This window comes from Anolis carolinensis, chromosome 4 (genome assembly GCF_035594765.1).
Source record: "Anolis carolinensis isolate JA03-04 chromosome 4, rAnoCar3.1.pri, whole genome shotgun sequence".
Classification (NCBI taxonomy): Eukaryota; Metazoa; Chordata; class Lepidosauria; order Squamata; family Dactyloidae; genus Anolis; species Anolis carolinensis.
The window spans coordinates 144,605,753-144,677,841 of NC_085844.1; the positions used below are offsets into that span (position 1 = coordinate 144,605,753).

The 72,089-nt window shown below is 39.4% G+C and overlaps 1 long non-coding RNA gene across 1 annotated transcript; it reads left to right on the top strand.

Moving 5' to 3' along the window:
• The first annotated feature begins 7,489 nt into the window (after nt 1-7,489).
• Nucleotides 7,490-52,891, top strand: LOC134298294 (uncharacterized). Its single transcript, XR_010005300.1, has 3 exons — nt 7,490-7,747; nt 49,387-49,502; nt 51,767-52,891. It is a non-coding gene; the product is annotated as an uncharacterized LOC134298294 (long non-coding RNA).
• Nucleotides 52,892-72,089: the final 19,198 nt, after the last annotated feature.

Here is a 72,089-nt window from a genome sequence, read left to right on the forward strand (position 1 = left end):
CGCGAAAATGTCACGACCCAGGCTGCAGAGCACCAATAACCATACACAGAGGCCAGAATCTATCTAATATCTTTATTAAGGGAATATATAAAGTTAATAAAAGCAAGTGTAAGAAATAGTTCAGAAGTAGACCTTTCAGGGAAGGTCAAAATTAGTCCAAAGAAACAATGTCCAGTATGAAATATTAAGGTCCAAAGTTGTAATCCAATAACCGAAACACTCACTTTGCCAAGCAAAGTGAGGGGAGATGACAAGGTCCTTTAGTCCATGAAACTTGAGCAAGGCTAGGAAGTAACTTGATTCTTGGAACACAAGGCTTGAAACAAGGCAACAAGAAACGAGGAGCAAGAACAAGATCCGTGGTAATTACTTGGCAAGGTCCGGGAAGCAAGGCAAGATCCGGGGAGTAAACAAGGCTGGGAGCGGAGGCTTGGAAACAGGAACGAGGCTTGAAAACAGGAACGAGGCTTGGAAGCGGGAGTAGCGCTGTCCACACACACTACTCCAGTAGCTGACGAATTGACTCCGCAAGATTCCTAAAGGGCAAGGAACCTAAATAGGTTCTCGTTTCCCCACCAAAGAACACTTCTCTGGGGAATCAGAAACGAAAGTCAATCTCTGTGCCCAGATGTATGACTCCCTAAAATTTCTCATGGGAGCAGGCTTAATCATCTGAATGCTTTGCTGCGATTCTCAGGCTTCTGCGATTAGCCTGCTGAACTCCTTTTTGTTGCTGATAATAATTACGGTGAGAAAATGGGGGAGATTTTGACTCAGGGCTTGTTTGGCAGATTTCTGGAGGACAAACCTCCTGCAGGTGCAAGGGCTCCAATTCTGGCTGGGAAAGTTCCCTTTCTGGCTGAAATGGTGGAAAACCCAAGTTTTCCTCTTCATCCGTCACAACAGCACTAGGAACGGGACTACATGGCCCATGAGTCATCACAGAAAAAAAGAGACCAGACACAAGATGTGGAGAAATAAATGGGCCATTTATTGACCTAATTATAAAACTGGTAATTGAGATAATTGACTAGTTGTGGGGGAGAGCACTGCGACATGGGTAATGGTGAGGCCAGGTATCTTTTGGGACCACCTGCCAAGCCAACCCCTGGGCGAAACACCTGACCCAGGGGACACTCCACATTGATGGTTTGCTGTCCCTGACGGTCACTACTGGAAGGCCATCCCTGGGCACCTCTCCCCCAGACCATAAAGCCCCCTAGGAGAGAGGCGAACTCCCCAAGGTAAGCCCTAAGGGAGATATTTTGGGGAACCCCCTAAGCCATAGAGCCTACAGAGATAACCCAAAATCCCCCCTTCACCCCGGTATGGAAGGATGCCAAGGTACACCGATCCAAGTTCTCCCCCACTTCCTGACAGTGACACCTATTTATCCAGCCCCCACCTGTTTAAATTCCTTACTCCCAGCAACTTCAATATGGGGTAGGCCTCTGTCTGGAGGTGCGTGTTAATTCTACACTGTAGGTGTACCATTTGTTGGGAATCTATCACATCCATTCTCTAAGCAATTGAGAGACATCTGCATAGTGAGCAAATTAAAAATGGCAACACTGTTATGTGGGAGTAGCTCTGGTGGCGTTTTACGTGGAAGGTTTGCCAAGAGACCTGGATATAGGTTCACAATCTGTAGTGGAAGTGGCAATATGCAGAGGCCCTTGTTCTTGGAGCCTCCTCTTTACAACTATTGCCACATTTGCCTCTGCACTAGTCCCACACCATGCTTTTTCAAATAGAGGGAAATACAGGTTTTGCATGCCTTTTTCATGTAGAATCACAGAAGATTTCCAAAATTCCTGGTTTAGCTTGAAAATCAGGTACATCTTTTGCAAACACCTCATTTCAAACATGAATTGCTTGGTTCAATGCTCCAAAATGTGGAATTAAGAGTGGCAGGATGGGCAACAAATTAGAAGGAGAGTATAGCCCCATAGTGAGGATAGTGAGTGATCTGCCACTCTCTTAAAACTGTCTCCTCCAGATCTGTACAAGAAAGTGAGTTTGTACTTTTAATTTCTGGCAAAAAGACATCATCTCAGTCACACATAACATATCTTGAAAATTGGTTTCAGAGCTATGTGGCAGGCTTCAACTTGCCCCCCTTCCACTCAGTAGGACATGCTCACTGGAACCACAGGGTACCTAATTTAATCCTGTGCAATTTTCTGCTTTGAGCAGGAGGAGAAAAAAACAACCCTATATATTTTAGACAAAAGAAACTGGAGGTGTTTTGACAATGTGTTGCAAATGTCTAGCTTGATGGGATGCAAAGAAATAATAGTGACAGGATGTCTCTCTTTCTGTAGAAAGGAAACTATAGTAAACATGTGGTGCATGCTACCTGTTCTCCTCTTCTGTTTGGCATATTAATCTCATTTCCCATGAGTGTAGTGACAATAAAATGATTTCTTCATTAGCTGCTGCAGTGGCTGGATCCAATAGCAGTTAGGTAAAAAGGTATTCCTTGATTGAATGAAGCTACTCAAAAAACAACCCTGCTGTGTTTCCTGGAATATTTAACTTTGACTGTTCTACATGGCCAACATAATGTGGACTTACTGTGCATGGCCAAAATAATGTGGACCCACTGCACATCTGCTGCATTCAGCCTTTACTCCAGAAGAACAGATTTTGGGATTTTTTTCTGGAATTTTCTAGAAGCTCCAGGACGATCCCACAGTTTTGGAGGTGTGGATAGCTGGATTCAAGAAGGTCAGTCCCAGAAGCATCCTGGCAGCAAGAAGGTCAGTCCCAGAAGCATCCTGGTAACATATTTCTGGTGATGTCATGTTGGTTGCTAAGCCACATGACCAGAAATGTGATGTCATCAGCAATGCCTCTTGGAGAGGCCAGCTTGATGGCAGTGCTGTAGTGGTGGCCCCAATGCACTCTTGGCCAAACTGGTCATGTGAACAGTCAAAGGGCTCCAGGGATGCTCCCAGAAATGCATCAGAACAGTTTTAGAGCCCTTTAGGTTGTACTACTTAAAGTGTAGACATTGCCTTAGAGAGTCTGAATTCTTGGTCTTGATTTCCTTAAAAATGTCTCCATAGCACTGTAGTTAACTTCCCCTTTCATGTCCTTTTCTGACCGAATTATCTCATTTTTAATTAGAAGTTTTAGGGGGAATCCTATGAAACCCTCTGGAAAGAACTTTCGGTGCACATGGAATGAAGGAGGGGGTTAATCCCACTTCATGTGCCCTCAGAATCTGATCTACAAGATTGGGATATGCTACCAATCAAATATTAATGGGCATGGAGGGCTGCAGAAAAAGATTTTAACAATTCCATTATATGAGCGGATCACTTTAAATTTTGCTTCACCACTCTACAATGCAAAAAGTATTTTATATATTTCACAAATCTAAATTATAGTAGATTTGGGCCTCCACAGATGAGGATAGGCACATACAGGCATCTGCTTCTGAACATAGGAGAGCAAAGCCCGCTAGTGAGGCTCTCCCCCGGGAGGGTTATCATGGCAAAGGGAAGATCAGCTTTGTGCCTTCCATGGGTCAGAAAAAGAGCTTTTTGGGGGAGCTTGTTCCTGGAAGAACACTTGACTCCAAATTCCACATCTTTGAATTTCCAAATGGGAGATAGGAAAGTTTCTCCATCATTCAGCAGGTATTCATGGATTGTATGTGGATATATATTGTTAACCATTTAGCTGATGTGAGAAGCATGTAATCAAAAGGCTGGGTATAAATAAACAGATCAATACATAAAAAAACCTAAAGGTGAAACCATGATTTTGTATGAAGAGGGAATTAGAAGAATCTGGTATATTACCACATATCCAACAGCATGGTACCATTGCTCTGAAGTCTTAAGAACTGAGAGCATCATGGCAAGCATAATATTTATTATGTTATTTTTCATTTACAGGCAGTTACAAACAAAACAGGTTTTGCCAGTTTATCCTTAAGTTGAATTTGTAAGTCAAAACAGATACATTTTTTTAAGTGTAACTCCAGTAAAAATACATACATTTTAGCTTTGGATATCATAGGGATGGGTTAACCCCCTGTGGTGTTTGTTTTGCTGTCTGTGTCCCTGTTCAGAAGATTTCACCTCACTTTCCCTGTGATAATTGGATTATGAAAAATTTGGCTTGCTGTGGAAACAAGGATTTTGGTGATAAAGCTTCTGTGGAGACACGTTTTCCCCATGATAACTCTTTCAGGAGTAAATTTCCCTTCCTGGGGGTAGATTTGTCTCATTTCCTGTTGTCTCACCCCCATTCTTAACTATGAGTCATTTGTAAGTTGGATGCTTGTAACTCGGGGACTGCCTATCTATGAAAGTTGCTATGAACCCTTGAGAAATTTCTTCTCATTTTAAAGCTTTTACTTGCATACCACCAATAGGAATGTAATTCATCCCACACCCCACTTTAAAAGAAAACCTTTAGTTGTTTGGCCTCTTTTATTTGGTATAACAATACATGGATATAATAATAATTAAATATCTCACTGTATCTCTGATTGGGAATTGTTTAGATGAAAGGAAGATCCTTATATTCTATTCTGACTTCTATTCTGTCACATTGTAGATTGGTCAAGAAGCATCACCCAGAATGAAGCTGTTGGGAATGATATCAGGAAGACCAAAATGATCTTCTAACCCTGGGGGTGCTTTGCTTCTAAAAACAGAGAGTCTATATAGGATGCAAGTTTGCTTCTCCATCCTGACCACAGATAATCTGGATTTAAAAAGAAGATGATACATTTCCTACAACTTCATCAGACTGGTGGGAGAAAGTGGGGGAAAGCGAAGGGAACTGTCTTACCCATTCCCTACCATCTTTCCCTGTCCTTTTCTCATCTTCCCCTGTCTTTTAGCAGTTTTCCCAGCTTTGGAGTTGGGTAACACCCAACTCCTGAAGATGGACTTCTGGCTCCATTTTCATGTGCTTAGGAAATAGAGTGACACGGAGTCCTACCAGAATCCCCCTTATGTCATGTGATAGACTCCCATGCGGCTCCATTTTCTAAGTACATAGAGCCAGGAGTCCATCTGATGAGGTCTATTCTTCAAGACCATGATTTTTCCAATGTGATTTCCAATACAAAACAATAACATTTAATAAGAATGGTTATTTATAAACATCTCCAATTTGAAATGATTTTAAAGTCAGCCAGTTCAAATATAATTTCAATTGTCTGTTGCCAAAAATGTATTTTTGAATTAGAAATTGGAAGATTGGTGATTTTTTTCTATGCCACTCTGTTTAGCCCCCCCCCTTTTTTAAAAAAAAATGAAACCAATGTTTTTTACACAAATAGAATTTTTGGATGTTGTCAACAAATGTAAAGACATCATAAAAACCTGTGACAAAACTTTGGTAAACTTGATCAGTGGGGAGTAAACTTCTGAAGTTCTTTTTTTTCTTGAATGCAAGAATGAAATAAGGGAATATTTACATCCCAAACAGCTGGTGTCACAGAATAGACAACTAGTATGACAACTAGTAATAGCTCCTTTTGTTCTCCTTCCATATATAAATCTTCTCCCTACACACATTTTTCCTGTCACAATGACTGTTATTTTGCTAGATCACACTAAAGTACTTTGGAATTCAGGGACAACATTCTAACATATCTCTGTTTTAATGTATTTATGCCTGCCTCTACTGATAGTCAGGTTTTTATTACTAGGACATAAAAGTGTCTAGTAAACAAAATTCCATTTTATCAGCAGAAAGGTATATTGAGTTTGGAGACTTCCAAATGCCCATAAGAGCAAGAAAAGGAAACTTTTAAATAAAGATAAGTATATTCATCCTTATTTCCCACCCCAACACACACACACAAAAAAATCTCTCAACCATTAACAAAGACATTTGCTTCTGGGGGAAAAATGACTAAATGCAGTATAGGCTTTGTGAGTGGAAAGCAAATGCTAATTATAATTGAGGGCTGGAAAAATGATAATGAGTTTTGAACTTTGACTCATGTTTTCTTCCCATGATGATATTTTCAAGCCTTATTTGCTAAATTATGATGGCCAGATAAAAATGTCATTACATGCATAATTTATATGTGAATTTTTTTTCCTTCACTGCGGGAGTTAATTTTGTTGGAATGGTACAGGACAGGGAGATTTATTATACATTTGAATAGAACATTGCAGAGTAGTTTCTAGCAAATATAACCCGCAATCAAGGTTAAGCACCTTTAAGTTGCATTGATTTTGGCAAGGGAAGTTTAAGCATGTACTTAATTTCCACATTGAAATCAATGGGACTGAAAAGTGCTTAGTCTTGGGGGGTTTATCACATTAAGTTGCACCATGCCTCATCAGTGCAATGTTAACAGGAATTTACTTAAGTGAATATTAGAATTGAGTCGACATCTTTAATTTCTTTTCTGAGTTGGTTTTTTTTAGTTTTTTTTCTCACCCCTGCTAGAAAAATTAAGTCAATTTGCATTGTTTTCTTTAAACATTCTCTGCCATATTTTTAGGACTGCCCGTTGCTATCACAATGCCACAAATAATACTAAGACTAAAGTATCTTCTGTAGCCAGATTACAGTAACCATTGCTGCCACTTCAGGTGGTGACAATATTCAATACTGTTCCATTATCTGGGTGGAGACCAGAAGGATAGACAGAGAAGGATAGTCCATTTTATGCAGGAGAAGCGGAGTTGAAGGAGGGAAATCATTTCCCCCATTTTCACTGGCTATTCCCCCCTCCACTTCCCATTTCATAAATGAGGGTTGCTTCCATGACAGTGACACGGGTGAGGGGAATAATAGGAAAATGGGGAAATGCTTTTACTCCTTCAAACCCCTCTCCCCCCATAAAATGTACTATCCTTCTCTGTCTAGCAACCCCTTTTGGCCTCCACCTGGATAATGGAACACTAACCAATATTGTTGAAGAGGAAGAGGAAGACTATACTACCACCACCACTTTAGAAGAACTGTTGAAGGATTTCTGCTCTTTTCTGCTCTAGTCTTTTCTCCAACATCCTAATTTCTTTGGATAATCTAAGAAGCCATCTGGTCACATCTAGTTACCTTAAAGGCACCAAAAATAAGCAGGGTCAGCTATGGCAACTCTTGCATTGGGAGACCATCAATTAATATTAGGAACTACAGGTTTGATTCCCACAGAAGGAACTGGATAAACCACCTTGCCCAAGAAAATCCTTTGTAATTCATGGGTTGAATTGACAGGCTACTGGAAGGCTTATTATTTCCAACCAGGAAAATAGGTTCTCTCTCTGCTGGTATGTTTGCAGAACTACTTTCCATGAGTCATGACTCTGCATTTCAAGTGCCAACTACTGAGCTTCAGCTTCTCATCCATTCGATACTCCGCTGCCCGCCCTGCAGAGCCTGCAGAAGACTTGCCCAGAGCCCTTCTCTGGCCCTTTGCCAGGAGACACAGCTGAATTCCCCTCCATTTCAGCAAGATTCCCGAGAACACACCCTCAGACACAATCACAGGCCACCTACCCACACCTGTGAGATGGGCTACTCAAACACTGCTGCATCTGCGACTGTGGTTCAAAGCAGACAGCCCTAGCCTTGCAGAGCAACTAGAAGCAAACATCCAAGGCCCCTTTAGGACAACCTGACTCTGTGTTATATTCTTACTGACTCTTCTCTGATTGAGGGTTGCTGTGTGTTCCCCAGCCTGCAGGACCAGAATCCAGAAGTATTCTCTCCTGACGTTTCACCCACATCTACGGCAGGCATCCTCGGAGGTTGTGAGGTATATTGGAAAAAACTAAGCAAGGAAGGTTTATATTAAACATCTGTGGAAGTTCCAGAGTGGGAGAAAGAATTCTTGTCTGTTGGAGGCAGGTGTGAATGTTGTTAATCACCTTGATTAGCATTAATTGCCTTGCAAACTTCATGTCCTAGCTTCTTCCTGACTGGGGGAATGCTTTGTTTGGAGGCGTACACTGCCCCTGATTGACTCATGTCTGGAATTCCTCTTTTTTCAGAGTGTTATCCTTATTTACTGTTCTGATTTTTGAGTTTTTAAAAAATATTGGTAGCCAGATTGTGTTCATTTTCATGGCTTCCTCCTTTCTGTTGAAATTGTCCACATGCTTGTGGATTTCAGTGGCTCTTCTGTGTAGTCTGACATGGTGGCTAAGAGTGGTCCAGCATTTCTGTCTTCTCAAATAATATACTGTGTCCAGGTTGGTTCATGAGGTGCTCTGCTATGGCTGACTTCTCTGCCTGAATCAGTCTGCAGTGCCTTTTGTGTGCTGTCGCAGGAAAGGGAAGGTGGCATCTCTGGCCCTCCAGGTGTTTTGGTCTTTAACTCCCACAATTCCCAACAGTCGGCAGGCTGTTAGGAATTGTGGGAGTTAAAGTCCAAAACACCTGGAGGGCCAGGGTTTGCCCAGGCCTCTACACTGTATATATAATGCTGTCCAACAGAGCTTTAACTGCCATGGCTCAATGCTTTGTGTTCCTGGGAGTTGTAGTTTTACAAGGTCCTTTAGCCTTCTCTAGACTGGTGCCTCACCGAACTATGAATCCCATGATTCCATAGCCTAGAACATGAAAACTATTCACATCTTTATTTTATTACAGAGTCAAGGATGGAGAGAACTTGGGGCCCTCCAGATGTTTCCCGAACTGTACATCCCATCATCCATCATCACTGTCTATTTTGGATGATGGGAGTTGCAGTCCAATATACACCCCAATATACACTTTACCTTACGTTGTTGTGAATCATGCCATCACCACCTTCACAAAATGATCCCTAGTCTGTGGATGCATCTGTACTGTAGGATTAATAGTTTGATACCACTTCAACAACTCAATGCTATGGAATCATGGAGCTGTAGCTTTGCAAGATCTCATCTTCTCTACCAAAGAATGCTGACGTCTCAGCAAACTACAACTCCCAGGAATCAATTGAGCATTGGGCCATGGCAGTTAAAGTGGTGTCAGACTGGGATCACTGGGTTGCTGTAAGTTTTCCAGGATGTATGGCCCATGGCCTGCCTGCGCAGCCTGGCCTGGCCTTGCCCTTGAGACCAGGTCTCCGGGCTGCCTGGCCATGTTCCAGAAGCTTTCTCTCCTGACCTCAGAGGTTGTGAGGTCTGTTGGAAGCTAGGTAAGTGGGGTTTATATATCTGTGGAATGTCCAGGGTGGGAGAAAGAGCTCTTGTCTGTTTGAGGCTAGTGTGAATGTTGCAATTGGCCAGCTTGATTAGCATTTAATGGCCTTGCAGGTTCAAAGCCTGGCTGCTTCCTTCCTGGGGGCATCCTTGGTTGGGAAGTGTTAGCTGGCCCTGATTGTTTCCTGTCTGGATTTCCCCTGTTTTCAGAGTGTTGTCCTTTATCTACTGTCCTGATTTTAGAGGTGTTTTTTTTTTTAATACCGGGGCCAGATTCCCTTTCGGTGGCCTTTTAATTCCTATGGATTCCTAAGGACCCTCGGGACTCTTCCACACAGCGATATAACCCAGAATATCAAGGCAGAATAACCCACAATATCTGCTTTGACCTGGGTTATCTGAGTCCACACTGCCATATAATCCAGTTCAAAGCAGATAATGTGGATTATCTGCCTAGATATTCTGGGTTATATGGCTGTGTGGAAGGACCCTCAAGCTCTTCCACACAGCTATATCACCCAGAATATCAAAGCCGAATAACCCACAATATCTTCTTTGAACTGGGTTATCTGAGTCCACACTGCCCTATATCCCAGTTCAATGTTTGGTGCTAAATTCACAAATATAGTAATTCCTACATAACATTACCATGTATTGAACTGCTTTTTCTGTTGATTGATCTATATATATATAAATGGTCTGTCCGTTTTTATCTTAATCTAAACAAAGAAACTACAACACCCAGAACCTTGAAACTTAACAACACAACACAATGCCCTTGCGACTGGGTTTAGACAACTAAGCCACAATTCACATCAATATCCGTAGACAACACAAACCCAAAAACCCACAAAAACCATGTGCGCTTGCACGGCACTGGCCCAGCGCGCGAAACTCATCCACCCCACCCCCCTACTCCACGCTCCCTCGCGCCCTCGCTTGCCGGCTACCGTGACCACCGCCATCATGGCCACCAGCCCTGGCACACCACCGCTCACCATCTCACAACTTCCCTGCACTCTCCTAAGTGGCAGGGAAAGAGAACAGCGAAATCGGCAGTTTTCACTATCCTACAGATCCGGCAAACGGGCATAAGTGAGGTGCCTTCCCCGCCTGCGAAGCTACCAACAAGGAAGGAAGGAGAAGGACAAAAGCGGCAACCACTTCAACTTCCTTCTACCATAAAACAAGACACAATCCAAACACTCCTCACAGATGGCCATCCAACCTCTGTAGTATCATAACATCCTAAGGCTTGGAGACACCCCTCAGAAACATCCAGTTCAACTTCCTTCAACCATACAAGAGGACACAATCCAAACACTCCTGACAGATGTCCATCCAGCCTTTCCATAATAATATAATGATAACAATAATAATAATCAACATCGCATCACAGAATCAAACAGTTACGACAGACCCCTAAAGACCATCCAGTCCAACCCATTTCTCCTATGGAGGACACAATCCAAACACTCCTCGCAGATGCCCATCCAATACCTCCACAATAATAACAATATTCCCATCAGATAATCATACAGTTAGGACAGACCCCTAAACCCCATCCAGCCCAAACCATTTCTGCAATAGAGGACACAATCCAAGCACACCCAACAGATGGCCATCCAACCTGTAAATAATAACAATAACAATAATAATAACAATATCATGGAATCCTAAGGTTAGGAGAGACCCTTAAGGATCATCCAATTCAACTTCCTTCTACCAATCCAAACACTCCTAACACATGGCCATCCAACCTCTACATAATAATGATAATAATCATAAAGATAATAAAAGCAATAATAATCATAATACAACCATACAATCCAAGAGTTTGGAGAGACCGCAAAGGGCCATCCAGTCCAACCCTTCTACCATGCAGGACATAATCCAAGCACTCTTGATAGATGGCCATCCACCCTCTACATACGCCACAGCAAAGCATGGCTGGGCACAGCTAGTTTGTTGTAAAACATGATGTTTTGGTGCTTAATTTGTAAAATCACAATGTAATGGGATGTTTAATAGGCTTTTCCTTAATCCCTCCTTATAATCCAACATTTTTGCTTATCCAACGCTTTTATTTTTCAGTGATTGGTTGGGGGGGGGGGGAGCACCAAAATTCTGTTCACTTGTTACCTAGGGCCAGCCCTGACCACAACCTTTTGGAAATAAATCAGCAAATTGATTGTTTTAGTTTGGAAATGAATTCAATAATAATAAACATTAGAAAGTGAGGAAAGAATTCATTTACCCAAACACCAGTAATTGAAATTCTTTAATTAATGTAGTTGATTAGCTCATTGTTGAAACTATCAATTGCTAGGGCAGATTCTGGAACTCACTGGCAATGGCACTGAGTTTGTCACTTTTGACAGGGATCACATTATGTAACTGCCACTTTTAGAATGTTCGTTTGTCAGTTTAAAGTTACTTTTCTCGAATTGAGACACCCCCCCCCCCCCAATACACACACCAGTGGATTTTAAAGCCCATAATGCAGCTTTTTACAAGAGATAGTGAGATTTCAATATGTCTGCAAATTGCCAGATTGGGAAAGTCTGATCCAAAGCATTGATTTCCTTTTACAATCTGTTCAGTTCAGGTTTTTTTCACTGATCTTCTGTACCTGTTTTTTCCTGTCTGCCATTCTTACCAGTGCAAAAAATGTTTACTCACTCTTCCCATGGCTTGTTTTAGAGAATAGACAGCAATGGTGTCAAAACAGGAATGGTAATAATGCAGCCATCTCAAAATTGTGAGATTGCAGTTTCCAGCATTCCTAACCTTTTGCTACATTAACTAGGGATGCTAGTCCAACCACATCTTGAGGACCATATTATGCCCATTCCTGTGGTAAAAATTAGAAAGGCCCACTGTCAGTGTAGAAGTGTAGCAGACTTAATACAAAGGCAAGATGGTGAGTTAAGCATTAAAAAAAACCCTTAACCAGAAATGTTTTGAGTGATTGAGCATACAGAGCACATTTCGGCAGAACCAAATTGATAACAGCATGCTTCTATTAAAAAGAACGATCTGCTGAAAATAAGTGATGCAACGTATTTAGCTTATTTGATTCAATGGGACCTGCTTCTGGGTAGATTTTTAAAAGACAGAAAAAGGGATCAGAGTACAAGAATTTGGCAAGCAGTGTCTTTTGTTCCAAGCTTTAACGAATACCAGTCCCTCATTTTGTGTGATACAATGAGGGAGTGGTGGTGAAAAACAGAATGAGTGATAGAAAGGAAGAGAAAAGAGGGCAGAGGGAAAAGCCAAGAGAGAAGGAAATGGGGCTGGCATGAGAAAAAAAAACCCACACTTAATTGCGCAAATGTCTAGCACTGAATAGGATGCAATAAACAAACTTATGGAATACAAAGGGATTCGCTGCAGATCAAATCAAGTAATAATATTCAAGATTACATAGTATGCAACAATATACAATAGTAACAGCAATAGAGGAGAGTACTGAAAGGAGTGGAGCCCCAGTGGCTCAGCGGATTAAACTGCTGAGCTGCTGAACTTGCTGACCAAATAGTCAGCAGTTCAAATCCAGTGAGTGGGGTGAGCTCCTGCTGTTAGCCCCAGCTTCTGCCAACCTAGCAGTTTGAAAACATGCAAATGTGAGTAGATCAATAGGTATCGCTCCAGCGGGAAGGTAACAGCACTCCATGTAGTCATGCCGGCCACATGGCCTTGGAGGTGTCTATGGACAATGCCAGCTCTTTGGCTTAGAAATTGAGATGAGCAGCACCAACCAACACCCAGAGTTGGACACAACTAGACTTAATGTCAGGGGAAAATCTTTACCTTTACTTACTAAAAGGTAAACACACCATGTAACCACCTCCCCTGAAAGATGGACAAGTCAATTGGGACTTAAATGTTTTAATATTTGGGGGGGAAACTATTTAAGAAAGAAAGAAAAGTAAAAGAGCACCGACTCCATCCCATATCAGGATTCTTCCTAATTTTCCCTGCTTCTTCAATTTCTCTTTAACCCCAGCTCTTAAATTGGTCCCTAGCCATTTTCTTCCTAGGTTTCCAGGGGCTTCTATATCATTCTTCCCACATAGTAATGATATAGCATGCAAACTAGCCTACTTAGCAAAAGAGACATGTGATGCATTTCCACTCCTAAACTGTCCTCACTTTAGGTTTTTCCAGTTTTACTGAACCTATCAGCAGAAGAGCTAACAATCTTTAGAACATTAGAATTTGTTATTATCTAATCACCTAATTCATTAAAGCATAGGATTAACTTCATAGCTAATTAGAAAATTTGGTGAGTTGAGCAGCTTGGTAGAAAAAAATCCAATGAGTTAACAACATACCATCTAAATAGATATTCCGAAGTTCTGAAATAAATAGATGAACCCAAAGACAACAAAGAATCCCAGCAGTCCACTTTTAAATTAACCTGGCATTATAAGATCTGCTTGAAATTCTTTATTACTCAGGAAATTATGGCCTCAAATGGCCAAAAACTTATGGATTTAAAGTTAAGGCATAGTAACAACAATAATTAAAATAAGCTGTGTTGTTGCTCAGCTCAGCAAAGGCAACTGCTACAAGAAATAGAAATTCACTGTAGTGTTGGGATGAGAGATACTAATTTTCTGAATATTTCAATTCCGTTGCCCTTGTGCATGTAAAATGGTTCGTCTCTGTAAACAGCATGAGGGCTGACATAGGCTACTCAGTTCAACACAGTTTATCGAGGACAGTCCAGTTTACACGACCATTTCCTGATTATGAAGAGGGTTGAGGTTGACTTAACTGATGGAAAGCCCTGCATATGTATTGGAATCCTGTGGAGCTGTGGAGTCCAGCCAGTCTGTTATTCAAAAAGTGCATTAAACTTGACAAAAGATGCTTGCACTTTTCTGTGAAAATAGCATAGTCTTGCTGGCCTTAGATTCCTAAAGGAACTTTTCTCACTTCATTATGGATCGCCTAATCTCTTCAATTATTAACTGTCACTCCCCTCACTGCGCATCCTGTTCTACAGATACAAGAAGACCTTCCTCGTCACATTCCTTTCCCTGTCCTTGCTTTTAACTCATTAATCTTTTATTTCCATTCTGCTGAGTCTGTACAAAATCCCAATCCATTGCCTGCAGTCAGCTCACCTACTTTCTTTCCTTCTTTGATGTCGATGCCTTGTTCTCCCATCGCAGTTCCAAGGGCTGTGTCATATTGGGGTCTCACTGAATCATCTTTTCCCCAAGCTGTCTTTAGATCTCTCTTCTATGCTGAACTCTTGTCTAAAGTCAGACAATGACCTTGAAATGCAAAACATTTCTTGTGTTTAACATGTTGCGCTGGCTTCTCTTTAAGTTCCCATTTCTTGTTGAATCTTGATAGAGATATGTCCCAGACGGCTTCTTTTCATCCATGGAAGTCATAGGAATGGCATTCCTTGGTGCTAACAATGTTTAGAACCCTTTCTTTTGTCCCATTGAAGTACAAGACAGTATTCCTCTGTGACACTTTTCTTCATTGCTATAAAAAGACATCAGGTATTTCTCTGCAATGTAGAGAGAAGGCAATTTGGATATTTTCACTGATAGAGAAGTACATTTCTATTACTGGTGGAAGTGAACATTACTAAGTATTCCTTTTGATTTGTTATTATAGACCTATCACCATTTTCATTACTGCTGTTGCAACAATTATTGAATACACATCATAAAATAGATGCAGTTTTGCAAACAAACATGGTCCAACCAAACGGGAACAAGTGCAATGAAATTATGTTGGTTGGGATCCAGAGTTTGCTCCTTCTGGAATAGGGTCCTACCTGAAAGTGAAGAAATGTTTTGGCTGGACTTTTTCTTTGAATCATAGAATCATAGAATAGTAGCGTTGGAAGAGACCTCATGGCCCATCTAGTCCAACCCCCTGCCAAGAAGCAGGAAATCGCATTCAAAGCACCCCCGACAGATGGCCATCCAGCCTCTGTTTAAAAGCCTCCAAAGAAGGAGCCTCCACCACAGTCTGGGGGAGAGAGTTCCACTGCCGAACAGCCCTCACAGTGAGGAAGTTCTTCACTGTGAGGGCTGTTCGGCAGTGGAACTCTCTCCCCCAGACTGTGGTGGAGGCTCCTTCTTTGCCTTTGGGAACTTCTCCAAATTCTGACCTATAGAGTTGGGAGCATTCTAGGACAGTCAGGGAAAGCAAATAAGCAAAACTGACCTTCCTTTTTTCACTGATGATCATTTATTGGCTCTCAATCCCATGTGTGAATAGAAGTAGTCCTTCTGTTCACAGAGGCTTGTTTGGGATCCAAGCTAATTGGGTCCACTAAGATAGTTAAATATACGCACATAGGTCTTCCATTGGTTGCTTTATCATATGCACCACCCAAGGGAACCAAAGAACATTGGCAGCAAGGAGCTAGGAGAAAGAGACAGTGTTTGTTTGCTGCAGGCTGCCTTTGACCTCATCTCCTGGTGACTGGCTCATTGCACACTCAGGCCCTGACTGCCTGACTGAAGCAAGGCCCAGAAGAAACACCTTCTTCTGCCTTTAGATGCTGGAGCATAAAAGGAACTCATGACCTCGAAGCCCGGGTCGGATTAAGCCCCCAACCATTAAATAGCCCGGCTTGCTGTTGACCTATGCAGCCCGAAAGACAGTTGCATCTGTCAAGTAGGGAAATTTAGGTACGCTTTATGCGGGAGGCTAATTTAACTAATTTACAACATCATAAAACTGCCAGCAAAACACGAGGAAAGGAATGGGGAAGTACAGCCACTAGTGGACAGTGAAGCAACAGCTCCCCCTGTGGCCGGAATCATGAAGCTGGAAAAAATGTTAAATGCCTCTGTGTCTGTCTATATATGTTGTTTGTCTGTTGGCATTGAATGGGTGAGAAGGGCGGAATATAAATACTGTAAATAAATAAATAAATAAATAGTAGGGTGTATTGTGATGCTGCTATAATAGTGACAGACTGTGACGCTGCTACTCAACCAAGACTTGAGAAACACCACTATGCAAGTTTGATGAGTGACAGAAATGCAGTCTAACATCCTATCACGACACAGTTAGAAATGAAGTAGCTGAATTATGATTAAGGGATTGGTGTAATATGTTATTTGTGTATGGGGTTATTATGTCTTAATATGTTTACTATTTTTAAACTGTATTTGTATGTCTATTGTTTCTAGTGATATTATGTTATGTTTTATTTGGTTGGTATAATGAGGCATTAAATTTTTGCCTAGATGTATGTTTTACGTTGCTCTGAGTCCCCTATGGGGTGAGAGGAGCATGATAGAAATGAAGTAAATAATAAATAAATAAATGAAGATGGACTCCAGCCCATTCTGCCAAAAATGCCAATAATCTGCATAATTTCCAGTTGCTTCCTTTTATACTTCCCTGTTGTTCATTCTTTGGTTGGACTGCAGCATGTACGAATTACCAAAATCAAAAAGCACACATGCAGACTGGTCTCTTTTAATCTAAACCAATGCTTCCCAACATTTTTTGACCAGAACCTACTTTCACAAGGGCCCACTCTCCAACATTAGTTCCAAAAGGGTTATGAATCAGTTTTTGGTCAACTTTATATTTGGTTTGGTTATTTGGAGTGCTAATTCAGAAAATTGCATTGGATAGGCCACATCAGCTCTAGTTTCTGATACAGAACATATGCCATCCAGTAGTTGCCATCTGCTTGCCCACAGAAACCCATATTTAACAATCTAGAGCTGATTTGGTCTATCCAATGCAATGGTCAGCTCTGCAGAAAGGAGTGAAAATAAAATAAAGACGAAGGAGGTTCATGGACTGGATTTTCATTCTCATGGCTCACTGCTGGGCCACGGCCCACAGGTTGAGAACCACTGATCAAAACCCTGGACGTGTGCCTTTAGAAGACCTCTAATAAAAGTACATTTTTAAGTTAAAATTGTAGGAGTCAAGAGATGGACTATGGGGAGTTTATAAGCATTGTTCAGATATTTGTGATACATTCCATTCTTTTCCCCTTCTTACACTAGATTGACCCATTATATAAACATTTTAGCAATTCACACAACAGTTGATACTAAGATCTAACAATAAGATGCCTTATTCTCATAAAGCAAGTTAAAAATCAAATAATGTGTGTGTGTGTGGGAGGGCATAAACAAAATAACCACAAGATCTTTCAAACCATCCAACTTCAACCAATGAAAAGAAAAACTCCTTCACTGGAATTCCATATTCTGAAGCCAAGAAAGGGGCACCAGTTTCTTTCATCATCTGAGAATGGGATGGGATTCTTAATGTAGGGGAAAAGTGATGCTATGAACCTCTCCTTTAAGATACCAGGTCACACCAGATAGAAAATATCAAAGTTTTCTCACTATCACACTTCAAAGAAAAGTAATTTTAGCCACCTCTGGAAAAAAAAAATAGCAGTTTGAAATGGTGGTGAAAAGAAAATAGCAACACAACACAGTCAGGCTAGAATAATACCCTTGAGCAGAGGCATACAGGTTTGTTTGACATCTGCCTTCGTGTTTTGTTTTATTAACTGTGGTTAAATATGTGCACACAATAACACATTCAAACAGGGAAACTTGAGACAGTGCAATTGCTTTATCTTATGGCATACAAACATTTGACAATAAAGGACTCCCTAATGATAATGTAAAAACTAGTCATGATTAGAAACACTCATCAGAAAGACAGAAGGACTTGAAAAGGGTCACTTGTGCTGTCGAAGAAAAAAGACATTTGCATGAAGTGTTATAAATACGTGGAAATGTCAACAACTGGAAACAACAAATTCAACATTTCAAAATGACAGCCATCAAATGCGGAAGAACATAAAGAGCAAAAACCCTCTCATGATTTGCGGTACACAATTGTCTTCATGCCACTGGGTTAGCACCTTCTACAGTATGATGTATGAATTTGTTTTGCTTTGACAAGAACTATACACATGTGTGAGAAAGAAGTCTCATCATCACTGTCTAGTGTTAGGCAGGGACAGAATAGGTGTAATTTGGAAGAGAGAAGGAAAGCAGCAGGTTGTTCTGTGTCAAAGTGCTCCAGCAAACCAGTGATGGATGAGAACTCCCTAAGCGTTCTTGCAAGGAAGGCAATCAAAAACATAAATCCTTTCCCATCCTGGCCTGATATTAGCACGGAGGTGAGGAAGAACATGATGCCCCCACAAATTGATATGTTAATTTATTCTGAGAAAAGGTAGAACATGTATAGTGGACAGAGAAATAGCCCAACTGTGGCAGTGGTGCTCTGTTAACATTATGCATGGAATAAGTACAGTATGAACCCATATCCAAGGATAATATGTTCACATACTTTGAATGGATACATGAAACCAGGAATAATAACAGAACCTATTGTTTTCCATAAGAAAAACAATGGAAGCATTGAGAAGAACTTGTACAGGAGGTCCTAAGTGAATGGAACCATGGATAAGTGAAACCATGTATGTCTATTTGGCAGATATGTAGGCTGTATTGAATTCATAGCTAGCAGAAGTACTTGTACAGGCTGCAAATCCCAAAACTCTTGCTCTCTATTTTGGTGTGTTCCTCTTTTCTCTTCATCCAGGGCTGTTCTCTTCTTCCCAAACATAGACACACTTCGGCCTATAGTAAAGTGCTCTACTTTGCCTTACCCACTGAGGTGCTGTTTGTCACCCCATATCTATTCACCCAAGTGATTCTTCTCTCTCCCCACCATACCGTTCTTTTCTTCCCCTTCTGTTTTTTTTCATCTATCTTTCCCCAATTATTTTCTTTCTGACTTGTCTTTCTTCCCCTCTTCCAACCTGAGACTCACTCAGATTTGCTTGAAGGATTTGGTTGCAGAAAACAACAGCTATGCCAAGTATATTATTTCCCCACTGTACCATTATCCCACTCAGAGCTGCCCAGAAACATACCATGCCTCACATCTTCCTCCTTGATATTTAGAAAGACTGGCAAGTGAGGTCTAGAGATGGTCCTGCATTTGAATTGACTGAGATCTATCCATTTAAAATGGGAAATAACCCAGAAATGCACACCTTGAGGATCCACTAAGTATGAATTCTGAGTTTCATGTGTCAATTTCATAATCTTGGACATATGTGTAGACACATATATGCTGTATTTACTTGAATCTAATGCTCACCTTTTTTTTGACTAAATGACCTTGGCAAAATTGGGGTGCACATTAGATTCACATCATACAGAAATATTACTGCTGAGCCAAAGCGAGAGGGAAAGGTGCTTCAAGAGCTGCACCTGGAGCTATACTTTGAGGGACATAATCTCTAATTTAATTGCCATGATTCAGTGCTATACAATCCTGGGTTTTGTAGTTTGGTGAGGCATCAGCACTCTTTGGCAGAGAAGGCTAAAGAGCTTGTACAACTACAGCCCCTAGGATTCCATAGTATTGAACCAAGGCAATTAAAGTGGGTTCATTCTGCAGCATAATGCATCCCAATTCATTTTTTTCCCCATTGTTGTGAGCTTTTTGTATTTTAACACAATTGTGTATAATGAAGGAATTGTAAGCAGACAACAACAGTAATTCACACTTTTTTTGGGCCAAATTACATTCAGCAGCAAAGACTTTTTTTGGTTTCAGGATTTTGAAAATTGAGGTGGACATTAGATTCAATGGTGCATTAGATTCGAGCAACTACAGATACTTAATTTTTTTATTTTTTTTATTTATATTAAGTTTGTGCATTTCGGGTGAATCGCTATCCATTTCTGCTTGTCAGATACCAGAAGCCCCCATATCAGTTTTCCAGCACCTCCTGAAAATGGGAGTGCTGACAATTAGGAATTTTTGTTCCGCATCGGCCCATTGGCGGCAATGGGGAACTTACAAGGCATCCCTTTTCCCCTGGGAGCCTTTCCTTTCTTCCCTTCAAGGGAGCCTCAGTGTCTTCAATGGGGTTAAAAAAGCACCATATGCAGCCCATTATTGGGGGGGGGGGAGACTTCCCACATGCTCCATTTCTATATCTTTCATTAAGACATGGATTTTAAAAAGCCTCAGAGTTATCACTCTTAAGTTTCTGCATCCTTTTCCTTCTGTTTGTAGAGGAGGAGACAGGGTTTAATGCTTCTTAAAGCTGTTCTACTCTAGAGGGAAGGCGGGCATACATGCTTTCTTCTCTCCCACCACCACCAGCAGCACACCACACAGCTTTCCAAGACATTTTAAGGAGGCCAAGGGAAGGAAGAATGATGATAACCTGGAGCTCAGTGGAGCTATCCTCCCTGGACTACCTTAAAAATCCCCTCTCTTTCCTGCAAGGCTACAATCTCTTTTCTGCTTGAGGTTTTGTTTCCTTAAAGCTGTTTCTACTTTCTACTCTAGAGGAGAGGTAGGCTTTTATTTTTGTTTGTTGGAATTACTATTATTAATATTTATTATTATATTTTAGAAGTATTTTCTGAAGGAGAGGAAGGGAAGAAGAAAAAGAAGCTTAAAGGGTGAAAGCCCCCAAATGCTGAGGGATGCATCCCATCCACTGTCCCTCAAGTCCCCAACTCCCCAGTCAGTCCCACTAAACAAAAAGAATCAGGAAAATAAAGGAAAATCAAAAAGATTCAACTATGATGCTGAATAAGGGAGGAAGAGCCGAGAACAGCTGCCAGTTGCTTTTATTGCGAGAGGGTTTTTGTACCAGGAGGGCCCTTACCATTACGGGCTTCCAGAGGTACCAAAGGAAAAGGAATATGTGCATAAGTCTAACTTATATTCTACCTTTTTTCATGACCAAAACTCCACATTATAGAACAAAAGAAGCCTATAACAAACTATCAGCATAGTTGTAGAAGGAAGAACTGCTGCAATATTTTTTTTTTCCTTTTCAAAAAGAAAATTAGGATAAAATTAATTGTTGTTCAGTCCTTCAAATTGATTCTGACCTATTGAGATCCTAACATGAGCCAATCAAAGGGCTTTTTTGGCAAGATTTGTTTAGAAGAAATTTGCATTTGCTTTCCTCTGAGGCTGAGAGAGTGTGACATTCCCAGGTCATCCACTGAATTTCATAGTTAGCCAGAGATTCAAACCTCATTCCCCAGAGTAATAGTCTGACCCTCAAACTAGTACACTGCTAATACAAGTCCATAAATAGCATTTCCGCCATCAGACTATTTATATATACCTCTGGGACTATTGTGTGTGTATCTTATAGAATTGCAGAAACATTGTAATTGATGCCGATGAATCACACTGAATACAAACTCCATTACTCCCATTATCATAATGAATATAGTTAATGCCACAAGAGATCCTAGATGTTATACTTTCCTGGCAGCTGTAGAGATGACATGTGATGTCATCCCAGCTGATCATTTCATTCATTCAACAATTGAGTGGGTCTTGCATTCTCTGGGACATTATTGGCAAATGGCCACCAGTTCTTCAGCTATCAGTTTCCGTGAGAAATGATTGCTAATGGAAGTGAAGAAGCAGAAATTCTGTGGTATGGTGTAAAGCACACCAGTCATCCAGAAAATTGGCTTTTTCAACAGAAAGATGGGTAGCATTATTCATTTTCTTGGTTTAATGATGGCTGCTTGTGAACACAGATGCTGCATAGATATGCAGAAAATTTCCTTGTATTTTGATTGGACAAAGACATACTCTACTGGTAGCCATGTTGGCAGAGCCTGGTGCCTATGTTAGAATGTAGATGCATCTTAAATTGAAGGTGGGATGAAACAGAGAAGATATTTTTGAAAGAAAACAATGGTTATGATGTCAAAATGTGTGGAAATGACCCCTTGATATTCTTCATCCCATTTATGGCCAGAGAAGTTCAAGAATTATTTTAGATAATTTCCCCAGGGAGATTAGCAATTGACCTAAACGTTCTTGTTTTAAGCTTTCTACTACCAGTGCAAGTACAGTGGCCCTTGGTATCCACAGGAGTTTGATTCCAGAATGCCCTGTGACTATCAAAATCTGTGGATGCTTAAGTCCCATTATGCAGGCAGTCTACGAAATAAGCTCTGTTGGTTTGTTCTTAAGTTGAATTTGTATGTGAGTCAGAGCAGGTACATGTTTAAGTATAATTCCTGATACACACATTTACTTTGGATAGCATAGGGAAGGGTTAACACCACTGTGGTGGTTCTTTTGCTGTCTGTGCCCCTGTTCAGAAGATTTCACCTCACTTTCTGTCACTGCAATAATTTGATTTTGTCTTGTGGAAACATGGATTGGTGAGAAAGCTTCAGTGGAAACACATTTTTCCCATAACTCTTTCTGGGGTGAATTTCCCTTCCTAGTGGTAGATTTTTCTCACTTCCTGTTGTCTCACCCCTGTTCTTAACTATGAGTCATTTGTAAGTCAGATGTTTGTAAATCAGAGACTGCCTGTATACAATTATGTAATAAAATGGCATCCCTTATATAAACTGACAAAGAATACAAACATATATTTTTTCCTTAATAAATCTGATGGTTGAATCCATGGCTACTGAACTTGTGGTACCTCATTCAACACACACAATCTTTGGGATTTGTTTTACTATGTTTGCATATTTCACAAGGTTACTGTTCCATTATCCAGGTGGAGGCCACTGAGGGGTGGGCTAGAGAAAGAAGGATAGTCCATTTTACAGAAGTGGAGGGTTGGTTGATGGAGGAACCCCCTATTTTCCTGTTATCCCCCCCCACACACACACACACACACATGTCCTTGTCATGGAAACAACCCTCTTTTTTGATATGGAAAGTGGGGAGGGGGAATAACCGGTGAAAATGGGAGGAATGGTTTTCCTCTTTCAACTCTCCCCCTGTAAAATGGACTATTCTTCTCTCTCTAGTGCCCTCTATTGTCCTCCACCCAGAGAATGGAACAGTACCGTCACAAGTAATATTTTGAATAGGAATATTCACAAGTTGAATTGCAATTCACCAAAGCAGGCATGATAGAAAGCAATAGAACACCAGCTCGCAGAACTGAATCCAGGCTCTTCCAGGCTGATCTAAAGAAGCATGAATTCTCACGTCATGGCTTCAGTTATTATTGCCTCTGCACCTACTTGATCAATTTGAGGGCGTCTGTTTGTACAAATTTCATGGAGCTGCACTGAGGTTCTTTCAAAGACTTCCTTCTTTTAAAAAATCCTGGTGCATCCAAGTGGCAGATCTCATGATTCTCCCAGTGCTGAAGAAATATACACCTAATAGGTGCTTCTATTAATCTAGTTTGACACAACTTCAACTGCCATGGCTCAATCATGGGAATTTATGTGAGTTATAGTATGGTGAGGCATCGGCACTTTTAGGAGAGGGGCTAAAGGTGTTGTATAACTATGATCCCTTAATATTGAGCCATGGCAGTTAAAAATGTTGTCAAACTTCATTAATGCTACAGTCTAAATGTGCCCTTAAAGGCTTACAAAAATGCTGAACAGATGATGGGAATAGCGAGCTGCATTTATTTCCATCTAATGTTGAATAGCTGACTTGTGGCATATAGATATATATGCCATAGCAAATATATCTTATAGCATAGTTAGGATCAAGAACATTGGCAGAAAAGAAAGTGCTACTGAAAGGTATATCCAAACCCTTTGAGGGTGCATTGAACCACCTTCTTATTTAATAAGGCATCATATAATGATGACAGGCATTTGCTTTGTAGTTGATTCAAGAGCTTCACCTCTTCTCTATTAAGCCTATCCATGCAATTTTCTGGATTTTCCATCAAATTTGCAGAAGATACCTTTAGAAGCATATTTGCCTTTCAAACCCTCACAGGCAAAACTTCAATGAGAACTTTAAAAACCTGATCATAGCGGCAGATGAAGCGATGCAGAAAGGCCCTCGAGCAATCTGCGGGGTTTTCCTGTCAGCAACCTGAGAGAGTGTCAGCACCATCCAAGGGGACTTAAACAAAGCTTTCGTTGAGTTCACATGGGCTCAAACAGAGCAGCTCCTGCTGTTGGAGGAAAGGTTTACTTAGGATATGTGAATTCCCTTTTCAGATCACGAGAATAAATGTCAGAACCAACTATGTTCCACCCACAGACATTTTCTTCTGTTTTAATCATTAGGTGCATATAAAACAAAACAAACTGTACTTCCTTCACCAAAAAGAAAAAAAAGATTGAAATTATAACGGGTGTCTAGTTGGCTTACGCTAAGACCAAAAAATAGATAGGAATATGGTCAACATCTGTTGGAAGTCCATTTTAGATCAGAATCTAATTGATGTATACTGTAAAGACCTAAATGTGGACCCAAATACAACCTATGCTCTAACGTCCATGTGTTTCAGAGTGTGTTCCTGGATGTCCACATGTTCCTAGATGTCTATGTTTTGAGAGAAAAGAGGCACTGAAAGGTGTTCATTTGAAAAATGTGCACTAACAGATTTTGGTCAATAGGAAAAATGTATACATATCGAAAATGCACAAAATTAATATCCACACTTTCAAGACTCAAATATATATACATGGAGAAGAATTCCTTGTAACAATATGGGCACTAGTCAAAATCAGTTTCACAGGAGAAGCTGGAGATAAATTTGAATTTTAGATTGTAAGATCCCTACTTAGCAGATTGTACAGCAATTACTTAAAGTCTCTTCTCTTCTTCCCTCCCACTCCTCCTCCCTTCTCATTAATATCTATTAAACTAAAACATGTCAGATTATTGCATTGAATATTTGTCCATCCTACCAAGTGACAAATAATAAAATCATTACAACTGAGACAATTTAGTAGATGTTAGAAAAGATGTGGATTTTATGGTTGTAGACACACAACCCCTATAGCTTTTTGTCTCACCCTTACTTAGAAGTGTGCCACCTTGAAATCAGTTGGATTTCCACAACTTCATTAGCTGGAAATGTTATTATTGATGACCTTTTATTGCTTTAGAAGGTTTTTCATTGTAATGAAGTTGATCATGGCCACACAATTCTAAGGGGTTTTTCAGAAAAGAAAACATAGGCCAGATTTTTGGGCTATGAAACTTGGAGATGACTCATAACTCAATCTCTCCAAAGCTTAAGAAAATGTCATTCACTCATACTCTGAGTGCCAACAAAAGTGACTCCCTTCTCCCCATGCAGCTGATGTCTGTTAAACTAGGTTTGAGAGGAAATTATTGTGGGGTTGTAAATGGTAATGTTCCAAAATACAAAATGTTTTTTCTCCAGTACTGTGACACCAGTTGAAGGCATCCTCTTAATAGCAGTGGATATAATCACACCTTTGGAGTTCGACATAGTGAGCTTGGTGTTATATTTTCTTACATTAAAAAATGTCAGTTGCAGAAAACAATAAACAGCAGGGAAGATAATATCTCTCAAGCTTGAATACTTGCACAAGGACTCCTCTAATAATTGTTTTCTAGGTTCAATATTGAGGTTGTATGAAACAAGCTAACAGATCAATCTCCTAGTGAGGGGTGACATTTGAAAAGTTAAGACTATTTTACTGGTACATAATTTATACAATTCTTCTTTTTTGTATGCAGTTCATTGTGAAGCATATGATGCTTTATTGACAGCAAATTATGGCTACCTTTATACTTGTGATCGTTGGTTCTTTGTTGTTTGTTTTCCTAAAGATGATCTGGTATATAAAAAATTGGAATAAAGCGTAATAATATGCCAGGGTTCAGTCGCAGATGAAAGTCCTCTCTCTACCCCAAAGGCCTCTGTCCAGGCCTCAAAGGGAAAGAGGAAGAAGCAGGCATAGCTTCATCATGCTTGGACCCAGAAGCAGATGAAAGACCCTCTCTCTACTCCAAGTGCTTTTGCTGTGGCCTCAGAGGCAAAGAATAACCAGCAGTTTCTGCTGCACCTAATCCCCTTTCCCACAGCTAATCTCTTTTCTTTGTGTAAGCCTAAGGTTGGAAAACTGTCAAAATCATGATTTCTGAGCCAATTTAAGAGTTTTTGTGGGTGAAGAGCAGAGAACAAATACTATACTACATAAACATATACATTATGGCTGCCCTTGTGGAATCCAGACATTGTACCATCTAGCAGACAATTTTCAACTCTGACTAGCAATGACTCTGGAGATATAAGGTATTGTTTTTCCCTAATAATCTTTTAAAAATTGAATTGTATTGAAACATTGAAATGCATTACAGATAGTGACCATAGGCAGCCACCTCATCTGCTTAAGTAATATAGCAGTGACTGAAGCTTATTAGTCATATGTGATGAAGAACTTTAACAAAATATAAATGCTGATGCTGTACTATTAGGAATGGCTCAGGACATTATGGTCACTGGGATATTCATGAGTCTATCTTGGTGTCTAGCCCAACCCATGCTTCTGTCCACACTCTGGAACTTGTTTTTTCTGTTGGATGGACTGCAGATGCTCTGAGAGTAACATTCTATAGTTATAGTGATGGACAGATAACACTGGACAACACACATTTTGGTGCCTCAAATGTTAGATTTGTTTTGGGGTATATTTGGCCTGCTCATTCTTAAAATGCTGCCAGTTTACCCCTATCGGCGATAGTTCTTGAGATACAGAACATGTTATATACCAGCCTTCATCTGCACACCTATAGAAAACCGTAATAACCAAATCTAAAAAAACAAACAAACACTTAAGCTGATGCAGTCTATCCAATGCAATTTTCTGAATCAGCACTCCAAATAACTCCAGGAACAGGTAAAAAAACAAAGACATCAAGAATTTCCTTTGTTGGGCTGTGTAATTATCTGATCAGGCATAGACACACTGGGACTCAGAGTCTTTGCAAGACTGAAAGATCTATTAAGATGATAGGCCCAGAGACTAGTAGATCCAGATGGGGTATTTTTTATTATTCTTTAGGGTTTTCCTGTTGTCTTGGTAGGTGAGTCCAACAAAGTTACAGCTAACCTATGGAGAGAGAAAATACCAAGAGCAATAGATATGAACACTGAGTATCAATAAACAGGAGGAGGAGGTACATCTAGTGCAATGTTCTGTTTTCTCCAATGGACAACTGAAAGCCAAGGATTGAAGACTCTGATTATTTCTCTCCAGAAAATATTTTTTAGGCATAAAGAATAAAAAATCATTTATAGTAGGTGCCATATGCCAGATACATTTCCACAAAATTAGCTACATTTAGACCCATTTAAACTGATGACCATCACCACATCTCATGGCAGCAAAGCCTTTACATTATAGAGTGTTGTGTAAAGAAATACATTCACTTGCTTGTCTTGAATAATTTGCCCATTAAATTTGTTAACTGCTCGTGATTTTAGCATGATGAATGTTTGTGTCTCTCTGTGTGTTTCTATGTATGTGTGCAACAGAAAAATATGTTTTTTCTGTAGTTGGAAATTTAGCTTAGGTTGGGGAAAGATGTGGGACAGCTACAGCACTCAATCCCTGGAAGTCTCTCCCTTTGGAGAACCAACTGGCACCATTTGATTATTATCATTGTCTGATAAAGGAATAGCTTTTTAGTAATGTTTTTGTGGACTAATTTACTCTTACAACCTCATCAGAAAGCCCAGGTGAAGTGTCCCACTTCACCGGGCTTCTGTGAGGAAAGAGGGAGCAGCGGGATGAATCTGTCACCAAGTGGGCTGCTCCCTCTCTGCAATGCTTTCCCCATCACAAGGAGAAAGTGTTACCCTCACAAAGAAGTCCCATGATGGCTCCATTAGAGTCAGCACAACATGGGAGGCCTCCTGTGTTGGGGTGAAAGCGTCAGGTGATGCTTTCACACAGGTTGGGAGTGGAGCCTATGCTAGAAGTCACAAAATGTTGTGTGATGTCCGACGTGGGCTTCTGTCCTCCACCCTGTCTGATCAGGTCACAAATTATGTACATGATTTCATAACCATTTAAACTCTTTTAATTCTTCTAGACTTTTCAAGCTGTTTTAACTTGTTTGAGCTCTTTAATTTTGTTAAAATTATTTACGGTTTCTAACTTGGATTTTTGAAAAGTGTTTATATTTTTTATATATTTGCCATCTCAAGATCTGATAGGGAATGGGTGCGAGAAAATTTTTAATATTAAGTAGATTGTAGTGTTCCACAAGCACAGCTCTATGCAGCTCACTCCTGCATCAGAGAAGTTGCAAAGCTCCAGGACAGTGGTTCTCAACCGGGTTCCCCAGATGTTTTTGACCTTCAACTCCCAGAAATCCTAACAGCTGATAAACTGGTTGGGATTTCTGGGAGCTGTAAGCCAAAAACATCTGGAGATCCCAGCTTAAGAACCACTGCACCAGGCGGATGCTGTTTAACAGCCAGAGGAGAGGGGAGTAGGCAGTGCCAAAGAAGTTAGAGAGTAGTAGTGAGATTGCTCTCCTGGAGGTCTAAAGGAGTGTCATCGTTTCTCTTTCCAGTTCCAACTGCGGCCAGTGTGAGAATTGCCTGGTGACTGCCCTCTCCCTCCCATCCAGTAAAGGGAAACCGGAGTATCCCAAGAGCTTGCCCACTGCTTTGGAGGCTGGACTGAATAACTCCTGGCATAACATCCAGAACAAGGCCTCTACTCATGTTACACTGAATTATGCACACATATAATGTGTGTATAACAGCCGAATTCCAGCCAGCATTGTCCCTTTCTCTACACTATGAACAATTTTATAAAGCATGCCCCCTAGACTCTAATTTATAAAAGTCCAAACATGTTAATCTTTCATAGTTAGGGAAAGTGTCCAAACTCCTTTATAATGCTGAGTGAGACTTTCTGTGCCTTTGCCTGATCTTTTTAAAAGAAATGGCAATAAAAATGTATACGCAATGTTTCAAATGCAGTCATACCATCGGTTTGATAAGGATATTAAGATCCAAGTTTTTGGCCAGCAGCCCAATGACCTGCTTCATACTATGGAAACTTTCATCTAGTAGCATGCCTACAAATTCCACAAGCGCAATGCTGTAGATTTATTTTTGGCAGAAGAAGTGTATCATCCTTTAGGAAACCAAACTACATCTTCAGTATAACAATTTAGATTGTACAAAATGGCAACTGATAGATCCAGAATCCATCTAGCCAAATGCTAGTACATAGACCAATAAAAGTAACATTGCATAGTATCACAATTTCTTTATTTTGTATACAAGTTTTCAGTGGTTATTATTGCTTCTGTGTCTTACAGAGAGTGTCCTTTTTGCTTGTTCTGAGAATTAAAAGTGAACCCAAGGGCTGTCAATAGGATCAATAGGCTGCTTAATTGGTCACTACAACATTTACATTGGCTCACTATCGTAAACCTCTTGTTATGTGACCAGAAAACTAAATAAGAACTTTGATTCAAAGAGTTCATAGCATGTCTTTGGCTTCTAGACATGATGTTGAATGGCTTTGAAGTGCAATTTCAACATAATATTGCAAGAGAGGGCAATTGCCATGCATGCAATTTGAAGAAGATGCTAAAAGGAAGAATGAAACTTCACCAACTGGATGATTAAAAAGAGTGCACTTGTTGTCATCCATACAGTGTGCCTATCAGGGCTTGTGATCTTAGCAAACTGGGATGTTGGTAACTTGCTCCACCCCCCCCCCACCCCCCATCCCAATGCACCATAAATATGGATAAGAAACTTTGATCAATTTGGCTTTTTCTTCCATTCAAGGTTTTTAGAACTTAAATAATTTTCTAAAATATTCATAAATTATCTGTTCTCAGCCTGAAGAGGACTGTGTTGTGTTTGCTTGCTGTGAAAGTGTTAAAAATGAAAGGTTTCTCATGAGGAAAAAATAAAATGTAATTCATATGAACATGTTTGAATAAAGGGATTCAAATTTATACAGCTAACGGTTAAGAGCTCTGGACCTGAATAAATGAATAAGTCAGTTTGGGATTGTTTCACAACAAGCTTTTTTTAAAAAAATCTTACAGTCTTTCTAACTAGTGGAAGTTAACTGAAGAATCACATTGTAGGAGCTAGAAATGTCTAGAGAGAACATATATTATTGGGTGCCTATAGGGCAGCAGTAGAGTTGGAGACAAATACTGTAATCTGCAAATGAATAATTCCACAAATCTTAATCCACAAATGTTGAGATATTATTGTAAATACAGATTTTTAAAAATCAGCATTTCCAACAACGGCATTTAGAATAATTTTCAGAAAATATAATCTTATATTTAAATATGATTTGCTGTCTGTTAGCTTATGACTATTTGAAGCATTACATAGGTGTGTTCTGCATATCTGGTGTGTGAGAGTGTTCTATCGCTTAAAATACCCTGCCTGACTTACTGGGCAGCGAGGTTGTGAGACCAAGTGCTCTCTCCCACCATACTACAGAAGCTTTTCTTTCCCAGCAAGCTTTGCAATATATTTTGGCACACTAGGAGCTGGCAGCTTGCTCCAGTTGCCTAGTCTGATGGACCAGAGGGAAAACCCCTTCCCTAAGATCTGCCTGCCAGCTACTTAAACCTTTGCACTGCTCCTCCTGGCCAGTTGCCTTCCACAGGACCTGGATCTAGGTCTGGCTTGTTCCCTCTCCTTTCAGGAGGCTTTAGAGTGTCTGCAAGGGGTATGCTGGTACAGGTAAACCGGAGCAGCATTGGACAGGAACCTGCACTATCCCCCCTCTTACTCATTGCCAGTAGCAGCTTTTCCTGAGCCATTCATGTACTTCCAAAGGCTCCCTCCATGGTGTCGTTGGACCAGCAGGTGGGCTGTCCGACACGGCAATCCAGGATCAATGTATGGCTGCCAACCCTGTTTCAGCTGTAACTAATAAATCTACTTGTGGCTTTTATTTACTCATACTCATGTGTCACTTGTCTTGCGTGGAGTAGCGGGGTAGTTGCCACTGCACACACAATGATGATGATTTTGGCATTGAAGAAAGCTTTCTTCAAAGGCACTGGTGTGTGTATATGTGTGTGTCTGCATGCATGTGTGCATTACCCTCTTCATTGATTTGATTTCTCTAGTGAAAAATCCCTCCCAGGCCTGGCCTTACCATTAGGCCAGTGAACCAGCTATCTAAGGAGGCAGATTCTGAGAGCAGAAGTGCCATCCCACAGCCATTACTCTTGAACACCTCTCTTAAAAAGTCTACTCCCTTCAGATGTTAGAAGGTTCATGAGTTGTCTTATCACCAGACTAGAAGAAAGTTGTCAGTCTAGTTGCCTTTTTCACACAGACTGGAGGGTTGTCAACTACTGCCCATTGTGAGAGATGCTTGGACTCTAAAGTTGGCAGTGTGCTTGACAATGCCACTTCTCTGCTGTCACATACACAATCTCCCAATGGCTATGGTCTGAAATGGAGAAATTCTCCTTGGGTGCAAGCAATTTGTCTGGAGAGCTTGTCTGACATTTCTTGTGGATTATCAGTGATCTCAATGACTCAATTTGAAAACTTTGGGAACCTTTTCAAACTACAGTATAGTCTCACTTATCCAAGCTTTGCTTATCCAACATTCTGTATTATCCAACACAGTTTGCCATTTAGTAGTCAATGTTTTTGTAGTCAGATTTTCAATACATTGCGAAGTTTTGGTGCTAAATTCATAAATACAGTAATTATTACATAACGTTATCATGTATTGAACTGCTTTTTCTGTTGTAAAACATAATATTTTGGTGCTTAATTTGTAAAATCATAATGTAATTTAACATTTAATAGGCTTTTCCTTAATCCCTCACTATTATCCAACATTCTGCAGGCCCATTTATGTTGGATAAGTGAGACTCTACTGTATAAATTGCTCGTTACCTCCACTCTTTTGCCTTTTAGCATCATGACCTTAGTTTGGGCTAGGATAACAGGAGTTATTTGTGTGTGGATGAAGTAGACCCATTCTCCTTTGGCAAACTGCTACAACGCCTGATCCAGCCATCAGTCACTGGATGGAGTGTGAATAGAGTTATAGATTGAAGTCGAAGAATTTCCCATCTGGTGAATCTGTCTCCAATTGCATTCCAGCACATTGCAGTAAAGATCCACCATCCAATTCCAAGGCATTTTCTTGGTGTACTTCAGCTTTATATGAACTAAATTGGACACACTTTTTCTTCCTATCCCCTTGCCTCCATGAGGTTTTACTGCAGCCACAAATATATTTGATGGGATCTCTGATTCAGCTCACTCAATGAGAACCTTCCTACTGGCTTAAGTGACCCAGTAGAGATATAACCGTGTGCAATTGCTAACTATACATTCTTAAGGGAAAGGGAGAGTCCCCCATGCTCCCTCATAATACCAAATGACTGTAAGAAGGGCAGAATAGAAATTAGATCAGTTAATGGCCTATGGAACTGCTTCTTCCTCCTTTTTAGTTTTGAAGTGTGCTAGGTCAATGGGACATTACATGGGTATCTGTTCACTCAAATCGGACACAGTTTGCAAAGCCAAACTTTCAAACTGCAATTTCAAACCAGGACTCTCAAGTAAGAAATTACAAACAGTGAAAATTTTGTAATTAATTCCTTTCCTCAATAACTAAAATGCAAGCAAGTTTTATTATAACTGGAATTTTAAAATGAATAGTTGTACTCCTTTTCTGTAACTGTACATTTTGTTACAATTTTATAGTGAAAACGAAATAGCTTGACTAAAAGATGGAAGAGGAACATCATGCAGTTAAAGTACTGGCTTATGCTATGCCACATGCTGTTGAACCAAAAACTTTCATTTTTTTAAAAAAAGTGTTTAGACGTACTACACAATTGCTGTTGAGAATAAAGAGGTAAAGGTGTGTTATTAAAATGTGTATATATAAGAAAATATAAGAAAACAACTACTTTCGAGGACTTTAGAAGTACTTATGTGTAAGCATTATTTTGAAAGCAACAACTTAAGCTTTGCTGTAGGCTGGCTTGATGCTAAGAAAGACTTGATAAAAAATGTTGCACATTTTCCAGATGGTGGGTCCAATATCACCTCCAAATTTGAGTGTAAACTGTAAAGGAACTGTCTATGGTGCAGAATTTATTTGGATGGTGAGATTCAGCACGTTTCATTTTTTTCCGTTAAAGTCTGGTAATAATGTCCAGATTGGATTCACAACCCCACTGACATAGGAGCCACACATTGCCAAGTTGTTAGCTAGTTTTTAAATTAAAAGCAAGGAGGGTGCCTATGTCAGGGCAGGGAGAGACACATGTGAGATCATTGAGACCAGCAGGGCCTGAGTGAATAGTTAAATGAGGGCAGGAAAGACAAATATATTAGTATAATATGATTTATACATTCATTTATCTGTTACCATCTGTCTTTTTCCCATGGCGGTTTACATACATAATGAATTAAAATGTAGAACAGTTTTTAAAAAACCACCAATCAGTTATAACACTGAAAAATACTTCTCATCTTACAACATAAAAAGCTCATATTTCTTTCCTGCATTTTGCTATCTATCATCTCTCTCTCTCTATCTATCTATCTATCTATCTATCTATCTATCTATCTATCTATCTATTTAATTGTTGTTGGCATGAGACTTCAAGTCTGCCCTTACTTTAAAATAAGCTCCAGAAATGCCTGTAGTATTTTCTTGGCAAGATTTGTTGAGAGGGAGTTTGCCTTTGCTTTCCCCTTAAGTCTGAGAGAATTTGACTTGCCTAAAGTCATTCCATGCATTTCAATGACAGTTTGGGATTCAAGCTTTGGTCTACTGAAGTCCAAGTCCAACCCTCAAACAACTTCACCAAATGACTTCACCTGCAAATCTCTTGGGAAGACAGGTGGACAAATGCCAGTGTGCTAGAAGAAGCAAAGACCACTAGCATTGAAGTGATGCTCCTTCATCATCAACTCGGCTGGACTGGCGTTGTCTGAATGCCTGATCACCATCTCCCAAAGCAGTTACTCTACTCCCAACTCAAGAATGGAAAGTGAAATGTTGGTGGATGGGAAACGAGATTTAAAGATGGGCTTAAAGCTAACCATTAAAAACTGTGGCATGACAACTGGGAAGCCGTGGCCCTTGAGCGCTCTAGCTGGAAGTCAGCTGTGACCAGGAGTGCTGTGGAATTTGAAGAGGCTCAAATGGAGGGTGAAAGGGAGAAATGTGCCAAGAGGAAGGCACAACAAGCCAACACTGATGGGGACCGCCTTCCACCTGGACATTGATGTCCTCACTGTCGAAGAATATGCAGGTCAAGCATAGGCCTCCAGAGTCACTGCCAGGACATGATACCTGGAAGACAATCATACTCAGATAACTAGGGATCGCCTAAGTTAGCTCTAGTTTAGCTTGCTTGTATCTATTTAATTTTTTTTAAAATCAAATTTAAATTTGTGATGTATCCTCTTTTTTTACTTCTTTTGAAAGGATAGCATTGTTAACCATTGTATTTTTGTCCTTTTTATTTTGGTATCCTTTTTCCTTTGATGCCTGCTGGCATTGCTGGATTTTCCTTTCAGAATGTCTTTTCTTAGAGCTGAAAACAAAGGCCTTGTGCCAAGAAGCCAGCAAGATTAACAGATGGACAATTGTACTGGGTATTGAAACACACACTGCCTCTCAAAATATGTTTTAAAATGAGCATGTTCTCTCAAAACATGTCCAAATATAATTTTGATTCATGTAAATGATAGAAAATCCTGCACAATATTGAAAGAATATGTGAAATATGACAGATAGCTAAAAGAATAATGAAACATACCCATTAAAGCGCTGAGCTGCTGAACTTGCAGACCGAAAGATCCCAGGTTCAAATCCCGGGAGCGGAAAGAGCGCCCGCTATTAGCCCCAGCTCCTGCCAACCTAGCAGTTCGAAAACATACAAATGTGAGTAGATCAATAGGTACCGCTCCGCCGGGAAGGTAACGGCACTCCATGTAGTCATGCCGGCCACATGACCTTGGACAACGCCGGCTCTTCGGCTTAGAAATGGAGATGAGCACCAACCCCCAGAGTGGTCACGACTGGACTTAACATCAGGGGAAAACCTTTACCTTTACCTACAAACTTCCCAGTCTCTCTCTTATTGTATTTTTATCCTTTATTAGTTACTTCCTTTAAATCAGGCATGTCAAACTCATTTTCATCAAGGGCTACATCAATCCTGTAGTAGAGCCGCGGTGGAGCCATGAGGGGCCGGGCTGTGGCGCAGGCTGGTAAACAGCTGCTGCAATAAATCACTCTGACCATGAGGTCATGAGTTGGAGGCCAGCCCATGGCGAGGTGAGCACCCGTCAATTAAAAATAAAATATAGCCCCTGCTCGTTGCTGACCTAGCAACCCGAAAGATAAGGTACCACTTATAAAAGTGGGGAGACAAGTTTAACTAATTTACAACGTTGGAATGAGGAAGTGAGGAAGTGCCATCAGAGTGGATGATGAAGCAGCTGCTCCCCCCTGTGGCCAGAATTGAACATCCCCTCAGGAGAAGGTTAAATTGCCTCTGCGTCTGTCTGTCTGTTGTCTCTGTCTCGGTTCGATGTGTTTATGGGCATTGAATGTTTGCTCTATATGTACATAATGTGATCCGCCCTGAGTCCCCTTTGGGGTGAGAAGGGCGAAATATAAATACTGTAAATAAAATAAATAAACCCTTGTGCTAGCTGAACTGCTGACCTGAAGATTGGTGGTTGAAATCTGCAAGACAGGGTGAGCGCCCATCTATCAGCCCTAGCTTACCATGTGGGGACATGTTGATAACACATCCGGGAGTCCCTGGGCAACATCTCTGTAGACTGCCAATTCTCTCACACCAGAAGCGACTTGCATTATGTTCTCAATTCATTTCTGACATGATTAAAAAAAGGCTTATAGTTGCCTTCAAAAGGCCATTGAGTGGTTGATGTTCTTTAGTTTTTCCCCGTTTGGGTCCCCAAATGTTATTGTATGACAGCTCCCATCAGTTTTGATTATCCGCCATGTGGACTGGGGATAGTGGGAATTGCAACTCAACAGAACTTGTGGCTCTGAGGTTGGGGAAAGGGAAAAGGGGTATTTTGAAGTCAGTCATCATGTCTACAAGCCTAAATTCAAACCTCGCTATCCTGACTAAAAAGAACAAACTGCAGCCTTCCAGATGTTACTGTGTCTCAGCTTCCATTAGTTTTAGTCATAATGTCTAATGATGAGGAGTTGTAGTTTAGCATCTGGAGGGCCACATAAAATGACATGACAGGCTGGATTCAGTCCGTGAGTCTTGAGTATGACAGGTATGCTTTAAATGATATTAAATAGCCACACTTGGTAATACTCTGCTAATTCATGAATCCTACAATTGATAAATGCTCCCCACTGTTGTTGCAAAAAGATAGTAAAGTTCCAAACTTTCTTAAAGTCGATCAAAGATTTCTCCTTAATCAGCACAATTAATTTGTCCATCTCAGCTAATTCCAGACTTTCATCAGCCATTCTTATTGTGATTTAATTTCATCATACAGACTACAGCTGTTTCAGAAGAACCACCTGCCTATTCTATGTCTAGTTTAAAAAACACAGTACAAATGTTTAAAAAAACAATTAAATAGCTAAGTGTGGTTAAAACAGTTTAAAATATAATAAATACACTTAAAATACCCTTTAAAGTTGCCCCCATCCCACCCACAACCTCCCCAAAGCCTGTTCCTTATCCTTCCCCAAATACCTATATTAGACACAAACACATCACACACTGCATTAATATGCCTTCAGAATTTAATAATCTGAATACATAAAGCTGCCTTGTGCTGAATCAATCTACTGGTCCATTAAGGATTGTTCTGGATGCTCTGTCTTGTAAAAGCTCTCAAAGGACTTGGGCAGAGGTCTGGACAGACTTATAGCTTATGATCCTTTCATGTGTAAATGATAGTGAATTTATGTAGAAACTTAGGCATGCAATGCATATCTTCAGAGTTATGACACCCATTCAATGCTGCATGCTAATTCCACTGCACACTTATAAATATCACTTCCCTAGCTATCCATTGTGAAGAAGCTACAATCTCAAAAATCTTTGGATCATTATATATAGGCATTACACAGATAAAATACCGGAGCTTTGATTCTCTTGTTAGAGAATGGAGTTTGTGTTAGGTATGGTCAGCCTGAGGTCTAAGGAACACATTTTATTTGATTAATAATCCGCCTTTCTCCCAAAACAGGACTCAAAGTAATGCAATGCCTAATTTTATGCAAACTAGAGGGAGAGGGGACAGATAAGAAAATGAAGTAGAGGACCAAAATGGACAATATGATGGAAGTGTGGGAAATCCTCTGATGATATATACATATCATATCAGGAAAGCCTTCATGGTGTAATGCGGTGGTTCTCAAACTGTGCTCCATGGAGCCTTTAGTTGAAGTTTTAATACTTTCCTGAGTGTTCAGAGATAATATATCTGTATTCTAAATTAAATCAGCATCCTGACAGAACAACAATTCAAGACCTACTTTACACAGGCAGAAGTTCTCATGACTACAGAGTTTCACCTTCTCCCACACTCAGATTTTTTTTCAACACTGAAATTCTTTCTAAATATGAAGAACATTACAGATTTGGATAAATTATTCAAAAAAATTATATTCACCTTGATTCAGCCAAATTCAGTGATCATATCTGTCCTTAAGCAAAGGAAGGACCACAATATGCTTGGCTACTACACAGTTGTCACAGTTAAAGATGAGATGGTTCCCTCAAGTCACAGAAACTTAAGAAAATAAGAAGATTTAAACCAAAGCTTTTAAGTGATAATGACCAAAACATCTCAACCTCAAATCAACAAATATGTAAATTTTGGTTTCTGCCAACACTGAAATTTCTCCTGAATGTGAAGACATTAAAGAAGTTGGAATATTCTCATTCCAAATGAAATGAAATGCCTCTTTCTGACAGACAGAGTCAAATAGCTCATAAACAATCAAAAGATTTTATCAAATTACACAACGATCCATTTCATTGTTGATCTCCTCTAATGACTTTATTGCACAAGGGTGACAAACCAGCACAGAAGCAAGACCATCATCTTTGGTAACTGTCTTTACCATATGATGCTATGTGATCTTCATTTGTGGTCTGCAACTTTCACACAATGATGTCATTGATGGGAAACTGTCAATAGCCCTGGGTCATGTCATAGTGTCACAATCTACCTAGTGCAATACTGGGCTCATCTGTGACAACATAATAATAATAATAATAATAATAATAATAATAATAATAATAATAATAATAACAACAACAACAACAACAACAATAACAACAACAACAACAACAACAACAACACTTGGGAAGTGTTCGACTTGTGATTTTGTGAAACGAAATTCAGCATATCTATCTTGTTTGCTGTGTCATGCAATATAATAATAATAATAATAATAATAATAATAATAATAATAATAATAGTAAAGAACTGGTGGGATCACAAACCTGCAAAAGTATGGAAAAGGAGCATGCAAAGATACTGTGGGACTTCCGAATCCAGACTGACAAAGTTCTGGAACACAACACACCAGACATCACAATTGTGGAAAAGAAAAAGGTCTGGATCATTGATGTTGCCATCCCAGCTGACAGTCGCATTGAGGAAAAACAACAGGAAAAACTCAGCCGCTATCAGGACCTCAAGATTGAACTTCAAAGACTGTGGCAGAAACCAATACAGGTGGTCCCGGTGGTGATCGGCACATTGGGTGCCATGCCAAAAGATCTCAGCCAGCATTTGGAAACAATAGACATTGACAAAATTACGATCTGCCAACTGCAAAAGGCCACCCTACTGGGATCTGCGTGCATCATCCGAAAATACATCACACAGTCCTAGACGCTTGGGAAGTGTTCGACTTGTGATTTTTTGATACGAAATCCAGCATATCTATCTTGTTTGCTGTGTCATACAATGTTGTTGTGTCAATAATAATAATAACAATGACAACTTTATTCTTGTACTCTGGCTCCATCCCCCTGAAAGGACTCGGGTGGCTTACATAAGAAAAACAGTCCATACATTTAAAACACAATATAATAATATAGTTATAAAACAACATAACATGATCATTATTAAAACCAAGACATCAATTGCTATGTACAGAGGGTGATTAGTGCAAAACTCTGAGTAAAGTCCATGAGTAAAATAGAGATGGGTGGGAGAGGACAAGGAACCAATCACATTAAAACACTAAACCTATAAAATGGGGGTCAATATTAAAGTGCAGCACCGTTTGAAATCAAGATACATGGCTGGTGGCCTCTTCACTCAAAAGCGCACCGGAACATCCATGTTTTTATACTCTGGCACAAGGTGAACAACGAAGGAGCCAGTCTAATCTCCCTGGGGAGCGAGTTCCAGAATCAGGGAGCCATTACCGAGAAGGCCCTCTCTCTCGTCCCCACCAACCGTGCTTGAGACGGAGGTGGGAGTGAGAGAAAGGCCTCCCCGGAAGATCTTAGGGCCCCATGCAGGTTCATAGGGGAGGAGGCGATTGTGGAGATAAGCAGGTCCAATATGTTAGTTGATCAGGGGGAATAATAGTTCTCCTCTTCCAATCTCCCCTTACTGAAAAAAAGATTTCTTTTATTAAAAAGTATTAATTGCAAAATGTCTTTTTAAAAAAAGTTATACTACTCACCCAGAAATGTGGCTGCAGGACCTCACACTACTGAGGAGTTGCAGTTGCATGCAGTGCAAGGAAGGGGATGACTACACCAATAAGTTGCCACTATCCTTGACCACAGAAAAGTATCATGCAGTAGAGTCACAGGTTTATATGATGCACTCTGTCATAAACAGGCATCCCTACATTTGTGGGTGAATGTCTTGTATTTCTTTTTGGTTTCAGTGAACAATTGCATTCATCAATTGACGTTTTTGCAATGTTTCAAGCATATCTAACTTTATGAGGAAATCATGGTTAAAGAGAGGCAAAATAATGGCTTCTTTTACTGATGCTAGTTTTTATTGATCCTGAAGGACAGACTTCAGTGATGTTGGAAGGCAATTTGGTAGGGGTATCTGAAAAAAAAAGAGAGAGAGAATATGATTACTTAAGTAGCAGCATCTATTAACTTAGCACTATATGTAAGCTGACGCAGAGCTTCGGAGCGGTGCTATTAATCATGTCTTAATGTAAAAGCATAAAGCGCTTGCTGCTTTGTAATGTTCTTTCCAAATAGTCCCAGTGGGAATCACAACTTTATTTCATTAAAATGCCTGCCTGCTGTTAATTGATCTTAGAAAAACATGAACAAATTAACTAGACTTTGAGAGGCATTGGTGTAAATTTATATTTCTACGTGCTCTGCAGCAGCGGATTAAGCATGTTCCGGATCGCTCTTCCCAACTGTGAGGAACAGTGTGCTGCACTTGGCGTTGCTGACCCGGTTTAATTAATAATACTTTCGGTAAAACGTTTTGCACACCAAAGGTTAAAAAAAAAAGAGAAAAAATATTGTTTGCAAACTGTAGTATTTTTCAAGCCAGCTGGGATGCAGTATGAGTTTGGGTCATGGACAATTAATTCTAAGTTCTAATGACTCCTCTTATGTGAAACAAATGCTTTTATTAGGAGGAATGATTGATGAATGTTAAGTTTCGTTCATTTTGGAGAGATTAAAGGGATTAGTATTTTCTTTAACAATGAACACCCCCTCCTAATGACTATATATAATTTTGTGTATATAATAGAATCACAGAGTTGGATGAAACGACAAGATCCATCCAATCCTATATTCTTTCATGCAGGAATACATAGTCAAAGCACTCCTGAAGGACGGCATTCCAAACTCGGTTGTAGGTGAAGAGAGAATCTATTTTTCTGTGATATGTATCCAAGGATATGTTTCCTTATGATAAGGAAAATAATTTGGTGAAATTTATTCAACATCAGACTGAGAGGCAGTTTGCAAGACTGAAAATTACCATAAAAACACATATAGCTATACAAAAGTTGATATTAAAAGAGTATTAAACTAACAAGGGAATAAAAATAATTTAAACTCTTACTATATTCTGATATTAACTAGTCATATCACTATCAACAGGGAAGCATAATGTTAGAGGAACACATTTTGAAAGTAAAAACTTAATGGATTGAATAAATTAGATAAAAAGCCAGGTAATTAGGAAATATAAATTTCAGAAACATAAAAAATAGTATACTCCTTAATGTGCCTGCTACCACCACCTTCTCTAATACCTGTATTGGGAGAAAGGTGGGATAAAAAATAAGAGTAAATAAATTTATATTATTTATTTGAAGTTAAGGAATAGGAAGAATAGAGTAATAAAAGTAACTAAGATGCTCTGTCTGGAATCCTATAGTTATACACATGTGTAGCTTTTCCATAATATGCAGCTATGGACTCATAATGCAGCAATGTAATTTCATAAATATAATCATTTTTTCATGGCATAAAATACTAGGGTTAGTCCCAACTGGAATTATTGAATCAAATAGATGTATGTACATGTTGTCTGATTATTAAACAATTGATTCAATGGTTCTATTCTAGTTGGGCCTGACCAGCAGATATCCAGCCATGCTGCTGCACATCTTCCCAACTGGAAGTGGAATGAGTTTTTGAAAAATCAGAATGGCATCTTAATTAATTTCTACTTCTCTACTGGAATGAATATTACTGCACTCCCAAGAATGCTAACTTGCAGCAATTCCTCCAAGTTCCTACTGTAAGGCTTAATGTATCTTGTGTTTAAATGTCTTAAAAGTTTCAGATAGATTACATTGGTGATTTTCTAAATTTTAATGGCTGGTTACTTATACAGTAAGTATTTTAGATATTACAGATTATACTTAAAGTCTGATTTGTTTGAGAGATTATTTACGCTTTGTCAGAGTAGATGTATTTTAATATTTCAGAGATTTAGATGATTTAAAATTAATTTCTAAGAAAAATTAGAATGATTTAGATTATCCATACAACCTTGATCGATGAATATGTATACTGTATAAAATAAAATAAACTATTCCACACAAGATTGTTCATATTCTTAAATTTCACAAGATGAATATCAACAAACTGGAATGGGTTAAGAGAAGGGTTATCAAGGCTATTAGACATTTAGAAACCAACCTTATGACCACTGTCTGAGGCAGCTGGAACAAGAAGAGAAGACATGACATCTATCTTTAAATATCTGAAATAATGTCATTTAGAACAGTGTGGTCCAACTTTTAGTTACCTGAGGGCCAATCAAACTTTAGTATAGGAATGTGAGGGCCAAAGACATTCCAGAAAGAAAACTAATTACAAAAATAATATTGAATTACATAATTAAAATATTAATATTTAATTACATAATTGAAATATTTTTCCAGTAAGAAAGGCAAGGGCCAACAAAAATAAATTGGTGGGCCTCATGCAGCCCACGGGCCGCAGGTTGCACCACACTGATTTAGGAGATGCTGTGAGCATGCTTTCTGTTGTTCTAATGTGTGGAATACAAACCAATGATTTAATGAAATCAGTTGGATCTCTATATGTTTTGATTTGCCCTTCAACTAATGTTCAAATTGGCCAACTCTAGCTAGGACTAATCCATAGAAATTGGTTTGACTGCTACCAAATTCTTGGTTTGATGTCTACACCAGGAATAAGGAACCTTCCTGCAGAATATTCATATACAATATGCTGCATTTCAGCTGAAAATAAGGCATGCTACACTGAGGGGAAGAAACAGAGGTAGCTTAATTAATTAATTAATTAATGTTCAGCCAATGGTAGGACACAGGTATATGTGACTCATTCTGGATAGGTTTACAGCACTACCTGGATTTCAGTTTGGCAACTCTGAATAGTTTGTGTCCAATCCAAACCATTTTGTATCTCTTGATTCCTTCCACTAGCAGCAGTGTCAAAATTCAATGGAAAACCAAGGAAAGCCCATTAAATCAAGCATTTTCTGTTTCATATACCAACACACTTCAGTGGTGTAGTTTATTGTGGTGTGGTCTGCTGCAGCAGGCTCCAGTGGAGGACAACTGCACCCCAGAGTTTCAGAGGTTAACTGCAGTAAGAATATAGAAAGACAGCATGTACTATGTAGGTTTTTCATTTTGTCAGTTTCATTCAATGCTGTCTTTTCTGATAGCAACACTTATCCCAGTGAAAGGTCTTTCACACAATCCTTTTAGCTACAGTAGCCACAGATTTAATCGGGGACCTTCTATGTACAACACACATGCTCACTCACTTAAACTATGAGTGCCTTTCATTACTTAGAGTAAGAAGAACATACCCCAAAGAACCTTCCATATTTCCAGAGGTCTTCCTGAGTCATTCCTACATCATGAATGTTAACACTGCTAGTATCCGCCTCTGGACAGAAATGACTTATATGGCTTTTCTCACCTCTACACACTCCTCTAGCTTTGGGCAGTTTTTCACACATCCTATGAGTGGATTTAGATTTCTTTTTGTTCATTGTCAACAACCATACATTGAGGGAATCTTAGCAAAAGGCAACCAAAAATATTTGAAGGCAATGGATAAAAGGTTTTCGCATAACGATGACAGAATGAACAGATTGGAATTATTTGCTTTTAGACAGAGGCAGAAAAAAAGCCCTCATGCGATCAAAGCTCACACAGAGCAATGAGTGACACTAAGAAGATGGATCAGGAACTTTTGATATCAGGGAAAGACAACATTAAATAATGTCAGAATGCATCAGATTCAAATCAGATGAAAGGACCCTTTGATTGCAACCCATCATTTTACTCATTGCCATAGGGGTGTCTATTTCCGTTTTCCTAACTTCACAGAATAGAATATGAATCATGTATTGTAAACGGGTTGGATGCGCTTTGCATTGTTTAAAGATATTTCAGTTGGAACATCATGAGAGTTTATTATTATTTTTCTGTGCGGGTCTGTCCATGACTAGACATAGACACAAGGTGGAGGGTGGATTCCTTCTGGATGTTGTCTGTGGGGTTTTTTCAGCATATATACCATGGGATTTCACCTCAGTGACAGGTAATGAAAATGTGTATGTATTCTATCCAGTTGTATGGTTTACACTGTAGTGGGGACATTGTCACTGATTTCTTCATTCTGTAACCACTTTGGCCAAATTTGGGATTGAGCAGTGGCTCAAAGAAGAGAATTCAAAAGTACTCTTATCAGGATAATTTCACTCCTGACAGTCCATCCTAAGACAGAAATTGTTATCTACAGTTAAAATGCCCTCTGTAATGGCAATAGGGGAGGACAATGGCCAGAAATTAGCAAGGTGGGGTTCAGTTGAATCACAACCACCCTAACCTTTTAAATGTGGGTATTTTTCCTAATAATGATGTGTCTGAAGGAAATTCTCTTTTTAGAAGGAGAAGGGAACCAAGAGAGGCAATTTAAAAAAAACTGGGAAAAACTGGAAATTGATTTTGAGTTTACATCATTGTTAGAAAATGATGATCTAAAATGGTCGTCAAGAGAAATAAACATAAATAAATTGGAACAATTTTAAAAATAAAAACAAATAGAAAAGAAAAAAGGAGCACTGAAAGTCTAAAAAGAGTTGTAGCTTATATCAGTACTATAGATGGCACTTTTCCCAGCCTTGATATGTAGCCTTGCACTATACTAAAAAGGGGAAAACCTGGGAGATCAATTATTATGATAACCAATTATTTTAATAACTACTGATATTTTTATTTTATTCCATAATGATTGGGGAGGGTGATCAAGATATCTTATAATAAGAGAGGATGAGAAACAAACAGACAGATGAAAGCAAGAATTTAAATCCAATTGATAGTCACAACTAGAGGAACCCTACTGAATAATTTGTTTTACCATTCAGCAACTTATTAAATTATCTGCTTCAATTAGAATTAACAATTGGATCTAAACTAAAAACAGTACAATAAATATATGTATAATATTAAACTATATATCTTGTAAATGAATTGCACATGATTTATCCCAAATCATGTTTGCTATTGTTGCTGTATGCCCTCAGGTTCTTTCTTACTCAAAAAATATTTCCAACTTGATGATCCTAAGGTAATCATTTCATTGACTTAGGTTTGCCATTGCTTCCATCTGGGAGAGCATTACTTGTTCAAGGTCACCTCATGGATTTCCATACCTAAGCAAGGATTCAAACCATGACCAAATAATGACATAGTCCAACACTCAAACCACTACATCCAGACAACTGTCAGTCTTATTTGAGAATATTCTCATTCAGTCAGATTTTATACACTGCTACTGTAAGACTGGCAGTGAATTTCTTCTGACACTCAAAGTCTTTCCCTTGATATCTGGGTACTGATGCTATACTTCCTCTTCTCAGACTGTTCCTTTTGTTCTCCTTTTGAGAAGGACATGGCAGTTCAATTCAACAGAGATAATGTACAGTGTTTAGAGATTCTGAGTAAGGAGCAAAGACACCAATGGGTTAAGAATCAAACTAAAAGGATTTATTCTTAGAACTCCGTGTATCCCAGGAAAATTAACTCGAGAGATAATGTAATACTGAGCTAAACTAATTTCCCTTTTGGAAAAAAGCTAGGAGAGGAAAAAAGGCAGGAAGAGATGAGATAGAAAGATCACTAACAGTAGCAGTTTACATTATAGAGAGAACAGGAGAGATGGACAAGAGATTAAGTGACTTGGAGACACTGAAACTATTTAGTGTTACTACTATTCCTGTGAGATATTTTAAATTCTTTAGTTCTAGAAATTGTTGTGCTTCTTACAAAGTTGTGCTCAGATTGAAATCCAAGGAGGGAGTCTTATTTTATTGTTTCTGTGGTCCGCTGCCACCTGAGCTGCTGCTTCAGCATGGTGGAAAGTAAGATCTTCTGTTGGATAAAACAAGGATGGTTAAGATAATGGGGGTACCGCAATAGAATCTACTGGACTGGATCCAAATTGACCATTTTATGAATAGAAGGGCTCCAGTTCACAGAAGGCTTTGGAATCCAACATGAGATGAAAGCATTGGGGTGGACATTTTCACAGCTCCTTCTTTACCCAGCATCCCCTTGCCTCACACTCTGCTTTTGACCTTCTGGGGCAGCTTCTATTGATCAGAGCAGTGAGCTGAGTTTGCCAATTTTAGGAATAAGCTCTCCCAACACTAACTCTCTGCAAGATCTTATAGGTGAAAGATTTTAAAAATGGACAATTAACCAAAGAAGCTACAAAAAATAAAAAAATCAGGTCAAGGACATGCTAATTTTGAAGCAAAATCAATGTTTTTATGAAGAAGACAGGAAAAGTAGCAGTAGAAACCCAACTGAAAAGTATGTTCAATACAAACTATTTATCAAAGGGAAAAGAGGGGAATGACAGCATGGTGCTAAAAAAATTACTCCTGACCAATTTAAGGAGACCAGAGGGCTGCAGCTAAGCTTAAAAGGGACTGCAAATTAAGGTATACGGTATATGGATTTTATCACCCTCTGATGTGAAGAAGAGTCCAGATGAGTTAAATGGATTAAGACTTAGAAACAACACTACCAATTGAGAAGACGGAGAAGCAGGTTTTTGACCATGTGGATGATTCAAAATGAAGATCCTTTAAAGAGCTTTTCATACACACCTTTTTTGGGGACGGACAGTTTTTGTATTCTCTCTCTCTCTCTGTTGACCCTTCAGAGTATCTATATTTCTTTGGGAATTATTTGGAGCCCCTCTCTCTGTGCATCCTTTGAAGACTTGCTATGTGTCTCTGGGGACTCTTTGGAGACGTTCCCTTACTTTCCCCCTTTGTCTATATGCAACCCACTCCTAACTTGGGAGTTGATACTTGGAGTGAAGGAGACACCCCTGGGTGAGGCAAAACATGACCTTAATGTTATTTAGTTTTGAAGGAAAATTTCAATTTGAATATTAAAATGTGGTTTGACTTTCCCAACAACAACAGCAACAACAAAACTTTATTTGTATACAGAGGTGGTTCAACCACCAGGCCAACTAGGCATTTGCCTGTGGCACCATCTTGTTAGGGGCACCATTGAGGCAACTCCTGTCTCCTGCGGCCTGCCTCCGCCACCCGCCTCCCTGCGCAAGGAAGGAGCCAAGGTTGCTGCTTTGGGGAGCAGAGAAGCGGCGCCAGGAAGGCGTTCATGACTTGGCAGAGCAGAGAATCCGCCGAACGCCTTCCTGGCAAGACCTTCCTGATGTTCGGCGGTTTGGGGAGCAGAGAAGCGGCCAATGCCTTCGTTCTCACCAGGAAGGAGTTCGGGGCTTTGGGAAGCAGAGAAGCTGTGCTTCTCTGTTCCCCAAATCACCGAACGCCTTCCTGGCGAGGCCTTCCTGGTGAAGCCTCACCAGGAAGGCCTCGCCAGGAAGGTGTTTGGGGCTCCTGGTGCCCGCGCTGGGCCTCCCGGTGCCCGCACTGGGCCTGCCTTTGGGGCCTTCAGAGATTGTGAGGTAAGTGGGGTTTATATATCTGTAAAAGGTTCAGGGTGGGAGAAAGAACTCTAATTAATCACCTTGATTAGCATTTAATGACCCTGTGGCTTCAAGGCCTGGTTTCTTCTTGCCTGGGAGAATCTTGTTTTGGGAGGTGTTAGCTATCCCTGATTGTTTACTGTCTGGATTTCTCCTGTTTGCAGAGTGTTGTTCTTTATTTATGGTCCTGATTTTAGAGGTTTTTTTTTTAATACCGGGGGCTATCTGTGTTATCTAACTGCCCTATATCCCTATTCAATGTTTGGTGCTAAATTCGCAAATATAGTAATTCCTACATAACATTACAGAACTGCTTTTTCTGTTGATTTGTTGTAAAACATGATGTTTTGGTGCTTGATTTGTAAAATCTTAATGTAATTTGATGTTTAATAGGCTTTTCCTTAATCCCTCATTATCCAACATTTTCACTTATCCAACTTTTTTTATTTTTCAGTGATTGGTTTTGGGGGGGGGGTGCCAAAATTCTGTTCGCCTACACTTGAAAAATACCTAGGGCTGGCTCTGTTTGTATCCCACTCTATCTCCCTGGAAGGGACTCAGGTGGTTTCCAACATGGCAGGCATTCAATATCAATACAAAAGAACATATAACAACAACATAGTAAAAAACATAAGCATAACTCATTAAAATTAAAACCAATTCAAACCATACCAATGGTCAGAATACCAGGGTGGGACTAGACAGTCATAAAGGCTGGGCCAGGGCTAATGCAACAAGGTAGCATAGCACCAGGGGATAAATAAAGTGCAGCCTGATAGGGCCTGGGTTGCTCGATCTCAAAGCCTGCTAAGCAGCTATAGATGACAAGGCTAGCACAATGAGTTATCGTAGGGCCAGGGAAGTGGGTAAAGTGAAGGCCAGAGTAGGGTCTGGGATTAATCATTTTCAAAGACCTATTGGAACCACCAGGTTTTCAGGTCCCTGCAGAAGGCGGATAGTGATGGGGCTTGTCTTATCTCTTTGGGAAGGGCATTCCAGAGGCAGGGGGCCACCACTGAGAAGGCCCTCTCCCTAGTCCCCACCAACCATATTTGGGATGGTGGTGGAAGTGAAAGATGGGCTTCGCCAGACGATCTAAGAGTCCGTGCTAGTACATAAGGGGAGATGTGAAGATAGGTGAGGCCCAAACCATTTAGGGTTTTATAGGTCATAACCTGCACCTTGAATTGGGCCCGGCAACTTATCGGCAACCAGTGGAGCTGCTTTAATAGGGGCGTTGTATGTACCTTATTACGTACCAAGATGGTTAGGGATCCAGGCTGACCCTGGTCTACTTGCCTTGCCATGCCTCTTACAATGTGTTCAAACTTTGGCAAAAGGCACCCTAACACAGCAACGTCTCCTTGCAATTCAAATTTATGAAGCATACCTCACAACACTATTGGGGGGGGGGGAGAAATCACAAAGATTGTCTCCTTAGCTCTTCCTCTAGTGCCAGGAAAATTGTACTGAGTGCTACTTTGCATCTAATACAATGCATTTTCACAGTGAAAAGGAACACAGCTGGAGAGAATCCAAACCATACCTTTTTTTCTACACTGCTTTCCTTTGGTTTGTTTAAAAACTCTTGTCTGAGGGCCAGGCTAAACTAAACTAGATATCAGATCTCCTGCTAAGATGTTCTTTGGGTAAAGGAACAGCAGGAAAGTAGCCAATTTGGGTTAGGGCTACTGCACAGGTGGATGCAGGATTGGATTTTTCTTTCCTTTGCCATTTTCTTGACCTCAAAAATACCTATCTTTTTACTTCTCAAAGTGCTTGACTTTGTCTAAGCCATTTTTACAACTTTGGAAGGCCAATTAGTGCCCTTGGTAGCATTTCCCCTACAGAAGGAAAGCTTAATAAACTCATTCTGAAAAATGTAAAAAAAGTATGTCTTGAAGGAGCAAAATTAATCTACCATATTTTGAGTGATATTAATTAAAAAGAAGGAAAGGCTTACATGGCTTCTACCTTATTTAGTATTTCATTTATTTTTCTACTGAAGAGCATAAAGCTTGGGGAGTCGCCTCTTTCAAAATGAAGATTCTCTTGGCACTGTGATACATGCTGTTCTATCCATTGTGAAGTGGGCTTTGCCATCAGAAGAGGCAGGCAAAGTAGGTAAGTTTTCCCTGTTGCAGGCTTTTTATGGCACTGTTAATATCTGCTTTCTACTGAAAAGTGCACTATAGAGGAAATAAATGTGTAATTATATTTCCAAGGCAACCTACTTGTAGGTAAATTTACTGCATGCAATATAAATCAGATGGAGCATTTTAACAAGCAATTTGGTTATCAGCTTGTGGCTAAAACAGATAAACAAATGTTAATGGATCTTCAGAGTTTTTATTTTAATCGGAAGGATCTGGATGTGAAAGATGGATGGGTGCATCTTATCTTGAGCTATGGTTAAAGATTACTGGATCTGCCAATGGTATATTCAAATGAGTATTGAAGACAAGGTTCCTAAAATTAAGGATCTCATTGTCTGCCAGTCTTTACATTGCTGTTGTTCTCCAACTCCTAAATTCTTGTCCCTTCTGGGAAATGTGGAATCAGAGGAGTAAAAATCAGGGACAAAGCCCTGAAATAGAGATCTGGGTGCTCCTGGAGGCCACAGAACAACCTTTGGGAACTACATGTAGGCTACATGTTACTCTTAACCCCCTCCCCACTGCCACTACCAACAGCCTATGCACCGGTTTCTCTGCTCCACCCCCATTTTTGTTGCATTTGGTTGCATGAATGTTTTCTTCATGTACTGAAATGTATCCACTTCTAATTCATTTCTCTTGATCTGCCTATTTGACTTTACATAACTTCTCTTCATTCACTATGTTTCTTTGTATCTTTTCCTCAGTCATTTTAGCCTCAGAATTTTAGCCATTCTCATTTGAAATTATGCACATCACTTCTGCATATATTTTGTTTTTTTTAACATTCCCTGTAAGCTTTTCAAATGTGTGAATGCTCAAGGCAGGGTGTGCATTTTCATGCAACACATCTTGGGAGGTGTGAAGATGCTACTTTCACTGAGACTATTGAACACAACAAAGTTATTTTCCATCCTAAGTATTGAAGAGGCATAGGGAAGCTAAATTTCTCACTTCGTGGTGACATTGCTTTCATTATTTTATTCATATAGCCTTCTGAGGTATTCAGGATAGATCCCCAGAGACACACACAGTTGAATCATGACACTTTCTCCATCTAGTAAGAATATATGTAGGATTTCCACTTCCTTTTATGTGATTTATAGCAGGCTAGTAACAACAGGAATTATCTTCATAACAGAATGTTTCCATATTTAAAAAGAAACTCTGATGGCCTATTGAGTTTTGTTTTGTTAAAATACAAATATTCCTTTGGTTGAATGGTTCCTTCAGTAGTGTCTGGTGGCATCCATGTAGCAGCATAGTGATCCACTCTAAGCTTTATTTATTTATTTACAATATTTATACCCCACCCTTCTCACCCAAGGGGACTTCGGACTTCATTGCACAGAGGTGGTAAAACAATACAGAAGCAGTACCATTTGGTGATGCCATGCACAACCCATTGCCAGTGTGTCACCTCCCTGCAACAAAATCATGTCTTACTATGGATGAGCAAAACATGCAACCATTTACCTGATGTGATGATTCCTTGGTACTTCTGTGTTGGCATATTAACACAAAAGTGACTTCTGGGATTGTAATTGTCCAACTCTCTACCTCTTCTCTCACAGCATTACATTTTTTTTAGTACACTGAAATTGCAAAGCTGTTTTGATGAAATAAGTAAAAACAAAAAAATCCAGAGTGATAGAACTGCAGTTGGAAGAAATTGTACACATGACTGGAAGTGTGGCTATGGGGTGATGATCACCAAAGCACTGCAGTTATTTCAGGTGTGATAGAGACAGTTATCATGCCAATAAGTTGCCTCTATCCATGATTGGGCGAATGGCATGGGATAGCCATATCAAGTGGTTTTTTTTTTCCGTGTCAGGAGCAATCAGAGTTGCTTCTGGAGTGAGAGAATTGGTAGTCTGCTAGGACGTTGCCCAGGGGAAGCCCAAATGTTTTGATGTTTTACCATCCTTGTGGGAGGCTTCTCTTATGTCCCCGCATGGAGCTGGAGCTGATAGAGGGAGCTCATCCACACTCTACCCGGGTGGGATTCAAACCTGGCAGCTTTCAGGTCAGCAACCCAACCTTCAAGTCAAGAGGCTTTTATCCCCTAGGCCGCCGGAGGCTCCATATCATGTGTTAAAGCCCCAATTCAAATGTTGAAAATGCCATCCAAGGTGCTGAATCTCTTTGGTGATTTGGTTCAGCACCTTGGATTGGTCCTCTGGGATAAAAGCCATCTGTGATCTCATTGAATCCTTTTTCCTCTTGTAGTCTCCTCTCCAGGTCCAAAGGGTGCAAAGGTGGCTTTCTTGGAATGACGTGAAGACTCAGAGTGCTACAGGAGGGTGAAGGAAAAAAGAGTCAATAAGGAAGATACCGTCCTTCCCTGCCATTTTTGCTGAATTTGCCCTTTCAATTAATGGTAGTCATCCTTGTCTTTGTGGAATGTCCACTCTAGAACCACCACCACCACCCCATTACAACTGAATGTAGCTGTTTATATTAAAACTTCTTATTCTTTGCCTGCCAATGCTATATCTTGTTGTTACAGTATTTTTATGTAGAGTATTTTGCATTGTTCCTTGTAGTTCCCTTGAGATGTCTGTGTATATTGTGTGTATAAGGCAACCTATATATGGACTCCCATTCATCATCAAGACATCCCTGAGATGTAACTATAATCGGTTTAATTAAAACTAATGATCATCTACTATTGTAGAATAGGTGCCCCAGATGCTTTGTGCCATATGGTGTGCCCACAATGAGAAGTGTCTTAAAAATTAAAATGGGGGGACATATGGCCAAGTAATATAGATTGTTTGTGGATTAATCCAGGGTGATTATAAGAAATCAGGGGAACATATAGTGACTGATATGGGGAAGGGGAAAAGACAAAATTTGTTTTGTTCCTCGCCTTCTCATTATTTTCTTATTTTCTGTTGGCATGGTATTTGGAGTCCATATAGCAAGCTAAGCACTTTGTATAGCATTAATTTTGATAATCTGACAGGATCTTAAAACAAAAACATGACAGAGTGGCGGAATTGCAGAAGAGAGTATTTTTATTTATATAACCACTTTGACAGAAGGTCACATCAACCTTTCAAAACATAGTAGATCTTGAAAGGACTGCAAATTTGATGAAATATTTGCATTCTTCATATTAAATAAGTCTAATGCTTTTAATCCAAGCCCACTCCAAGTGTCCACATTTTAATGCTTTATACAACTTGTAGCTCCAACCCAGAAATGTATGCAATGAAAGGTTACACACAAAGAAGTGCTGCCATAGCCCAACCTGGATGCGGACCAGGAAGGTTTAGAAGATTAAAGTTCAAAACAGAATAAGACACTTTCAAGCTCCCAAACTTGGCTAATAGAATAACAAGTTGTAATGGTAAGCAAACTACATTCCTAGAGTCAACTGTGTCTAACATTTCTAAGCTTCAGTTGTAAAGGAATGGAAGGTGTCTAGAACTTGACTTCTAGAACAAGCCAGAGCAGAGTGAGGAAAGATTTAGGGCAATGGTTCTCAACCTGTGGGTCCCCAGAAGTTTTGGCCTTCAACTTCCAGAAATCCCAACAGCTGGTAAACTGGCTGGGATTTCTGGGAGTTGTAGGCCAAGACACAGGTTGAGAACCACTGATTTAGGAGCTCTTTTGTGTTTTAATGCAATGAGAGTAGTGCAGGGTAAAGCAACAAAGAAATACTGGGAGAAACAACTATTTAACCCCTGATTAGATCTTGGAAATACTTTGGTTTTCCTCAGATTTTGGTGTGCACATAAACTGGATTATCAAAGAATTCATAAACAAAACAGAAAAAAGTCTTAGAGGGCTTAGTCTTAAATGGAATGAGATAATAGTCTACAGTAATGAAATTCTGAAATGTCCCCTAGTACCCTGCTGGTGTGTGTGTGGTAGTGGTAGGGAATTATACTTGTGAATGTTCGCCCACAGAAGAAACAAGCTCTGCCTGCATGCAGTTCTTAGCACATAGAAAATTAGCTATTAAAGTATTCTTCATCATGCTAGTGTTGTATGAGCATTATAAAACCCAAAAACTCTATAGGATGACAATTCTGCCAGCTTCCTTTAGCCCAGGCTTTTTTGCCAGATACAACTCCCAGTCTTTTGACTTTTGGGCATGATGGCTGGTGCTGAGAGGAATTAAAACATCTGGAGGGCATTGGGATGAGGAAGGGTAACCTATTCTATTGATTTGGGAAAAAAATAACTTGTTGTGGAAACAAAGATTAGTGTTAAAGCTTCAGTTGAGACACCTTTTCCGCATGATAACTCTTCCAGGAGTGAATTCCCATTTTAAGGGCAGAGTTCTTTCATCACCTGCTGTCTTGCTCCCATTCTGAACTATGAGTCGTATGTAAGTCGGTTTGTAACTCGGGGACTACCTGTAGTTAAATCTATCTGTGCCTTCCCTTTCCTTTCAAAACAATATTATGCCGAAGTCCAATGTATTGATATTCTTTTTGGTTGGATGCATGTGGCATCTCTGAGTAAAATGTCATTCACAAGTCTCTAGCATTTTGAGACATCATGCATAGTTTCACAAATACAGAAATGCAAACAAGAGTGAATCCTTTACAAACCTTTCTTTTGGGTAAATAGTTTATTATAGTTATGGTATATAACAGAACAACAAATCATAGCAGATATAGTCAGATAACAATAATTTTGATGTATACATGCATATCTAAGTTAGTCAATCAACCAGTTAATTTTGACATCAAGTGCATATTATTATCAGTAACTTAACTTAAATCATATAGTCTTGCTATTTCTAAATGTTATCCACTATTTTCATTCTAAGCTTTCTACTCATTAATTTTTTAAAAAAATATGAGTTCACTATAACATTCAAACAACAACACACAAGGTATTACACACGACAGACCATACAAGCACCCAAAACCTCTATCCCACACAAAATAAAATCTCTTCCCCACACCTTTGCACCCTTCACCATGACTTCTGACGCTGAAGCAGTATGAAGCCTTTAAGCCAATTTATCTATCCTTGTTCATAGTAATCCTAAATTCCTAATGGAGCTCCTCTATGTTACTGACTCTATTCAGATATGCCATGGCCAACATCCATTTTTCTTAAAAGTCCTCATTACTTTTGTTCATGCTATTATTGGTTAGTTAACCCAATAGCATATATTCCTGCATTCTTTCCCTCCAATCCTTTTTAGTTAAACTTTTTCTCCTTTTCAGTCTTTGGCTTTGGTCAATCTTGCCACAGCAAAGCTATATTGATATATTTCTTGGTCCTTTTGATTATTGTTTTTTCTATGTAAACCTAATAGACACAACCTGGGCTTTTAAAAATCTTATTATGTAGCATTTTATTTGTCTCCTTAATTGCCTTACCCCGAAATGCCTGTATGGTCACAAAGGTCCACCATATATGGAAGAATGTCCCTTTCTGTTTCCTACACCTCTAGCAAATACCTTGTTGTGATTTGTCATTTTTTACCAATATTGCTGGGGTGTTATAGCATCTATAAAACATTTTATATTGATTCTCCCTAACTGATCCAGAAAGCATATATTTGAATTCTTTGTTCCATAGGTATTCACAGTTATTCAATTCTATTGGTCTACCTAGGCCCTTGGCCCAGGATAACATTACTGTCTTGACTCTCTTGAATCTTAATTTATATCCTTCCAAATCTAATAGGGTTGTCTAATTTTATCCATTCTTTCAGCCAGGACAGTGCTGCAGCCTCATAATAGGTCCTTAGATCGGGCAAGCTTAGCCCTCCTCTTCCTTTATCATCAGTTAAATTTCAGTATGCTATCCTCGCTCTTTTTCCTGTCCAAATAAAATTAGCAATCTCTCTTTCCATTTCTCAATTTTTTATTCCTTTAATAATGGGTATATTTTGAAACAGGAATAGCATTTTTTGGAGTACCATCATCTTTATTACTGCAATTCTGCCCATCCATGTTAGTGGAATTATTTACAAACTTTCCTGAAAACATATTATGGCACTTATTATTATTAATGTGCAACAGAAGCATGAGGAAAGAGAGCTTTAACTCTATGATCTCTTCCACTATTTTATATTGCTTCTTTAAGAGCCAAACTAAAAGGCCTCAGTACTAGAAGGTCATAGTAGCTTTCAGGATTTTCTTCTACAAAAGCTAGGAGAATCTATCCAGACCTGGGTTGCCTCCTCAGAGGCCAGGACAGTCCTGTGTCTAGCCTGTTAAGTTCTGTGTTTGTTAAAGTGAGACATTATTCTGTATTCCAGGAGATACTGAATAAATGACTGTTAGCAAACAGATACCTAGGCAAAGCTGTTTCTCATCTTCAAAATCCAGGTGTCTCTGTGGAGCCAACAAATACTGAATGTTGTCCCATTTTATCCTCACAACAACTCAGGAAGATAAAAAAGGCTGCAAAAGAAAGGGCTTTGATTCCAGGTTTATTTTTATTTTTCAAAACCCAGCACACTTCTTCCCAACATACTGGGTCTCCTAGGAAAAGGAAAGTGGAGATGTTTGCAAGGCATTTAAGGAAGCAGAGGAGGGTCATTTTGTTCAATTTGGAGATATAAAATATGCTAGAGATGCAACATATCTTATGTTAAAAGCAAATTTAGAAACAGGGTTACAACGGATGTACCATGGAGTAGCAGTCTGAGCTGAAATTAATCACTGTTTCTGTGAACCTTTCTCCAGCATGACAAAATAATAATGCCTGTTCTCACTCCCATATTCCTCTCAAAAACAATTTCCTATTTATTTAAATTTCTAACACTTGCCCTTAGTCTCAATTGCCCATATGCAAAACTGAGAAATAATGAGTCAAAATTACCTGTAATGAGACCACTTTTGAAAAACATTTTTTGGCAATAAGGTCATAATGAAATTTCTTGACAAAACAATTGCAAAGAAGAGGAGCAAAGGTATTTTACTGTATTCACATAGATCCTTATGTTAGTCCGAAATATCAGTATGCAAAAGAAATAATAGAATCAGAGAATTGGAAGAGACCTCAAGTATCATCCAGTCCAACCCCTGCCATGCAGGAAAACACAATCAAAGCACTCTAAACAGATGGCCACAGATTCAGCCTTCAAAGAAGGAGAATCCACCCAATTCCAATGTAGCATATTCCACTGTCAAACAGCTCTTACTGTCAGGAAATTTTTAATGTTTGAGTGGAATCTCCTTTCCTGCAACCTGAATACATTGCTCCATCTCATAGTCTCTAGAGTCGCAGAAAATATAAAATCCCAGAGCTAGAAGAGAAGTTGGCAGCATAAGCTTTCATAGACCGCATCTCCCCTGTGAACCAATTTGGGCCTTAAGGTTCTCTGGGGGGAGGGGGGCTTCTCACTGTCCCACCACCCTCACAAGCATGGTTGGTGGGAACGAGGGAAAGGGCCTTCTTGGTGGTGGCCCCATGGTTTTGGAATGCTCTCCCTAAAGAAATCAGACAGGCTCCCTCTCTAGCTACCTTTAGAAAAGAACTAAAAACCTGGACATGGAAGCAGGTTTTTGAAAATGGATAATTACTAATTGATATGATGGTGGTCTTTTAGCTCTGTCAACTACCTATTGTTTTTTAAACTTGTTTTGCCTCTAGGGTGAAATATGTTTTTAAACCCAGTACAGTTTTTAAACTGTGTATTTATTGTGATATGTGCTTATGACTGTTGGTTATATATTATGTCGTGTATTTTGCTTTTGCTTATGTATGTGTTATGATTTAATTTTGTTGTAAGCTGCCCCAAGTCCTTTTGAAGAGGGGGCGGAATATAAATAAAATTTATTATTTATTATTATTAGACATTGAATGATTTAGATTTAAGCCTATGAAAGTTTAGTTTTCCACCTTCTTTCTTGTTATTCAAAGAAACCACAATATCTATTTGCATATTGGTTTACTGAGTAACACTTTTGAATAACTTTTTTGTGTATTTTGGAGGTAATTCAACAGGAATGTTTTGTGATGCTTTTATCATTCTAAAGGAGGGGTTCTCAAACTGTTCTCTGTGGAGCCCTTGAGGCTCTGCAGACGATAGTGTGGGACTCCGCAGCACCATGCTGCTTTCCACCTCCTACTCTTTCCTCCTCCTGAGAAAAGAAGGGAAATTAAAGTTTTGAGCTGCTGGAAACAACATCAGCAGCAGTAGCAGAAGCATCCTTTCTCCCACGTCTCCCTTGCTGCCCAGACTCTTTCCTCACAACCCAGGCCCTCCCCTCTCACTTTCTTTGCTTCCAAAATCCTCTTTCCCTCCCACCACTTGGGGTGCTTTGATTGTGTTTTTCTTGCATGGCAGAAGGAGGTTGAACTGGATGGCCTCTGGGGTTTTGGTTATTATTATTATTATTATTATTATTATTATTATTATTATTATTATTATTATTATTATTATTATTACAAAGGCTGGATGGCCATCTGTTAGGGGTATTTTGATTGTGTTTTTTCCTGCAAGGCAGAAGGGGGTTGGACTGGATGGCCTCTGGGGTTTATGCTATTACCTTTTGAAATAATTTTATTAGAAGTTTTCATTAATATAAAAAGAAAAAAATATGAGGAAAATGGGGAAGAGAAGGAAAGGGAAGAGAAAAAGAAAAATGAAGAGAAAAAAATATATAACAAAAAAAGAAAAAAAGAAAAAAGAAAAGAAAATGTTGACTTTCAATCCTCTTCCTCGTGATGTATAGTCCATAAAAAAGAATGTCTGTTTCATGTAGCTTTTCCTTCTCTGGTATTTTAAGTTCCCTGGAGAACATGTGTCCATTTTTTCTTCCTGCTTTAAAGTATTATTCTATTTTTTTTTTGTTTCATAAATTCTGTCAATAAAGTCCAATCCGTTTCCTTTTAAGATTTGTTTTGGCCTATAGCTAGTTATTATGTCAGTCTATCCATACTCATTATTTCTATCATTTATATCAGCCAGTCCTTCGAGGAAGGGATTTCATTTGTCCTCCAACGTCTTGCATAGACGATTCTCGCCACTGTTGTTAAGTAGTTAAATAGGATATCTTTATTTCTCTCTAGCTTAGTGTCAATAATACCTAGAAGAAAATATTCAGGTTTCATTTGTAATTTTATCTGTAGAATCTTCTACATTTTCCCATGGATTTCTTTCCAGTAACATTTCGCCATCTTACAACTCCACCACATATGAAAAAAGTGCCAATTTCCGTGACACATTTACAGCACTTTGCATTCATATTCTTGTTACATTTTGCTAATTTATTTGGAGTAATATACCATTGGCACATCATTGGGGTTTCTCCTATTATTATTGTTAATATTATTACAAAAGCTGGGAGTGTGTTGGTTGTGCTTTTCTCCATGGAAGAAGGGGGTTGGACTGGATGGCCCCTGGGGTCTTCCACTGAAATACTGTTAAGTTTATATTGGTTAAAATTGTTCTTCATTTTAAATATTGTATTGTTCTTCCTTTTCTTTTTTCTTTCTGCACTGTGTGAATTAGTTCACACAAACACTCGCCATTGGCATGGGACATGCCTGATAAATATACATTATATATAATCTATAACATAATATATAAATATTTCTTGGGGCTCTCTTTTGGTTCCAAAAGGGCTTTGCAGCTGAAAAGGTTTGAGAACCCCTGTTCTAAAGAATGGGAAAGGTGGATTCAACTGAAAGTATCAAAAACGTAGCAAGCAACAAGTTACTTTTTAATGTACTAACAAAGAATTACGATTTAAACATTGAAATAGCAGTGGAAAATGAACCTTTTCTGGCCTTTAATCTCAATTGTAAAAGAGCTTTGAAGGTCCTGAAGCTTGTCCTCAACAGAACCTTGAATAGCCTCTATAAAGCTGGGATTAGACCCTCTATCCACTGACATGGGAGTAACAAACTACTTGAATGAATAAGTGGAATTTATTAAAAGACAACTTCCAAGCTTTGTCCTTGTAGAGCAAGTTTTTCAATATTAATAATAATATTTATGTACAATGAATTTCTAATAACATTTACTTTCTTCTCCAAATGAAGTTATTCAAACTAGCAAAGCATGTAAAGGAAAGGGTAACCCAATAATTAAAAACATCAATTCATACAATAACAAAAAAATATATAAGTGGTGAAAACAGAGTGAGAATAAAAGGTGCTTCCAGATAGCTGGCTCATAGCACTACCAATCTGAAGGCATGAATTATTTTCTTCCTCCTTGACTGAGGTGTGTGTTAAAACATGGGACAATTACAAATGGAAGATGTCATCTGGTCCTCTCAAAAATGTCTGAGACAGTGCAATTATATGATAAAGGCCCCATCTGGAAGTACCCTAGGAGAGACATTCAAAACTATATTGCTAAAAACCAGTGAGAACAAAGTTTTTTTAAAAATTGAGTAAATGAAACCAGCCAGACAAATTTTAAACTGTTGAATGACAAAGGCGTTACATGAATGTTAAAGGAGGATAAGGATTTTAATGCATTTATTCCTCCTCATTTAATTGTACATATCAATTAATATGTCTTGGCTAAATTCATACAAAATTAGAGGAACATTACAAAATGGACATCAAACAATTCAAACAGCCTTTCTAATATTAATTGCAATTCCATGTACATTCTTTTATATCTTTTCTTCAGCCATTATTCCATTATTACCCATCTGTGGCAACTGAACTGTGTCCCAGAATTTCTAGTGATGTTTTGGTAGCAAAAGGTGCTGCCAGTGACTGTAATAAAGGAGTACTACAACACAATGAACATGTCCATCTTCTCTGTTCCTTTACACCAACAGAATCCCTAATCTATCCTAGTGAACCAATATTTAAATAAAACACACTCACATTCTGCAAACTGAGGGATTGGGCATCTTGTCAGAGAAATATTATCTCAATTGACTAAAATGACTTCACCTTCTGACCCCCCGCATTTCATCCACTGCTGCAAAGAGAATCCTCATAGGAAAATCAGAAAGAGATTAACCCTCAGGGTTGCAGCTACACTGTAGAATTTATGGAGTTTGACACCACTTTAACTGCCATGGCTCAATCATATAGAATCATGGACATTGTAGTTTTTATAAGGTATTTAGCTTCTCTGCCAAAGAGTGCTGGTGCCTCACAGAATTACAGATCCCAGAATCCATACCACTGAGCCATGACAGTTAAAGTGGTGTCAAACTCTATTAATTCAACAGTGTAGATGTACCCCATGTCTTTGCAACACATGTCACTGCTACTTGTTCATCCAGGATGAAATCCTGATTGCCATTAAGTGGCAGTTCTTTATCATTGTTAAGGCTATCCAGATTACTGGGCAAAGACAATTTGAGGGTGATGGTTTTGGGTTAACACCCTACTTTATACTCTACCCCCAGAAAAATGCAACCATTATCCATGTCAAGGAGGCAACCCGTCCTTGTCTGCAAAGCAGTAGTGGAATAGGCCCCCTTCCTCATGCCAACCCCCAAAGTGGTTTTGCTGTGTTTTGCCAAGTCACAGATTTAAAAATAAGATTGAAACAGTCCCAATATTAACTCATAGGCAGCCCAAAAGTTAGAATCCTTGTCATCTTATAGTTTTAAGCACATAGCAACTGTTGTGAGCAATATAATGCCCAGGTTCAGAGTCCAAGTTACAATGGTCACACTGAAAGAGTTCCAGAGTCCATGCAGTAACAAACACCAACCAGAATTCCAATCTGGTTGATTGGTCTGAAGTCTGAAGATAACAGAGTCCACGGTCCAAATAAGAATTCAAAACACAGCGATCCAAGATACAGTCCAAAATCAACAAAGTTGATAATCTAACAAGTACAGATTTTCACCACAAAGGAAAGATGTTGCCACTTGTAATGATAGAATCCATTACATGACACACATCTACTTCCAGCTGTGCTCTGTGGCAAGTGGCATACTCCACCACCGCAGCATCATAGGAGGCTTCCCATGTAGATTTGAAACAATGGTGGGGAGGGGCAGAGCTGGGTGGTGGATGCTTCCCCTTTTGGGATGATGCCAGCTGTAAGTTAGACAGTGTGGGGCATGGGGCAACAGGTTATCCACACCCCTCACCAAGACCCCACAGATTCGCCACAACCCATACGCCAATGTGATAAGGTCCATAGTCACCTTTGGAAGGAAGTTTCAAAGCCTAGAAGCAGCCACTGAGAAAGCTGTTTTGTGTCCTGAGCAAATGTGGCTGGGATGGTGATGGGATGGAGAGAAATCCCTTGCTTAATAGTTATAAGATGCAGGAAGGTTCCTATGGGGACATACAGGTTTTCAGACCATCCTGGGATCTGTAATAAAATGTCTGGAAAATAAAAGACAACTTTCCTGCTACTAACTCTAGAGTTGGCAACTGTTCGAACCTAGGGGATTGTATCCCACATCCCAAGAGATATTAGAAGACCTTTTGCCACAACAACTCACAAAAAATCCAGTCATTTTTGCCTGAAATACCCCATATCCCAGTGGTTTTCTCCCCCTCAGGGACATCTTAGGCTCAGAAAAGCTCTCGACCATTTCTAACAGGAATGGCCTGGAAGTCATACCTGTTGTAGTTTCTATTTTTTTAAAGGCAGCCCCTGTCTGAGCTTAAAATGGCCTAAAGGAGGACATTTAAAAATGCCCCAAGCCCCATTTGAGAACATCTTGGGGGGGCACGCATATGGTTCCAGGGTACATGTCATCTATGGGCTGCAAATTGATTTCTCTAAACTGAACAGAGGTTGGTTGAGGTCATCCATGAAACAAAGCTTGGAATCCTGACCATATGAGAACTGAATTTCAAAGTGAAAAATAGTTATGCTGATAAGAATACAAGAACTAGAAATTCCAAGGAAAAAAGCAATCTTGATAAGAATACAAGAACTATGTCATGGCAGGGTGGTTAAGGATAGCACCAACCAACAGCATCTAGGAAAATCACTGGTGATGAGTAAGATGAAAAAAAAGGTTATATTATATACATGATCTGCTACAGGAATATAGTTCTGCCTCACTAAACAGTTTTGATCAGAAAATCAAAGGTTACAAATATTCAGAAGAGTTTCTTTCAGAAAGGAGTAGCTTATTGCCATTCAAATGCATGTATTACACATCTTCTCTGAGTCAGAAAGTTGTTAACATTGTGAAATATCATCTTAACTATTGGGGCTGTTTCACTCCAGCTCAGGGCCAGTTTAAGAGCTTCAATGCACGTCAACATCTTACTACATTTTTCCCAATTTTATTTGAAGCAATACAAATACCTGCTCCTTTCAATAGCATTTGAATTCTTTCATTATTGGATCTACTTTCCCTTTATTAGTACCAAATAATTTATGAGATCTTGGACTGGAACATCAATGCCTCCATTTTAGGAATGCGTAAGAAGTCTTCTCTTGTTCAGAGAGTGACTTGATCAATATTAATTGGCTCTATGAACCGGTTTCTAGTAAAGCAAGTCAGAGCCCAGTGGAATAACGACATTAATTCTCTCTTTGAAAACACACATTCGGTAATATTACTCTAATAAATCCCTCTTCTATCACTGCAGTTAGAGCAGGGCGAAAAGGAAAGCTTTAACACTCTCTGTGTGTGTTCCTAATATTGTAGCAGACGAAATACCAATAAGAGGATGTCAATACAACATTTCTCTTTTTCAGTCTTTCATACACACTCATGAATCCTAGCTTACTATTTCAGGAATCTCTGGGGTATAGTATACACTGGGATTTAATGACTTGGAACCTACTGTTTCAAGTGATATTTTGACAAGCTGTTGGCCTGCTACACCTTCTTCATCTGCCTTTTTCCCCTTCCTCCACCCCTTTTTCTGTATCTGTCCTTCAGAGAGGACAGCTAAATTGGCAGCAAGTTTTCATTGTAAAGTTAACATAGTTTTTTTACCGAGTTCCTTCAACAGCAAACGGCTGATGTGTGTAATTGAGCAAATGTACACTATGGAAGAAGACTTCTCTTCACCATATTAGAGATGTCTGTAGGTTGTTTTTTTATTTTTTATTTTTTGCAGGGGCAGGAGGTGGAGTTATATGGAAATTAAGGATGGAGGAGAAACTTGTTTGGTTTACATTTTGATGAGTGCTTACCAATTTCAGACCAAAATTCAGTTTTCCTGAGATTTGTACATGTTTCTCAGTTTTTTGGTGGAGTGCTCCGATTGATAACGCCTATATCAGGGAAAAGGATGAGCAAAAAAATCACATACTTGGGAAAATATCTGTAAAAAAGGCTTGCATTGGCAAAACAGCTTTCAAAAATGCATCTAGAGGGCAAAACTCTTGTATTTTGATTGACTATGTACATTTTAAAGTATGAAATTTGTAAGATCTAAGGTGATCTAAGGACCTCATCACACTTAGCAAAGCAAGCATCCAAGGATGCTTTGAGCCTTCTTTGGGGACAGAGACCCACACCAGCCATCATACAACATTGTGTGACTTTCGGAGGAGTCCCCACACCCAGCTAGGGTAGAAAGGTCCTTTCCACGCTTCCCCACAAACATGAGAGCCTTCCTGTCTTGTGCTGGCTCCAATGGAGCCAATATGCTTCTGTCCTGTTTGAGTGATGCTTCCCCCCTGTGATGGCAGAAGCATCACTGTGCCAGAGCAGGATGCAGAGCAACAGAGTCACCCCTTGCTTGCTGACAAAATGGGGCCGGGGTGGGGGTCTCCCTTATGTGATAAGGTTGTAAGATTCGGATTGAGAAAGTTAAGAATGAACCCATTTACAGAATTGGCAGATTTGTCTGCACCTAGTATGAATTATAGATTTACGAGAGAGAGAGATTGAGATTGGGAGGGGGGGGGGAATGGGGGGATTTTGGAGTCAGAACTGTATCTTTTTTACCAGACAAAGAACAAAGTGGTAAAAGCTACATTACCTCCATCACTTATGCTAGCCTACTGCTCAGAGGAGTAATGGAACAAGCAAAATTCCAACTGATTATATCCTGATTAGCTTTTGTACATAAGATACACAGGAGAGAAGAACACCTAATACTTCACTTCAGAAAACAGATATCTTGAATCAGTTTGCATGCTTACTATTGGAAGACCTATCTTAGCCTGGGGGGAAAATTGCATTGAATTTAGAAGTGCTATGTAAGAAAGCTTTTAATACTGGGTTAATATTAAATGTAAATACAGTTGATTGCTTTATAAAGTACAGGATGATCACAAAATATAGCGATGGGTTTTTCCAACATTAAGAATTCAATCAATTGTCCTGTTAGTGTAATGGCATGGCACCCTCTTGTTCCTCCCATTGTTGCTGGCATAGATATGGGCAAGTGCATTGTGTGATACACTAACTGGGACTTTCTTTGCTGACTGAGACAAAGAAAAAAATGGCACCCGTGGTTAGGTTGACAGTTGTATTATCTACTGATAATACTAAAAATGGGATAGCTTCCTTCATCACACCTAATGGCATCAGACTAATTTAGAGGAGGAGGGCAGACAGTGTGGGAGATACAGCGTCATCCTCACAGAGCAGAAAAAATGCCCAGAAGCCCTGGGGGGGGGGGGAGCCAGGGGGTGATCAGCACCCTACCTAACGATAGGGCTAGCCCAGACATAATATGTTATATATGCCAACTTTGTCATACCAGTAAGCAATAAGAAACCAATGTTTCTTACTGCCCACACTTCCCATTAAAATACTAATAAGTTTATATTGGTTAATATTGTTCTTCATTTTCAACATCACACAACTCTGGACAGAAGGGGCCAAACTGGATGGCTGGAGGGGGGCACTTGAATCCCCTATGAAAGACCAGCCTTTCTGACTGGCCTTCATGCCAGCTGACAGAGGGGAGGGGCCTAAGGAACCTCCCCCATCCGGACATCATTTTCCATAAGCCAGAGCTTTATAGATCAGACGGGTTGCATCTATCAGTGGAAGGGAATGATATATTCCTGTTGGATTTTAAAGGGGGCTGAAAGTTGCATTGAATGGGATGGGGAAAAGGCACTAGGCAGACACCTGAGCCTTTTTGTGACAAGAAATGGGGGGAGAGCTTGGATTGGCATACACCTTGGCACCCCCTCCTTTGGGGTGAAGAAGGACTTTGGGTCTATCTCTCCAGGTTCTATGGCTTAGGGGTTCACCTAGATCTCCTTTAGTGCTTACTTTGGGGGTTTTGCCTCTCTCCTATGAGACTTTATGGCTTGCGGGGGTGGGGGGGGAGGTTCCCAGGGATGGCTTTTCAGTAATGACCGGCTGGGATAGCAAACCATTAATGTGGAGTTCCCCTGGAGTCAGGTGTTTCGCCCAATGGTTGGCTTGGCAGGTAGTCTGAGAATGATACCTGGCATCACACCATTACCCATGTCGCAGGCCACCATCACAACTAGTTACTTTATAAAGAGGTCAATAAATGGCCCAATTATTTCTTCACATCTAGTGTCTGGTCTCTTTATTTCACGGTGGGGGTTCAATGTATTGTATTGCACTACAAATATGAAATGTGCAGAGTGCATAGGAATTCATTCATGTTTTCTCAAACTAGAGTCCAGCCCTAAGGGCTCGTGAAATGGCCCTCTGCTTAAAAAGTTTGAGGACCCCTGTTCAAAAGCATGTCAAGATGAGTCATCCTCATAGCAAAGCCTATGGGGAAGTGTGAACAGTCCATTGAGCCCTTGGTCAAATTTCTCTCATTGCTGCAGCTGTGCACACAAGAAATGGATTGTTGGCATGAAATGAATTATATAAGCAGCAAAAAGGAATTTAATCAGGAAAACTCAAACATGACATATACAAACATTGATCACAGGCAATATCCATTCTTAAACTCCAAAATGATAATAGAACAATTAGCTCACTCTAGTGAGTTAAACTGGCCAAAATGAGCAGAATATGCATATTATAGTATTTCTGGATTTTTCTTCAGCACAACCAATGCAATATTAATAGAGAGAACTTAATTAACATTAAAGTTAAGTATTGCATAAATGAATTGAAATTGAAGGCCAAAATGAAGATAATACTCTTTAACATTTAACAGCAATTGGGTGAAAGATTTCAAAGTTTAAATAATAGAAACAAGCACATATTCCTGCTTATTACACTAATGAGTAAACAAATGTAACTTTTTTCTCCTACCATAGTTCTGATCCACTGGGAACTACAGTAGAGTCTCACTTATCCAACATTCGCTTATCCAACGTTCTGGATTATCCAACGCATTTTTGTAGTCAATGTTTTCAATACATCGTGATATTTTGGTGCTAAATTTGTAAATACAGTAATTACTACATAGCATTACTGCATATTGAACTACTTTGTTGTATAACCTGATGTTTTGGTGCTTAATTTGTAAAACAAAAATTTGATGTTTAATAGGCTTTTCCTTAATGTTTCCTTATTATCCAACATATTCGCTTATCCAACATTCTGCCGGCCCGTTTATGTTGGATAAGTGAGACTCTACTGTACTTGAAAATCCATTTGCACCATTGCTAATTGTATAAATTGTATATTTAAGAAAAAACACTTCCTCTTATACTGAGTTCAGTGGAACCTACTGGAAGGTTTTTAGTTATATTGTAAAGTTACATGTAAGGACAGAGGATAACGATGTTTTAACAGTGTTTTGACAGGGGTTTTCCGGGCTGTATGGCCATGTTCTAGAAGTATTCTCTCCTGACGTTTCACCCATATCTATGGCAGGGATCCGCATGTCAGGACCCAGGCTGCAGAGCACCAATAACCTTACACAGAGGCCAGAATCTATCTAATATCTTTATTATAGAAATATATAAAGTCAATAAAAACAAGTGAAGAATAAAGTTCAGAAGCAGACCTTTCAGATGAGGTCAAATATAGTCCAGAAATGTATTGTCCAATATAAGATATTAGAGTTCAAAGTTTTAATCCACTTGAACGAAACACACACTTTGCCAAGCAAAGTGTGGGGAAATGACAGAGTCTTTAAAGTCCAATGTAGCTTGACAACAAGGCTGGAAAATAAACTTGATTCTTGGCTAGATCAAAGACTTGAACGAGGCAAACATGAAGCATGAACAAAGTCCAAGGAAGTCCGTGAAACAAGGCAAGGCTGGAAACTTGATCCGGGAAACAAGGAACTGGGGTTATGAAGTCCACACACGATCTCTCTCCTCAAGCTGAACAATTGACTCCGCAAGGTTCCCCTTGCGGCAAAACCCCTATATAGGGTCTTGTTTTCCCGCCAACAGAACACTTTCCCTGGAGAAGAAGAAGCGAAACCCAACTCTGTCCAGATGCATGACTCCTTAGAATTTCCCAAGGGAAGCAGACCTAATCAGCTAATTGTTTGGCTGCGATTCTGAGACTCCAGCGATTTGCCTCCCTGACTCCTCTATCTCTATTATAATTGTCCTTTCGGGAAAACGGGGGAGAATTCTGCCCAAGGCTTGTTTGGTTAACTTCCTGAGGACAAACATCCTCCAGGTGGAGAGGCTCCGATTCAAGCAGAAATCCCATGTTTTCCTCCTCGTCTGCCACAATAGTACTAGGAACAGGACTACAAGGCTCATGAGACATCACACCGCAGAGGTTGTGAGGTATGGAAAAACTAAGCAAGGAATGTTTATATATATCTGTGGGAAGTCCAGGGTGAGGGAAGAACTTTAGTCAGTTGGAGGCCAGCATAAATGTTCCAGTTAATCACCCTAATTTAATCACCCTAATACCTCACAACCTCTGAGGATGCCTGCCATAGATGTGGGTGAAACGTCAGGAGAGAATACTTCTAGAACATGGCCATACAGCCCGGAATACATACAACAACCCTGTGATCCTGGCCATGAAAGCCTTCGACAACACAGTGTTTTGACAGCCACTCAAATGGCTGAGAAAGAAAACCATGTTACACATGCACTCAGTCAGTCCTCTACCTTTGCAGATATGACTTTTGTAGATTTAATTATTTGTGGATTTGAGTAACATGTTCTCTCTAGGAATATCTAGGTCTTCCAGGCTGAGTCTGTAGTCAATTTCCACCATAGTCAAAGCAAACCTTTCTCTCCAACACTGCAACACAATCATTTCCAAATAACTCTGGGGCAATGGAATTAAGTTTCAGTGTTTATGTGTGTCTACCATTTTTATTTAAATCCCAAGGCAGGATGTAGTCTTCATGTTTTCAAAAAGGATCAATTCACTTCAATATTAGCATTTTCCAAAACACTCTTTATGGAATTAATAGACCTGTCAGAGCTTTTTTTGGAGGAAACAAACCCAAATATGGATAGTTAAGAAAATGCATTTAGGTTTTTGTTTTAAGAGCAGAGTCCTGCAGAAGTCTCAAAAACTATTAAATACCCTCACCTAGCTGTCTGTTTACTGTTCATTTCATTTTTCCTGAAGGTGTCTGTGGAAATTACACTTGTTCAAATAAGCATATCAAAAATGCCCAGAGAAACAGAATAGCTATTCGTAAGAGTGAGATATAATGTTCAATATCATACAGAAGAAAGTAAGAAACTGGATTAAAGTTTGTCAGGGAAAAACATGTTTCATTTTGTTGAGAGATCTATGTATTTCTCCCTTTAGGTTTAGAATTCCTAAATATGTTGAAGCTGATGCTCTCTCCTGCACTCTCCCTATTTTGTTTCTAGTTCTTTACAATAGTTGGACTGTTTGTCAAAACAGTACAAACTTGTGCAAATATGCATGAACTTCAGTCATGCTTGTTCATTTCAGTAAAATTTAGTCAACCAAGGAAGAAATAGAAAGACGAGAAGTCATATATTGAAAACCTCCAGGTTTGCACTCTCAAACCAATTTCTTCTCAACACGAATGAATCTCTACACAATGATCAAGTTGGAGGAAAAGAGAAGTGAGATGGCCCCCAAATGAGAGATCGCAAAATAATTGGAACAGTAAAATCCAAATCAGTTTTGCCCATAAGAATCAGTTGTGTTCATTTGGTGCAGTGCTAAATTTAAACTTTGTGTAAGTGTAAGGACAATTTGACTATTTCATCTTCATACTGTCGTCTTCTCCCTGCTGCAAAAGGAAGTTGATTTTCCTCCACAGTATTCACATTATATTGGAATGTCCCAGTGTGTCTCAAAGGAATTTATAGAGAACATTTTTTAGATTTTAAAAAAATTAAAATAATTTTTAATGGAGAAAACATATTTTGCTGCACAGAAAATGGGAGCAAAATTGCAGTAAAATGTTTTTTTCTCTAAGGAATGATTTCTCCACAATGCTTTGAAATACTTGAATACCAGTACAAAATTGTGTGAAATTGCTGGTAATCTACTAATCTTCTGAATTATTATTTGTTCCATTGTTTAAACCTGGGAACAAATAATTATGAATATTCACTCAGTCTTTAGTATACTAGACAATGGTGTGATGGTAAATGCAGTGTAGTGTGACACTCATAATGGAATGTCCAGATATGACACTCATGTTTCTTGTTATTAACAAAACACTTTTAATAGGGAGAACTGGTTTGTTAATGTAGAAATGTAGACATTTTTAAAGACAATGAGTTTCACATTTCCTTTTTGACACCATGGACCAATTAAATGGGCCTCATACCCTGAAGTGGGAGAGAAGTCACTCTATAGTGACTTCTCTCCTACTTATCCTGAATGTTGGACAGAACTGCTTAGTATGGTTTTGCCCTGCATTATGAAATGACAGCCCTCCAAACCATGGTGCATGTGTGAACATCAGGAGCAGATATGATTTGGATCAGGCACCACAGTTCCCATGGGCCAGTTCCGCCATCATATGTGAAAATAGGAGATGGTTATCACTGGACTCATATAATCCAGGTCAAAGCTGATAATCTGGAATCAGATCCTGGGATATAGGGCAATGTAGATCCAGCTGGAGTTCCCAAGTGTGGTCATGGTAAGAAAAATAGCAGTTTTTCTCACTGTTCTCAGAGTACAATTTAAAAGATGAGGATCTCTTGTCAGTTTTCTTAATGCATAGTCCAGCTGTATGGACTATGTGAAACTTGTCATAAGTAATTAAACAGATTCAAATCCTCACATACAAATAACCCATTTTCATTTAGAAAGCAGGAGCAGGGATTTCTAAATTCAAGTAATCTTCCAGACAAGCAAGCAAGACAGAACTGTACTGTCATTATTCCTCATCCACAGTAAGTAATAGCTTAGCGGTCTTCAGTGTAATGGGGCCTCTCTTTTAATACTTTCTTTTCTTCTCTTGCTTCCTCCAGTGGGCCATTCAGTTGCATTGCAACATCCATTCAAATAAATAGGTTGCTTCACAGCAAGATGCATTTCGATTTCTAGATCCTGGCAGTTTCCCTGTACTATTGCCAATTGTCTGCTTTATTTTGGATTGATGGTTTTACATATATCCCTACAGAAATATTTTAGTGGTATTTGTCACTTTTTGGAGTACATGTTGGCATTCATTTCTTGCACATTGTAACATTACAGCACTCTCATACTATTTACTATGAGGGCCCAATCTTATGGAATTCTGGGATTTGCAGTTTTGTGAACTAGTTCTAGTAGTTTTTGAAACTATAATTCCCAAGATTTGGTATTGAAAGTGGTAGAATTGTGTAATGTGAAAGATATCTGCTGTACAATACATGTGGGAAAATGGGAACATTATACACTCTACCAGGTGTTCAGAAATAATGTGATAAGTGTAAACTTTCCATAGTTATCAAAATGATAAATCATGTGCTCGCACCATTCTTTTGGATAACAAGAAATTGCTGATTATCTATAAGATACCTAGGATATTATCTACCTCTCTGGGAAGATGCAGGAAAAAGAATAGTATGAGCACATGATTTATCATTTTGAGAACAACGGTGTGGAGAATGAAATGATATAAAAAGAGATGCTCATATCTAGGGCTTACAATATTACATTATTTCCCTACACCTGGCAGAATGTATAATGTTCCAATTTTTGCTTACCCACAGAATAAGTAGCAAATAAAGTACAATACATGCACAAAAAAATTAATGGATCAATTTGTTAAAATATTAAGAAAATGCTGAAACTATATGATCGGCTTCTTGTTATTAGCACACACATGCATAATTGTCTATTATGCCTGCATACATTCTTTTTGGCATCAAAAAGAATGAGGTTGGTAATCCCTTCCATCCAACTTTACAGCATGGGAAGCCTTCTCCTCCCTAGATGTCTATTCTGTACCTCATGGGGAGTGGCCAGGATAATCTTACTGTATAAAATCATACATCTGGAAAAGGCCACAAGAGCCATCTAGTTTAACCCCCTGCCATGCAGGAAAACACATTCAAAGTACTCCTGGCAGCTGGCCATCTAGCTTGTTTGAAAACCTCCAGAGAAGGAGACTCCACCACATTTCCAGACAGACTATTCCACAGTTGAACAGATCTTACTATCAGAAAGTTCTTCTTAATGGTTAGGAGGAATCTCTTCTCTTCAGTTGGGGTCCATTGCTATGTGTCCTTAGTCTCTAGAGTAGAAGAAAACAAGCTTGCTCCCTCCTAAGTTTGACATTTCAAATATTTAAACATGACTATCATGTCCCCTCTTAATTTTCTCTTCACCTAACTAAAAATACCCAGATCTCTAAACTGATCCTCACAGGACATGTCTTCCAGGATTTGTACCATTTTGGTCAC